The sequence below is a fragment of the Apteryx mantelli genome, chromosome 2 (assembly GCF_036417845.1).
Source record: "Apteryx mantelli isolate bAptMan1 chromosome 2, bAptMan1.hap1, whole genome shotgun sequence".
Lineage (NCBI taxonomy): Eukaryota > Metazoa > Chordata > Aves > Apterygiformes > Apterygidae > Apteryx > Apteryx mantelli.
In genome coordinates, this window is record NC_089979.1 from 169836905 (window position 1) to 169904943 (window position 68039).

General features: G+C 51.8%; 4 protein-coding genes and 1 long non-coding RNA gene across 13 annotated transcripts; 3 read left to right on the top strand and 2 right to left on the bottom strand.

Moving 5' to 3' along the window:
- Positions 1 to 7420: 7420 nt before the first annotated feature.
- On the bottom strand, positions 7421 to 24989 carry GUK1 (guanylate kinase 1). Of its 2 annotated transcripts, none has more exons than XM_067292051.1 (8): positions 24866 to 24989; positions 17555 to 17668; positions 15434 to 15475; positions 14236 to 14332; positions 9405 to 9543; positions 8460 to 8544; positions 8055 to 8140; positions 7421 to 7598 (listed from the first exon to the last, which is right to left on the bottom strand). In XM_067292051.1, the coding sequence occupies exons 1-8, from the start codon at positions 24906 to 24908 to the stop codon at positions 7563 to 7565; spliced, it is 642 nt and encodes a 213-aa protein (XP_067148152.1). In that variant the 5' UTR covers positions 24909 to 24989; the 3' UTR covers positions 7421 to 7562. The 2 variants fall into 2 exon arrangements, with proteins under 2 accessions (XP_067148152.1, XP_067148153.1); XM_067292052.1 differs by lacking the exon at positions 24866 to 24989 and adding an exon at positions 18058 to 18112.
- Positions 24421 to 26439, top strand: MRPL55 (mitochondrial ribosomal protein L55). 3 transcript variants are annotated; one of them, XM_067292056.1, is made up of 4 exons: positions 24421 to 24513; positions 25529 to 25654; positions 25957 to 26074; positions 26195 to 26439. In XM_067292056.1, exons 1-4 carry the CDS (start codon positions 24479 to 24481, stop codon positions 26336 to 26338), a joined length of 423 nt encoding a protein of 140 aa, XP_067148157.1. In that variant the 5' UTR covers positions 24421 to 24478; the 3' UTR covers positions 26339 to 26439. The 3 variants fall into 3 exon arrangements, with proteins under 3 accessions (XP_067148157.1, XP_067148156.1, XP_067148158.1); XM_067292055.1 differs by having other exon boundaries at positions 24423 to 24513; positions 25873 to 26074; positions 26195 to 26437; XM_067292057.1 differs by lacking the exon at positions 24421 to 24513 and adding an exon at positions 25009 to 25081 and having other exon boundaries at positions 25873 to 26074; positions 26195 to 26437.
- Positions 26388 to 33808, top strand: C2H1orf35 (chromosome 2 C1orf35 homolog). 5 transcript variants are annotated; one of them, XR_010883544.1, is made up of 11 exons: positions 26388 to 26441; positions 27756 to 27871; positions 27989 to 28142; positions 28250 to 28295; positions 28408 to 28490; positions 28652 to 28724; positions 28912 to 28991; positions 29227 to 29382; positions 29467 to 29667; positions 30545 to 30794; positions 30966 to 33808. XR_010883544.1 is itself a non-coding variant. In XM_067292048.1 (10 exons), exons 2-10 carry the CDS (start codon positions 27778 to 27780, stop codon positions 30582 to 30584), a joined length of 927 nt encoding a protein of 308 aa, XP_067148149.1. In that variant the 5' UTR covers positions 26388 to 26441; positions 27756 to 27777; the 3' UTR covers positions 30585 to 33808. The 5 variants fall into 5 exon arrangements, 4 of the variants coding, with proteins under 4 accessions (XP_067148149.1, XP_067148150.1, XP_067148147.1 ...); XM_067292048.1 differs by having other exon boundaries at positions 30545 to 33808; XM_067292049.1 differs by lacking the exon at positions 30545 to 30794.
- On the bottom strand, positions 32484 to 47166 carry ARF1 (ADP ribosylation factor 1). 2 transcript variants are annotated; one of them, XM_067292053.1, is made up of 5 exons: positions 47069 to 47166; positions 36690 to 36868; positions 36038 to 36148; positions 35222 to 35346; positions 32484 to 34064 (listed from the first exon to the last, which is right to left on the bottom strand). In XM_067292053.1, the coding sequence occupies exons 2-5, from the start codon at positions 36835 to 36837 to the stop codon at positions 33903 to 33905; spliced, it is 546 nt and encodes a 181-aa protein (XP_067148154.1). In that variant the 5' UTR covers positions 36838 to 36868; positions 47069 to 47166; the 3' UTR covers positions 32484 to 33902. The 2 variants fall into 2 exon arrangements, with proteins under 2 accessions (XP_067148154.1, XP_067148155.1); XM_067292054.1 differs by lacking the exon at positions 47069 to 47166 and adding an exon at positions 46485 to 46505.
- A 14-nt stretch (positions 47167 to 47180) lies between these two features.
- Positions 47181 to 49652, top strand: LOC136991320 (uncharacterized). Its single transcript, XR_010883545.1, has 3 exons — positions 47181 to 47229; positions 48702 to 48769; positions 49625 to 49652. It is a non-coding gene; the product is annotated as an uncharacterized lncRNA (long non-coding RNA).
- Positions 49653 to 68039: the final 18387 nt, after the last annotated feature.

Sequence of the window (68039 nt, forward strand, 5' to 3'; positions counted from 1 at the left end):
GCGAGGAACAAATTTTTCCTTTCGGGGGGAAGCCCGTGCGGCTCCGCGATCCCCGCCGGCGCGACGCAGGAGCGACCCCGGGCGTTGAGGCTCGCCGGCGGCGCGGGGGGGAGGCGGCGAGACGCCGCGATCGCTCGAGAAGTGCTTCAAAGCCAGCGGGGCAGAGCCCTCGCGAGCCCCCGATTTGGGGCAAGGCGGGAGAGCAAACGCCTCCTCCCGCCGCAGCGGAGACCAGGGCTGCGAGACAGCGAATTGGGACTTTTTTCCCCCCCCCCCCCCTCTATTCCTCTCTCCTTTCCTCCTGCTTGATTTTTGCATCGCTCTTCTCCTCTCTCCTGGAGCGCGGGGGCGTTTAACCCCTCCGTTCCCAAGCCCCCGGCCGAGCCCCGGGCTAAATTTCACACGGTTCGGGCAACGGGGACAAACACAAAACGCCATCGGGACCAGAAAGCACAAGTGCTCCGAGCTTGGTACCAAAACCACGAGAAATTTGCCTCCCTACAAGCCGTTTCCCCTAAGTGTTTCAGCTCTACGCACCGACTTAAACGACTCTCTTCCTCGGCGGTCGGACATCGCGGACACGCGCTCTTTTGCCACGGCAAGCAAAAGCGAGGGCCTGCCTGGTTTTTGCTCCGCGCTTATCCCAGTTTCTTGGTTAAAAAAAACCCTCGGAGCAAGCCCTGAGCCCACAGCCCGGGATCGCGTGGCATTGAACGGCATTTCGGAAACAGGTCTCCGCTCCCCGGCTCCGCCGGACTCGTTCAAGGTACCGGCGCAGGAGAAAAACGCATCTGGAAGTATGCAAAAAGCAGGCGGAAAAGCCAATTAAATTAACTAAATTAAATTAATGATGGTTTTAGTAGGGGCTTAAAAACATATAATAGAAGGGCGCATCCGTAAGAGGAGAGACTTGCCCAGCATCTCCCACGGCACGAGCGCAAACGCAAAACGTAGCTCTCGGAGCAGCGCGGGCTGCAGGATTACCGAAGCGGAGCGGAGCACGTTACGTTCCTTTGGGCTTTCCGCCTTTGCGGTTCACGTTTCTGCGCTTTTGCCTGCACCGTTTTGAACCCGTCGATGACGGCCGAGGTGTCCTGCTGCCCCGCACGATGCCGGGAGCTGGGGCTGGGAGGGAAGAGGGTCAAACCCCGCTGGCGGGACCCTGCGCCGTGCCCGTGCTGGATATATATAATAAATATAATCGATGCTGCCGCAATGCGAGACGGCTCAGAATCACTCGCGTGCCGATTTTAAAGAGAACGGGTGCCCCGGCTCCCCTACGGAGCCAGGATGCGGCAGTCAGGTTTGCATCCTTTTATTATCTCTATATATTTTTAATTGCATATCTTATCCCGGCTGCTTTCTGGGAGAAACAAGATGGGAAGGAGCCCGGCTGGGTGGGAGCGATGCCTTCCCCGAAGGGGCTTCCAAAGAAAATTCGCTCCGAGGGTGCCCTGAGCGACAGAGGAGGAGGAGGGGGGATGAGGGAAGCTTTACCGCAGCCTGTATGTTCCCGTGTCAGGCCTGAAAGGGTTAAAAGCCAAAACTGCAGCCCCGAATTGAGCTTTTCAGACCAATTTTGGGTAAGAAAAGAAATCCCACACCACAAAAGCAAGATTATTTTCACGGCTCCCCAAACTGTCTGCGTTACAGGGAGTGACGGAGGAGTGACCCGGGCTCACGGCGACGAGGAGCAGAGCGCCGTTTCGCCCCGGATCGGCACGTTATCCTGGGCAGAGACGCCTCCAGCGTCGCAGATCAGCGAGGAGCCGGCGGCGAGGCCGCCCCTACCTTTCGCGGCCGGGAAACGAGGTGCGTGCGTCCGCCCGGCGGGTCGTCACCGCATAACCGAGGGCTTCGCGATCCGGCGCGGCTCTGAAACAGAGACGGGGGGGAAAAAGGGGGAAAAGAAAGAAAAAAAGGAAAAAAAAAAAGGAATAAAAATAAAGCGGTTATTCGGGGGCTCCGGGCGAGCGGCGCCGCGGTGCCAGGCACCCTACGGCGGCGCCGGCGCTCAATGCTGCCATTGTGCCCCCGCCAGCCGCCGGCGCGGCCCCGGAAGGGCCGCGGGAATTGCTTCTCCGGGGATGGGACGGGTCCTGGGGGGCTTAAAACGCAGCGAGGGGGAGGTTGGGGTCGGACTTGGGTGGGGAGGGGGGAAAAAAAGGTGTCATTCAATAAAAGAAATAGTGTAGTTAAGGCAAAATAAAGGTGAAAAAGCTGCTGTGCTGCGGCCAGAGCAGCTTGACTCCGGGATGCTTGCCGGCACGGCTGGAAAAGGCCAAAAGTGACCATGGGAAAGCTGCGCTGGAGGAGGAGGAGGAGGAGGAGGAGGAGGAAGGTGAGCTGAAGGTGGACGCAACCCCGGTTAACGGCACGTGCCGCCCGGGCGCTTCGCCCCGCGGCGTGTATTTGGGGAAAAACGCAAGTGCTTTGCAAACTGGCTCCCAGCATCCCGTTTCCCTCCCCCCCCCCCAGCTCCTTCCGCGCCTGAGAAATCGAGGGCGGAAAGGAAGCGCCAGGAGGGGACTGGGCCCCCGCTTGCACCAGCGTCCGCTCATACCAGCTGCCGCCGGGCCGAATCCGGACAGCAGACGGGTCTGTCCCGCCGCGGGGACGGAGGCGCGTGCCAGCCGAGGAGAGGCACGGCCCCCGGCGCCAGGAAAAGCCGAGCCGGTACCGAATGCCCTGTTTCTTGCCCATTTTTGGGCAAGAATTTTAATTGTTTTTAATTCCTAAATCACCGCTATGGCACAAAAATAGTCCCTTTCCGTTCCTGTAACGGCCTTAGGAGCCAAGGTCGCTATCCGGACCCATCCCAGACCAAAGCCCAGCTCTGCTCGGTTCCCAGCGCCGTCGGTTTTATCCAAGGGAAGACGACAACCTCCTGGGGCCGCCTGTTTTCTCCGGGCTGGGAGAGCATCGCCCGACCTTCGCGTGCAAATACACACAGGCATTTTGGGTGCCGAGACCCCCACACCTCATCCCCGCCGTTACGCAGCGCCAGGGTCCTTGGGGTGATTTCGGGACCCCTCTCTCCCAGCCGGACGCCGGGGCAGGAGACGCCGCGTCTCACCCGGGCTTCTCAGGGTGCTTTCTCGAATGCCGAGAGGGGGATAAACGCACCCCCTTCCCGGATTTCTGCATCTCCCTTCCAATCCCTATTTAATCCGTATTTTATATACCACGCCGGCACGTCGCTCTGCTACGACGGCCGCTCTCGGCGGCTTTGCGTCCCCGTGCACGCGCACGACCACGCAGCTAATCCCCTCGCCTTGCTTCAGGCTCGCGGCTCCCGCCACCGTCTCCGCTCTCCCGTGCGCGGATGCGAATTAATACTGTGCATGAGAAAGAGAGGGGGGAAAAAAAAACCCAAAAAAACCCAAAATTGAATCAATTCTCCCCATGCGACCCGGTTTCCATCGACAGCGCTCTCCTAAAACCCATCCCCGGAGCAACGGAGTCAGGAGTTGCAGGGAGCGCCGGGAAGGAGCACGAACGCGGCACGAGCATCCCCGGGAGCACATCTCCCGCCGGGATGAGACCGGGCTCGCGGCTGCTGCCGAGACGGCGCTTTCGACATAGTCTGGCGTCCCCTAAATACCGGGCCGCGGCCTGCCGAGACACCACCTTCTCCTGCCCGGCCCCGGCAGACGTTGGATAGAGTGGAAAATAAGCGCTTTTGCCGGAAAAACCTGTAGCCGGTGGACTCGGCCCGATCCGGTGTCCCAGCCAAGACGGACTTGCAATATATATATTTTTCCACAGATTACATTTAACAGCGTGTAGGTTGCCGTAACTGGAGCCTCCGGCGAAGCTGGATAACGCCGGCGAGAAAACCAAGACTATTTCCAATTTCCCTCCGAGGACGTGGCAGGAGCCGAAAAGGCTTCGCGAGGCAAACGTGGCGGTTTTGCTGCAGAGATTTTTTTTTTAAATTGTCGCTTATTTTAAACGCCAGATCTCTGCTAATGCCAAGGAGCCGGAGGTCCGGCAGAACGATTCGGTACGTGGGCGCCGGGCCGAGCTGCCGGGCCCTAATTAAGCAGCGGGATGCTGCTTGCTCAGCACGTTTCAAGGCATTTGCCGAGCGCCGGCGGGGAGAGAAGGGGCCGCGAGGCCGACGGGCCGCTGCGGAGATAAATAGAGAATAAATAGTCCCGAGTTCAGCAGAAAGCACAGGGGAAAGGAACGGAGGTGGCACCGATTGCATTTTCGTTACGGACTGTACGGTCAGCCCCATCCTGCCTGGAAAATCCTCCCGGGTACGAAACGGGAGAACCGGTCCGGGTAACGCAGCAGCACGGGGCTCAACTCCCGCACGCCTTTCCCGAGAAGGACGCGAGTTTAAGCCGCGCTTTGTGATTTTGTGCACGAGATGCTGCCTAACGTGGAAGCCTTTCGACGCCACGTCGCGCCGAGAGCATGCTACGCGGCGGCAAAGACCCGCTGAAAAGCAGCGACGCGTCCGGAGGAGACCTGCCTTCCCTCGAGAGCAGCCGATGCGCTTACGCCGTGGAAAAACGCTGTTTTGCCTCATAAAAAAAAATCACTAGCCGCGGTCTGATCGAACGGCAGAGCAGCTGAAACCTGCTGCCTCCCTTCTGTCCCCCATCCCCTTCTCCAGCCCGGCATCGAGCACCTGGAGCTGCTGCTCCAATACCCTCCCTGGTGAGTTGCTTTCCCTGTCAAAATGAGCTTAGATTTGCAGCAAAGAGCCCAACCTTTCGGTTCAAACACACCCACAGTCCCACAACTTGCCGATTTGGCACTAGATGCTCAAAATCCGTATACAGATTGGGGTGGATTGATTATTTACCCCCATTTCAGAGCGAGAGGAGCAGCCAGCACCTGGCAGAGCAACATCCGAGGACCTGGGAGCTGGCCAAGCCCCTGCCGCTGTGGTCGTGGTGCCAGGGGGTCTCCTCGAGCCTGCAGTCACTCGGGACAGGAGGAAAAGAGGCAGCTGGGCAGGAAAGGCTCCACGATGTCCTCGGTATCATCGGCTCCTGGTTAATAAACCTCAGCATCGCCTGCCCTGGAGCCGTTCTTGCAGGACTGGTTTGGAAAAAGGCTTAGGTGTCTCCAGGGCAAAACTGGAGAGACGTCGAGGAGAGGCGGGACACGCAGCCGTGGGGGAAGTGATCGCTTCCAGCCTTCCGCCGCAGGGCTTCGCGTCCTGGGAGCCACCGTCCCCGGAGGCGTCCCTGCCTTCCTAATCCCTACGGCCGAAAACTCACCGCCTCCGCCACCCCTCTTTGACACTTCCTTCTCAGATCCTCTCTCCGTGGATGCTCCCCCAAACAGTCGTCCAAGCACCCAAACCCTCCGACCCCTCTTCCTGCTGCTCACTTGTCCCCCCACATCTCTTGGCAGCGGGTGATGAGGACAAGGAGAAAACAGCGCAAGCGTCGCTTTGCTCCTGGAGAGGACGCCCCGTGTCGTCCGCCTGCCCGAACGGGAGCTTAGAGCCTGCAAAGAGCGCGCTCAAAAATCCTGCGGTGCTGAACGCATCGCCCAGGCTCCGGCAGCTGGGGCTGCTTCGCTCGAGCGAGCAAAGCTGCGTCACCGGCCCGGCGATCCGCGCGGATCAAGCGAGCCGCTCCCGGTGCTTCCTTCACGCATCGCCGTCCTGACACCTTGCGTTAGCATGAGGCAGGGAGGCGTTCGCTGCCGCGCTCCGTCAGGCACAGGAGCAGCCCCTAAAAGCAGGTCACCCGATACAGGCCGGGTTATTTTGGATTTCCATATCCATGATCAACAGGGTAGCGGGGAGCAGGGGTTAAGACCTGAACGCGGTGTTCGTGGTGATCTAAATGACCTTTTTTCCAGCGTTGGCAGCGCTCTCTTCCGGAGCTGCTGCACCGTGTTGCTATAACGCTACAGAGTTGTCCCTGCCTGTTCTCGGGTAGCACTTACCAGTCCTGGAGGGACACCAGAGGGCTCGATCCAGGGCCGGGAGTCGCGCCGTTCTGGGAGCCCAGGGGAAGCGTGCAAGCACAGTGTTTGCAGGACAGCTGAGCACGTAGCTTCTGCGCATTTCCATCTGGCAACAGCTCAGCAAGTCCCGCTCGCTCGCTGCCCGGAGACCACTGGACTGAGGCGAGCGCCGTGACGGGCACCTCCGCGTTTTTCTGTTTCGTAGCTCAGTCCCCGCGCGTTTTCCTGCTGCCGTTTCCGCCATCTAGAGGGGAAGTTTCTACATTGCAGACGTGTCCCTCAAAAGCCAGCTGAAACGCCCGGTTCGGAAAACCGCGGTCCATCACTTGACCAAGGTCTGGTTCTCCTCTGCTGTTGTCCATAGCTGTGTGGAGGATGGAGTTTAGTAAACTGGGAGGTGATCTGAACCGAGATCTGCAGCTGGGTAAACTGGAGAGAGGGATTATGAAGTGAATAAAACCCAAGAGAAATGAGTATAAGGTACTACGCTGTCCTGGTAAGACGTGCTTTCAGTGGGAAAAGGGGCACTGTTGGGCACTACATGGGGTCTGCATGATGCAAGCTCCACTTGAGTTCAGTTTGGAGGGGGACAGGTGGAAGCGACCGCCTGTGGGATCCAGCTCGGCAGGATTCGCCGTTTCTAGAGGATCACGCAAACCCAAACCACCTCCACCCTCCAGAGCAACATGCTCTGGGACAACTGAGCCTGTGAACTTCTCAAGGACACAGCAGCTACACAGCACGCACATTGGCAGCAACTGTTGCTTCCCTACAGCTCAGAAACAGGTTAATCCACCTGCGAGCGCAGAAGATACCAGATGAGACATTGCTCGTCTCTCTCCCACGCTTGGGACTGACGGATGTTTTAAGCATCCTAGGTCAGTGAGTGACCAAGGCTCAGGATACAACCCGCTGGAGGGACTGAAGGGCTCAGGATATGAAGGCATCGGGGTTAAGGCTGAAGAAAGCCAGGGAAGCTAAGTGCAAGTCATCCTCCAAACACCAGTCAGGCAAAATGCTCCCACATCTCAGCCAGAGACCAGTGCGAGGGACAGCAGCTAAATCAAACAGATCCCTCTTAGGATCCCTGCAAAAAGCTGCACCGCTTGGAAAGGAAATACTCTCTCCTCCAAATTGTAGGTATAGGAGTATCCAAAAAAAAAAAATCTACCTGCATCTGAAATCTCAGCATTTTAAGCAAACCCCCCTGTTCACCAGGACTGCAGTTAGAGCGGCCGAGCTGTGCTGACGTACCGCCATGCAACAGCGACACAGAAAATAACCACAGAGCCCGAGGATGGGAGACGATCAAAAATGCCTGGAGAAGCTGTAGCCAAACCCGCAAAAGGAAGCGAGAACCGGAGGGAGAACGAAGACGCAGCAGAGGCAGCGCAGTTGCTTCCAAACCATCCACCTGAGATACAAACCCGGGAAAGCACACGCCGAGCGCTTGGTCAACACAAACACAAGCGTGACCGGGTTTCGTTTTCTTTCGTTTTAATAGAAACGTTCTAGAATAACTTCGAAAGGGGATCAGGCTAGAGAGAATGTCTCTTGGAATAAAATACTGTGACGCGCTTCAGGAATGATGTGCAAAGTTAAAACGTCCAAGCAGGTTCAGCTCAGGACTTCTTGGATTCTTGGGCCTTCTTGATTTCCTGCAAGGAGATCAGGGAAATAAGTGAGCGCCAATCACTCTCAGGGAGCAATGCCTAGTTTCACAGGTCTGAAGACCACGAATGATTACCACAGCACAAACCAGAGTACCACCGCACCAAGCCCAGTCTGTGCACGAGCCTTTAGGGACACAGCTAGGTTTGCCTTAGAGACACTTCAAAAATTGCACAATCCTCCAGCACTGTCCAGTGGCACGTGCTTATACTGCCCCTAATCCAGTATCGTACTGGATCCGTTCCCCACTCTTAGGCCTCTGATCCATGATCACTCATACGAGGTCACAACTGGATCACCTGCCAATTCAAACTGGATCTGGATCAAGTGCGGGCACGTGGTTGCACTTCTGCGGCCGTTTACAAATAGACCCTGCCCTGCTCAGCCTAGCGGTCGGGCTTACGCAGGGAGCAAGGTAGGCAGAAAAGTCCTGAAGGACTTACCTCCCGGAGCACTTCCTTCAATTCGGAATAGGCTTTTTCTAGATCATCATTAATAATGACCAAGTCAAACAGGCCAGGCTCTTTACCTAGGGAAGGAAAAGAGGACAGAGGAGTTAGAGGGGAACACGTTTCTTCCCTGCGCTCTCTCTCACGCAAGACTTGAGTTCCTGTGGCATTTTAGTACTGTTATTTCAACTATTGCTAATGTGCTGCTCTGCCAAGCGTCCGCTGGGAATTGCAATGGGAAACGATGCAGTATCACGCTTAGATCAAGCCTAGCCAACGCGCAATCCCTGCCAGCGCTCCTCAGAGAGGAGAGCTCAGACCTTCATGTAGAAAACGACACCTAAACCACCAGCGTCCCCCCTCTCCCTAGCCGCATCTCTCCAAGGCCGCTGGACTTACTAAGTTCTAAATCTACGCAGGCTGCAGTCAAACGCTTCCGTAAGCCTTCTTCCGTCTCAGTCCGTCGGTCACGTAGTCTTTTTTCCTAAACCCAATGACAAATATATTAAAGAAATGTGCGTTCCAAATTCCGAGTGCAGAAAACACCAGCCACCCCATCAGCTTAAAAGCCACAGCCCTCTGCCCCCCGCACAGGAGCCGTTGGCCAACATCAGCCACCACGGCATGCGAAATGACATCCTGCAAAGGGCAAGGGGACACGTTCACGGTCACAGAGCGAATCAGCGTTCAAGCTGGGTTTGGGCTCAGGACATCGGGTTTTCAGTATCTCTTTCCACTCTAGCATCCTCCCGCACAAACTCAGTAAGAAACGCAGATTGCCTGATCTGCTGAGAGTAACAGGGCAAAGCCAGGCCCCCGGCTGGGATCCGGGAGCCGCGGGGCTCAGTCTCTGCCATGTACTTCCTGCATGGCTTCAGCAAGTCACATCTCCAGGACCACGTCCCCCTCCGAAGCCGGACAGAGATTTCACTTCTCCCAAAGGCGCTGTGTACACGTGATCATTATAAATAAGGGACCACGTAATCGCCTTATCTTTACAAAGGACAACTAATGTTTTTGTAAAGCACTTTAAAGGCCGGCCGTGCTCTAACGGAGCTGCCACCCGGACAGAGGCGATTGCACTCCAAGGTGTGGAAAGAGACTGTACGGGGAAGATCCAAGAAGCACGGCACTGAAAGGTGCTTTACTGGGAGCCAAGGGCTGCAGTTGTAGATGGGGCAGACACCGAGCAGAGGTAACAAGTGTGCTCAGAACTGAGCCCCCACCTGTTCTGCAGCCCTTAAAAATATATACATTAAACAACGAGGGGGGAACCCTCATCGCTTCAGACCAAAACGCCGATTACCTCTAACTGCCTAACAGCAAAGGGAGGCAGCCGCTCACCAAGACATCTATGGACGGAGGCTGCACGGAGATGTAGATGGGGTTCAGGTCTGTCCTCTTGATGTTCTTCACGCCTTGGATGTCGATGTCAAGGACGCAGATCTGGTTCTGGGCCTGAATGGCCTGCACCGCACCTTTACTGGGGACAGGCAGAGAGGGAGCCGGTTATTCCCCAGACCAAGCAGGAGAAGGGACAGAGCATCCAGCCACAGCAGAGCGAGTTTGATGTCCCCCAGCAGTGGGCCTTTTGCCTCATGGGGCTTCCAAGCGCCTTCATTGCTGCAGGAGGGAAGAGGAAATTTGCTCCACTCAGGCTAACGGTGGTTTCTCTCTCCTTGAGGGTCCTCTGGGTCCCTGGGAAAGAACAGAGGGGCTGGCAGAAGGGCTGCCTGCTGCTAGAAAGAGTGGCAAAACCTTAAGGAAGGAAGGTTGTGGAAACAGATAACACGCAACTATCCCATGTGCAGCGTGGCTCGGACGCGGTCCACAGAGATCCTGCCTTCACCAACTACAGCAGCAACCTCAAAGAGCAAAAACACTCAAACCCTTCCTTAGAGGTCCACCAATTTCCATACTCATACGCTCTCCTGAAGGATGCTTCAATGCTCCTGCCACTTTTGCAGGATGCACGATTAAGAAAACATTTTTTAAGTGATGGCTCTCGTACATCTGTAAAGACGGTTGTTTCTCTTCCCCAGCACGGGCTGTATATAACACGCGTTGCGCTTTTCCCCAAATACCTACAACGCTCCCTTGAAAAGCAGCAACTCCAACCCTCTTCCGGTGCACCAAGAGAAGGTACCCGGCACGGCCAGTGGGTATCAGCCCTGCTAGGGGACTCTCCAGTCTGCCTTTGTACCGTGCTGGGCCAAAGTCCTCCTTCACGACAGGCCCTGCAGCACAACGGACGGTGAGGAGAGAAGGCCTGCGAGGAGCTTGGAGATCCGCTGCAGGTTCTGAGTGACCTAAATCAGGAGGCCACGCAGTGGCAGCAGAGTTTAAGAGAAAATGCTGCTCTAGAGCTAGCCTTGAACTATCTGGATTCTCTGCCTTTACCCAGGGCACCTCTTTGGACCTTTCGCAGCATCTCTGCGCCCAACGTGCACCAGCAGGATTAGCCTGCCGATGGAAAGGGCCTTCCACAGTGATGTGCTGAGAACTGACTCCCTTAAACGAGTGTTGCTGTGTCCTCCAGTGTCCCAGGAGAGGAGAGTCGCAGAGACTCAGGACTCCCACAGCCATCTCTCGCCCCAACCCCAAGCCAAACCCTCAGCTCTTTCCAGCGCTGCTCCCTAGCTGAGCAGCACCCTGGACTGGAGCTGGCAGGAGAAGGCAAGGCCTTTGCCAGCATAGAGAGGAAGCACCCATGGGTGCCATGCAGCCAGGGCGCTGCTCTTCGTGGGATGGGAGAAGAGCAAGACGCAACAACACAGACGGAGAGTCTGGCATCCACCGACCTTGCAGCTTCACTACAGCATTCTGCAAATGCAGTCGGAAAGGATGGAGGCGGCGTGAGCAGAACGTGTCTCGGAGGGATACGGAGAGGAGCTGGGGAAAGCTGTAAGGACTTCTTGGAACCTGCAAGCTCAGAAAAGCCCCAAGAAGAAGAGCTGAGCAATGGAGCAGCCAGAGCCCCAACCTGAGGGAAGGGGTAGAACAGGGGTAACACTGAGAAGAGGAAGAGCTGGAGACCTTGAGCAAACAGAATAGGAGAGCGGATTTGAACAGCTCTGCAGCACTGAGCTGGTGTGGTGCCAGGTCTGTGAACCCCTCACCCAGGTCAGGTCACAAACACACCGGCGACAGCTCTTTACACACCAACGGTGGGAAAAAGCGATCCAGCAGCCAGGCAGCCTCGAGATCCCGAAGCTGGTGCAGGCCCTCCCAGGAGGCCCCAAGCACACTGCAAATGGGCAAGGACTAGCGACTGCAGAGATGCCGTGGTGCTGGGGTCACGCAGAAACAAGGCGACGGCTAAAAGCTGTCTTCCTGGCATTGGGATCCCACAGCACAGGTCACTTAAACCCCAATCAGCAGGAGGAAGCTGGAGTGATGCTGTAAGACCATCACTGTGCTATGTACAACCAGAGATTTACCACCTTGCCCAGAAGGGCAGCAATAAGAGCCCAGATCTGAGCATCATCTACCACAAATCCACAAAAAACTCCCCAAACTGGCTTGTTTCTCCTCGAAAAAGCCACAAGCTTCATCAGGTATCACCAGGTATCAACCAACTCCTGCTACAATCAATCCACAAAGAGCCAAGAGCTCTCTGTGCCCCACTCCCGCACTCAGATTTCAGCCCCTAATTAAAGGCAGCTTCAAATAAGTCCTGATTTTGGTGAAAAGGGCTCGGCACTATCCCAAAGACATGGACCTTTCAGGGCTCTTAAAATAAGCAACCATTTTTAGTTATTAATAGCTGGTGGGATTTAGGAAGCGCAAAGCATTGGTGAAAGCTTCAACTTTTCTGCTTAGCGTAAGGGACCCTCTCCTCCATCTTATCAAACAGCTCTGATTATGAGACATCCTCAGGCACTTAAATAGAAAATCTTCGCTTGCATGGTTTCAATATTTATTTTGCTTGAAAATTTACATTTATTGCTGAGTCGATCTGAGTTAATTCCAGCCTCTTTCTCCCACCCTGAACTCTCCCCACCCCAAGCCCAGAGCAGAGGCAGCATGGACCTGCAGGCTAGGGGGCCGTGTGACCAGAGACAAAAGCGAAGGCCGGGGAGAAAAGCACTTCAAAACCAAAGCCAAGCATATTATTTGTATCTGCAGCGATTAGGGCATTTTATCTACCAAGATTTAATCTTTTTAGGTTTATATAACCTACCACCGTTAACGGGGCACACGCTTCTCTCCGTCACTGACACGCACGCCATGCAGCGGGGAAAGCAGCAATCAGATAATGTACGGAGGCGATGTGAGGTTATAGCAGGAAGGGAAAAATCCTTGCCTGCCTCAGCTCCGAGCTTTGTTTCACTAACCAGGTTTATATAATCGGGGCAGAAATTCAGCTAGAGGCTTCTCTCGGTCTGGGCAACCACAGGAAAACACTACAAGGCAATCAGAAACCACAGTAAGGCTCCCGGTTTGATCTCATTTCAAGCGTAACACCTGCAGCAACATCATCCCCAAGCATCCTGTCTCACCGCACAGAGCCTCAGAGGTTTTCTAGGCCAGGATGACAGTTCAAGGCAGCTAGCATGAGATCGGCGTGCAACCACCGAAACCACCCGTGCGCTCCCAGGAGGCAAAAGGAAGCCCTGCTGTCGCTGCTTCCTCAGCGCTACCTCTCCCTTCCTGTTCGAGTTATTAAAGATGCACAAAAACGCAGGATCCTCTTGCCCCGTCTGCCCTGAGGAAGGTCAGCAAAACCTGCACCCTCTGGTCTTCCCGGCAGCCTTTCTGACGCACGTGCAGTTGTACTGTCCACGTGTCCTGTTCCTCCTAATAATGGACTCCATTAGCCGATCTCACCCAAATTTGATGGAAAAAATATGACTTAAAATAGCCAGTTCGTGAAAAATCCCATCGAAATCAGCTGGCGAGAGGAGAGATGCCTTGTCAGCACCCACCGTGAGGAAAAGGCACCACGACCAACCCAACCGGTATCAGACATCAGGGAGCTGCCATCTCCTGCGCACTGCGGCTGTCTGGATTAAGCAGAGCACGCGATGGGAAGCCAGCACGTCCTCCGCAGGGTGAACCCAGGGATTAAGGAGCTTGCACCTGGCTCCTCCTTGGTGCCGAGCATTTGAGATAAACCGAGAGGCGAGCAGTGACACTGGAAGCATGTCGGCCAGTCCCCGGGACACTGTCCTCAGCTGCAGCAAAAGCAGTGATGCCTGCGCGTGTCACATTAAAACACCGACGTTACTGTGATAGAAGTCACCGACCTTTCCTTTACAGATGTGCACCTACGGCACGATCAGTTTGGGAGCTTTATGCAGAGACACCTCACAGAGAATCCAACCTCAGAAGAGGAAAGTTAGCCAAATTTGCTGTCTCCAAAAAAAATCCCCCAAAAGCACATTCAGCCCTTTAAGAAATGCAAGTCTTTCTGAAAAACATTTCAGGCAACTTTCTCTAATTTAAAAGATTAAATATCTTAGAACTTAGTTAACTTTCCTCCTTAACAGGTCCTGTACCATAGCGCCACACTTTTCTAACAATAATTATGTAAGGTATTTGACTTCTAATTAACATTGCAGCTAAATGTTTTATTGATCACCAGCTCCAATGCCCAGAGCAATGCTATTTTAAAACCCACCCAACTCTTTAACCCTGGTCAACGGTGCCAGGCAATAGACCTATTTGTAAGCAGTTACTTTTCCAAATAAGCATGTGTACTTGTTTCACCACAGCCAATACACGTGCAATAGCACCCGCTCCTGAATTTATCATATTCAGACCGCAAGTTAATAGGGAATAAGCGTCCACCTTGCCCACTAGCCTCTGCAGAGCACTTGAAGATATTAAGGAGGGCAAATAGTCTGCGAAAATCACCCCTGTGCAAGAAAAGCATTAAGTATACAAACTCCTTCAGCAGCCCTCAAACACTGGAGGCAACAGGGAATCTCATGTTGCAATGAAGAATTAACCGTAATGAGTTAGCTCTTTGTAAGAGTTAATTTTGCTGTCTTAATAATGACCAAATACAGCTGACAGGTCCCTGCTACCCAAATGAAAGGCTTAGCTTAAGGCAAGAATCTATGCATTTGGGGGAAAACAGTGTCACTAAGTTAAAATATTTCTTCCTCCATCATAATCTCAGCTCCTCTCACCCACTGGGTTCAGTGGCGACAGCGTCCGAGTTGCGTACCTCGTTCCATACATATTTCCGGAGAACTCCGCATGCTCAATGAATTCACCGGCATCAATTTCTTTCTGCATTTCTTCTCTGGTCACAAAGTGGTAATCTGTATATGGCAAACAGGAAAATCACCCAGAAATTAACAGCTTTGAAGGTAAAGTGCATGGCCAAGATGGCACAGGCGAGGGCTTAGGGGAGAAGCGCCTAACAGCCTGCCCTGGACAAGCCTGGCAGACCGCAGATACCTACCTTCTAATTACCATGTACAGCATCCCCTCTCCACCCCTTAAAGCATTTGGGAACCCCTGTGCATCTTTCCATGTGGCCAGATATGCTGCTGTGCACCCTTTTTCACACCCTTTCCCCTTTCTGGTGGGGTGGGAACCCTCCAAAGCTTGGAATACGTTACAGCAAAACTCTTTATTTGAAAGCAGTTATGATTAAGACTAGAGAGAGGGGGAGATAAAAGGGAACATCAAAACAAATGAATAAAAAAGAAACGTTTCCCTATCTTTGGTTCAAATTTCTTCCTCTCGCTCTGTAGTGAACATTGCCTTCAGAAATTAAGTGCCAACCTCATTTGTTTCTTTCTGAAACATGCAAACCGACCAGAATAAAGAAAAGTGGCAAGCCAGCTGCACACAGGCTATTAAGGCAGATAAAGGCATCTCATTAAGCAGCTGCGTCTCCCAAAGAACCATACGTTTGGTGTATCTAACCAGAGCTCCTTGGCACCAAACCAAACCATTCAAAGCTCAGGTATGGACGGGAGAGCTTAAATTGAGAGCCCCACTTTGAAAACCCTGGTCAATGTGTCACAGAGAAGGTATCTAAAAAAGAAAACTGGAAGCACATGCTCAGCTTCTGTTAACGTTTCACTACTTCATTAAATTCTGGTTCTGTTCTGCCAAATCCATCCCTCTTCGTATCTTCTCTCTATTGCACGGCACACGCTGCAGAGCAGCAGTAAGCAGTTATGGTCTCATGGCCATTGAGATCAAGAAAAAAGGTGTATATATATAAAACTCAAATATATCATTACTGAATGCCTATGCCTCCTGCCTGAAGGAAATGCCCCCTATAAACACAGATGTAGGACTGTCGTCTCTGTAAATGGGCATTCATGCAGTTCTCTCATAAAAACTTAAATTTTCAGAGCTATAATTTGTCGCGTCTGATGAGACGGGCCCAACTGCAACGCACTGACCTTTGCCGTTTACTTCTCCAGGTCTTGGCTTCCTCGTGGTATCTGTAAGCAAAAGACGGCCTTGTGAATTTTGTAAATAAAGGAAGTAATAGCATCAGAGAAATAAAAACCACACGCAGATTAACCCATTCACATAGGAGGCTGATCCTCTTTCAAAATGATCAAAGCTTCTGGAATCAACTAGCGTAAAACACAACAACATGCATGATTCACACCTTTGATTTCTAGATAATCTGAAAACAATCAATTGAGAGGGGCCAGTTTGGGACCTAACAGGCTAGGCTTAGTTTTCTGCTCTGCTACAAGCTTCCCTGTGTAATCCTAGACACATTATTCCGATCTCCATCTCGGTTCAGGGGAATTAGCAGTGCCCTACTTTAATAAGTTATCTTCATTTTGAAAGATCACGCAGCACCTACTTAGGTGCTTAAAATAGCCAGATTTAATGAATAAGGGCAAACTCCTAGGTGAAGCAGTTGAATAAATCAGACATTCCATGAAGCCTTTTGGAAGTCATTCAGACTTGTGTTATTTTAGGCATACGATCTGCAAACCAAAAAAGATCTGATGGTCCACACGGAAGGCAACACTCATTGTTTTCTTTAGGATCTGTGGGAATTAACCTAATGCAATAAGGCTCTCATCACCTCTTAGTTTTTATAAAGCGCTAATTGCCAAGGTCTAAGTGGTCTATGGAGATTTAGGAAAAAATATATAGCAAAAAGCTGCCTTGTGGAAGCAACAAGATTTAGTTTGGGGTGAGCTCTTCATTAAGAGGTTCAGTTGAATTAAAAGCATTGGATGAAAAAAGGAAAGACATTTTTAAGGCTTCTGAGTCTCCAGTAACTTTAAAATTTTCCACATTTCAGTATGTGCTTTTTCATAGTGGAATGAATCTGGACCTCACAGATCTCGGTGCGAGGATTTCACTTGCAGTATCCAAAGCATTAGGACAGTAAAAATTGTGATAAAATACTTAAAAACACCTTCCAGAGCCCCAGGGAAAAATCAGGTGAATAAGCTGAGAATGCAGCCCAAACTCTGATGGTAACCCTCAAGTTGCCAGTCACAGAAAAGGCAACAAATTAGTTTTGCAACGGGAGAGCTGCTCCAGAAAAGTTTCCTACACTTACTATTGAGAAAACAGTTTGCACAGTAATCCTGGTGACCCTGATGTGTCATTAACACCCCACCACCTCTTTAAACACATCACAGAGAGCTTCACGCTATTTTATAAAAGTCAGCAGGAAGGGAAGAGCGTTTTAAAAGAGTTCTGCTAATGAAAACGAGCTGACTGGCAGAGATGAGCACGTAACCTGCACTGGAAACCGGGCAGTTCTGGTGGCCGTCGTACAAATCCCTCAACCTGTGCTTGAAGTCCACCACGAACATGCCCCTCTCCCATGACCTGCCAGGGATGGGGAATCTGCCCTCGCCCACCAGCCTGAACCTGCCTCATTTGGGCAAAGGCAGCAGGCGCGAGTGGACCAAGTCAGCCAGATGGGGGCTATTTTCATATTAAAAGAAAATATCTCAGGTAGAAAAACAGGACCCTTGGCCAGCACTCAGCGATCAAAGTAGAAAGTAAAGTCAACGAACCAGTAGAGCAGTGGCAGGAACAAGAATGTGAGTAGGCGATGGGATGAACTGTAAGACCCATCTGGCCGTCGGGTCAAGGAGCAAAACAAAATGTGTATTTTAAATCAGAGACCATGCTAACCAGAGCCCGAGCTATCCTGCAAACAAAATCCTCATCAGCACCCACAGGCAGGTGGAAAGACTCGGCTTTTGAAGAGAGTCTTCTCTGGGATTTGGTTACTTTCCAAGTGAGGAATCACTCGGAAAAATCTCATCACCATTTTGAGCTGTGTTCAGAGAGGTGGCGAGTCAGAGACCTTGAAAGGTGCCATTCCAGGCAAATCCTGGAGTTGCCTCTTAATACTAGTCTTAAAAAAAGGCCTGACTTATTTAAACATCCCAAAGAGCCCACAGGCAGACCAGGATACAGGTAAGCCAGAGAAGCAGATTATCCAGGGCACAAATACTGCTACCGAATCAGGTTCTGGGCTACCAACCTCAACCTCCTGCGCTCCCCTTCACCAATGACACGCAGATACTCACGGGAGACACTGAAGCCGAAGACGTTCTCGTAATCTTTAAACAATTTCTTTAACAAAGTGCTCTTTCCTGCGCCTGACGGGCCACTCAGAACCACCGGCCTCGGCCCCTGCATGGCTAGAGAGACAGGAAAAATACAAATCCGGTTAGAAAGAGAGACAGCCCATGAGAAAACACAGCTATGGATTTCCAGGGGTGCCTTGTGCCCACAGAAGTGTCTATTCTTTACCTTCAGATACAAGTTTCTGCAGGCAAATCAGAATTCATCAAAATCCACAAGTTAGAGCCGATGGGGAGTAACCGGGGAGCGCGGAAAATACCAGAGAAATTCCAAGAGCTATTAAATTAGCAAACTCGCTGCAAACTGTGGCAGCTGCCACCTCTATACTGCTGAGAAAGAGCCGGGCTAGGAGCCCTGAGGAGTCAGATCTCATTTTGGAAAGCAGATATCAGAGGCCACGAGCAGGACAGCTTCACCCTGCTTTGCTCCTGGCCCCAGTCCTCACCTGAGGGACCCATCCTTGGGAAGGGCAAGTTCTGCATCTAGGTCCCACAGTCATTGGCAGCTGCCCCACCACGAGCTTCGGCTCGTACAATTAAAGGACGAGTATCACTGCAGTATGAGCACTTGTCCTCGAGGGACTGAAGTTAAACTCGCATCACATAACCCGAAGAAAGAGGAAACTGGACTCCAGTTGCCACTGCGAATGGCACAGCCGCTTCCCTCTCCAAGGGCCAGTCTGTTGTACAGACTCGTCTTACAGTTTCCACTCTTCCAACTCGCATGCTCTGGAAAGGCTCACAGCAGACCTTACTGTTGTCTATCAAAGGGAAAAGGACTGTTTTAGATGTACAGTAAAAGGGAAATAAACCTCAAAAGCCTTGCAAACGACAGGCTGAACAAGGGTGTGATTTGGGAAACAAATACCAGCTGGCCACGGCCACGCTTCACCACGCTAACGCCAGCTTGAGGTCTCTTGTTGCAAGCAAGAAGGGTCCTAATACCGGAGAAAGGCAGCCTCAGGTCACGTGGACCTTTCTGCAGCTGCTTCTTCACCCAGAAAGAAAAGAATGGACATTTTCCTGTGCTTGCCTCTCTGGGGAGGAAGGAAGGTTAATGATTAACATGTGAATAAAGAAGAAAACCCTGTATTTCAGTGCAGAGAATATGGCCGGGGTCAGTCATCCATCAACAATTCAGCAGCTTTTAAAAAAGAGGTGACACAAATCAAACAGGTCTAGTTTCCTATTAAAAAAAACCAACCATCTTTCTGCAAGCAGTAAAGCCCCTTGATATGTGTTATTTTAACCTCATCAGCTGAGTCTTGACCCAGGAGCATTCAGAAGACAGACAGTATAACGCCTCCCCATTTTAAATTAGATCATAGAAATGTGACCCTGACCTTACAAATCATTTTAAACAGCCTTAAGCCATCTGCAGTCTCTTACCAAAGCAGTGGCAGCCACGGGTTGCACGGCAGGCTAATCCAGCCACGCCGTCTACCTGACCTCAGCCGGCATGAGCGGGATACTTCCTTATCCCTAAATCCCTTCTGCACAGCTCCGCGGTCTCGCCGACGCCTGTGAGGCAGCACTAAAGCTAGCAAATTATTTGAGTTTTCCCTCCATTCCCTACAGATGCTTTGTGTGTCTGATCAGAACTTATTCAAGCACGTACTAAAGAAGAGCACGTTAATATATGAAGTCTCGTCTGTGCAGACTCTAGCAGCAGCTAACATGGATATCGGCGTAAAAACTCCCAAGTTCAATCACTACCCAAAAGGAGAACTGTCTTTTTTTGCCGTTGGTGTCCTTCAGGTGCTGCAGCTCCAGGGAGCTGGATCATCCGTTCTCCAGGGACCTCAGAGGATTGGTCCCATCATATGTGTACTACCACGATGCCGGATCTGGTTCCATCATCTGAGAAATGCATCAAGGTTGAACAAGCCTCCAGGGAGCCCTTTATGGACCTGTGTTATCCTTCCCTTCGCCCTTGACAGGATGACTGGATCACTGCCAGAGGAAGAAGAGTTTTCCTCCCTCTCCTTCCCCAAAATTTCTTCGACCCTTTAGCAAGCAGTGATAGGAAAAGGGGAATTCAAATCAGCCCAAATCAGTTACGATCACATCACTCAACTCAAAGCACATTGGGAAGGAAGTAGTGGAAGAGGCGAGGGTACCGGAGAGCGCTGGCTGGGAGCAGCAGACTTCCAACAAATTCTTACCTTTTGCTTTTATACCCTTCCAACCAAGATATAAAGTCCAGCTCTTCGTAGCAGCGACAGGCTGATAATACGAGCGAGCGGGCAGAAAGCTGGGCTATTTGCGAGCCGCGTAAAGCCTTAATTACGGAGTCTCCATTTTAAGATGGCCAATGAAAACCGCCTGCTGATCTTTAATCATCTTCTCCGGTGGTTTCCTCCCAACTCCCTGCTCTTCTGACTGGTAAAGCTGCAAACGCCATTCACACGTTGATGAAGGCCAGCGTGTGCCACCCTGGTACCTCCCCAGGTGAAACCACAGGGTAATTCAGGTTGGAAGGGATCGCGGGAGGTCTCTAGTCCATCTTCTGCTCAAACGTAGCATGTCTGTATGGATGGGGCTCTTAAATCACATCGATGTGCATTCGGTATAAAACCCAAGCCAGATAGCTACTACACTCACATTACACCCAACATTGGTGTTTGGTTAAGACAACTCTTCTAGAAAGACACTCAACCTGTTTTTAGCCACCTTCTCTAAAAAGCGTTCTTTTGGACTTGAGTTTGCATGGCTCTTGCCTCCAGCTTCACGTCAAGTCAAAGATTGAGACACTTACCCACACTGAAGGTGGCAGAACAAATTCCTTCTCCTTCTCTCCCAACAGATGTGAACCCAAGCCTTCAAACAGCATGTTCTAACACCTCTGTGGTGGCACGCTCCAGGGTGTACGCCTCTCCATCCCTCCGGATGGAGCTCTCCCACTTTGACTAAAATATTTCAACACTAGAACAATACTGGATTCAAGATCCTTGGTGTCAGCCCTTTCGGCCCACCTGGCCGTTCATGGACCACAGCTCTGCCCTACCACAAGACACTGAGCCCACATTACCCCAGAAGAGCCAAACCTGGTGCCCGGTGGCCAGGAACACCTGGAGTCAGACACCAGGTCTGGATGCAGCACAGCAGTGACCTGAACTCTGGTCTCTCAAGTCCCTGGCGGGCACCTAGCCTGGCTAACCACGATCTATTGCTCTACTTTTCCACTTCTAAATGTCTTCATTTTCTCCTCAAGCATGCTAAACCTTCCAAAATCCACAGTCATTCCCTCAATATCTGGTGTCAAAAGGTCTCAACGTCATATCGCCCTTTTTCACCAGATGCCAACACCCTCCGCAGCTGAGGCAGGTGCTGGATGTCTCCCAACACCCAGCCTTCACCCTTCCTACATCAGGATATTAGCAACGTCACACCTCCGGTGCTAATAAGACATCGAGTTAAACGCTGCGGACGCCTGCCAGCCGCCTTGCACATCCCCGAGGTCCCAATTTGCAACCGCTGGTGGCAGGCTGCGAAAGGGAAGGGAGCAGGTCCGACAGCAGGTGAAAAAATAAAGCACGGTTTCCTAGGAATCCGTGCCCTGAGGATGTGGATTCCCTGATGTCTAGTAAGGGTGGAGCTGATGATGTTTTTCCATCTGCAGGAGCGCTTGTGGGGAGGTTGGGGGAAGACGTGGCCTCTCCTTTACCTACATTTTTTCACAGAATTACTAAGGCGAGAAAAGACACACCGATTCCCACTGCAATCACGCAGGCCTCACTTCTTCAAGAAACAGGCTAAAAATAAACCAAAGGACTTACAGATGCTTCCTCTCGCCTCCTTTCAAAACTACCCCTTCTTCTCTTTGCTGGAGATCTCTGCAGACCAAAACAGGGTGGAGAGGAAAAAGACAAGACGTAATTTACAGAAAAACCAATTTCCGTTGCCAGATGAAGAGGCTGGGCCCTCCGCGTGGGTGGCAGACAGCAAACACCCGGCTGGTAAATTGGGAATCTGTGTCAGAGCAGGACAAAAATAGCTCTCTCAGAGCCGTCACAGCACCTACTTTTCGCAGGCGCCCACCACCTGGCACGGTGCAGCGAAGCCCTGGCCTCTGCTCAGCTCTGCCACAGCACAGACGGGTTTAATCTCAGACGAGGATGCGAGAGATTTTGGGGGCAGCTGCCCAGGGTGGGAGAGAAAGGATGAAGATGGTCTGGGAGCGTGAACATATGAGTTAATCTCCACCTCTACATGCGAACAGCACAGATCTAGGAGCGAGCACCCTCTCCGCCGCCGCCCCAGCACCCGCAGAAGCGGGTAAATATAAGCACCGCGGCACGCTTGTCGTAACAATATTTCGTTCCTGCTTTTGACTCACCAGCCCATCTCCTAGGGCTATTTCTCCGGCCTTGTCTACGGCTCGCTCAGCAAGTCACCCGAGGGCTTCTCCCTCCTCATTCCCGTACTCTTGAGCCGCCGAAAGGGTATCACAGCTCTCCACGGCGGAGTCACGGCACGAGCCCGCTGCCCAGAGGCAGCGTGAAGCCTTCAAAAACCACAAGTGAAGCACTTGTGTCACACTCTCAACCTGCCCCTTGCAGCTGCCACATTACAGGCACATTTCTGTCCTGAGCAGCAGCTCAGGATTTTTCCCTTTGCTCAGATTTTGGCATTTTCAGGAGAGCAGCTGGTCTCCAAACACTGTATCTAGCACAGAAGGTCTCTCACCTCTGCTGCAGTTACACCTAAAATGGTTTTGGCTCCAGCCTAATCACCGTACATCACCAAAACCATAGCAGACTGAAGCTGATTGGAAACAGAAAAAAACATTGCTTTTTAATGAAGAACCTCATGTTTTGGGGATGGGCGAAGCGTCACCCCTGTGATTTACAGATGGCCGAGTCTGGCATGCTGAGGATGAACGATCGCACGGATCCTGCCGGGTTACAAAAAGGTTAGGTGGTCAAACAAGAAGCACATGGGAGATGCTTCCTCCTTGGGGACGTGCAGGATGTGATTTCAGGGCATTAACCAGAACGGCAATTAATTAACTAAGGCTCTCGATGAACATTTTTCTCAAAACGGTTTGTAGGTTATATTTTAGATGCATATATGTAAGTAATGTATACACACACACATATTTTTATTATGTATGGAGGTGTAACTCAAAAATCTCTCAAGGCAACAGTTTCTTCTTGAGGTTCAACACATCTAGCTTTCCCAGCTGGCTGAGTCTAACAACAGTACGTCCAAATCTGAGACTACCTACGTCCTTAGGCCTCCAAAGGAACCTCAGCTTATCACTAGGGCGTGGAACATTTCTAAGCCTACGCCTGCTAAACTTCCCCTCGATTGTAACTGGAAGGCAGCAATACAACTAGTAAAGCAAAGGACGGACATCACAAGAGTTAAACAAAACTAATGCTGATTAGCAAACAGGCTTTAAAGAGAAGGTAAAACCACCTTATAAGTAGCAAAGAAGATTAAAGGACATTTTCTCCAGAGCCCCAAGAAAGGTCTCGTGGATTAGGTATATAATCCCATTCCCTATTTTTAGCAGGCTCTTTTACAAGCCCTCGATTCCCACCTTCCTAACTTTTGGGACAGCTGATTGTATCACCCGAAAACCCCATCCAGCCAGCTGTAGGAACACAGCAAAGTTTAACATTATCTCAGAGCAGGCAAACACTCGGCTTCTTGATGTTTGCAGGAGGCCCTAAAAACACATCTCCTCCTTCCCATGGGCGGGCAGTGACTTACGGACGGGCCAAGCATTGACCAGCACTCGGCCAGCCACGTCGCACCGGCTGCTCGAGCAGACACAGCCCCGGATCTGCATGCATTCAGCTGGGGAACCAGAATGTTATCCCTGACACGCTCATCATCTGGTCACAGCTGATTTAATTGCATCGCCTCATTAAGCACATGAAACAAGCGGTAACGAGGATGCAACAAACAACGCTCTTCGGGGCCCTATTAACGCCCTAAGGAGATGCACGTGGCGACCTAATTAAGCACCAAGGCGCCGTCGCACGCAGTCCTAGCAGGGCCCAGCAGCAACGAAACAGCTCCTGCTTCGGTTATTTCTATCCAGAGTCTCCTCTAATTTGCAGATGATAATTCCTTCCCTCTCTTCAAAAAGCGGAATTAAAACGCGAGCGGAGCATCCCGCCGTGCAGCCGTCTAAGTGCATTGCAGCACCCATACTTGGCAGAAATAACGAATCGTTTCTCTCCCCAGAAGCAATTAGCTAACAAAAACGCTACGTAAGCCCCTCCGCCGGCAGCACTGATGAGCGCTCCTCGCTTTCCAGAGGGCAATGCTGCCAAAGGAAGAACAAGAACCGTTTGCTCAAGGTCACTGCAGAAATTACTTAGGTCCAAGTCACGGACGAGGCCGGGAGTTGGTCTAAGACCTGGCCTAAAGGTAAAGCTGGAGCAGGTGAACCAACCAACTGGTTGGAGAGCAGTCCTGACCCTTTCCACCCATCCAGACAAATTTCTGTAGCCGTGAAGGTCAGACGGGTGCCGTTACGCTGTCCAGGTCCCCCTACAGTCCAGACGCTACCGTTCCCATGAATTAGCTCATTTCTGAGCTAAAAACAATCATCTCCAGATGTTCAGGTCCCCGAGGATGTAGGACACCCACTTATTTTCTTCTGGTTTAAGTGGAAGTTTCCACTTCCCAGGGGACCTTATCCCAGAAGCACAGCACGTACGTTGCGTTTCACCCCACGGAGCTTTATTTTTATATGTTTAAAGCGCGCTTAACCCCCAACCCCCGTCTCGTAGCTCCTTCTCGCGTGTCTTCGGTCAGGGTCAGCCCCATCCCCGCAGCCATGGGAAGGGACACGCGCGAGGGACCCCCCGGAGCTCGGAGGGGCGACCGGAGCTCAGCACCCCCAGGATGCGACCTCCGCGACGGGATCAGCATCCCCGCAGGTGGGACCGGCGTCCTCGGGGGGTGGCCGGAGCTCAGCACCCACCGCGACGGGACCCTTGCGGGGGGCTCAGCGTCCTCCCCGGCGGGACCAGCACCCCCAGGACTGACTGGAGCTCAACCCCCTCCCCCAGCATGAGGCCCCCGGAGGGACTCAGCACCCCCGGAGGGTCCCGGCCCCCCCGAGGGGGGCGGTCGGAGCTCGGCGCCCCTCAGCACCGGACCCCCGGAGGGTCCCAAACCCCCCCGGGGGCGGTCGGAGCTCGGTGCCCCTCAGCACCGGACCCCCGGAGGGCTCCGGCCCCCCTCCCTCCCGCCGCCCCGCAGGTCCCGGCCGGCCCCGGCCCCGCTCACCCGCCGCCCGGGCGATGGCGCCGCTCAGCCGCCGCCAGCTCATGGAGGGGGCGGGGCCGCCCGCCGCCGCGCGGGGCTGGGGATCCCGGCAGCCCCCGCGCCCCGCCGCCGCCTCGCGCCGCCGACGTCACCCGCCGCGCCCCTGGCGGCGCGAGGAAGTGACGTCACCGACACGAGGAGCGGCCGCGCGCCGGCGGAGGGAGGTTTTGCCGGCGGGTGCGGTCACGTGAGGGGAGCGCGGCGGGGCGAACCATCGCGCCGCGGCGGGGGGGGGCGCTGTGGGAGGCGCGGGGAAAGATCCGGGGGCCGAGCAGCGTGGCCGGGGAGGCGGGGGAGGGACTGGGCACCGGCAGTGTGCAGCCAGGGGGAGCCGCCGTGGGCTGAACCATAATGGCGGCGGGGGGTGTCACCTTGGGAGCTGGGCCCTGATGGGGGGAGCCGCCTTGGGCTGAACCACTGCGGGGAGAGGGGGAGCCGCCTTGGGGTTCAACCACTGTGGGGCGAGGGGGAGCTGCATTGGGACTGAACCACTGTGGGGCGAGGGGGGAGCCTTCTTGGGCTGAACCACTGCGGGGAGAGGGGGAGCCTCCTTGGGGCTGAACCACTGCGGGGAGAGGGGGAGCCACCTTGGGACTGACTCCGGCAGACCATCTTGTTCCTCAGGTCGGCGGCCGAGAGACCTCGCCGTGCCGTGCCGTGCCGTGCCGCACCGCTCGGGCTGCCCCGGGGGTCCCAGCCCCTCCACCGCGCTCACCGGCCGGGCATGGCGGCACTGAGCAGGACGCTGGGGTGAGCGTCATCCCCCCGCTGCCGGGCCGGGGCCCCTGCCTGGGCCTTGCAGCCGGCGGGGAGCGCGGATGCACGGGGGTGAGGGTGGGAGCGCGCCCGTCCCTGTCCGCGGTGCGTTTCCGCCGTTGCTCGACCCAGCGCCGCTCATTTTCCGGCAAGCGCAGCATTTTTGCCCCCCCATCTTCCTCACGCCTGACCCCTTCTTGCCTCCCCGGCAGCGCCCTGCGGCAGGATGCCGTCCGCAGGTGGCTGCCCCCAGCTCGCCACCTCCACGCCTCCTCCGCCCACGGCAACTCCAACAGGACCTCCGTCGCCCACATCCGCAGGCAGGTGTACGGCCGGCTGTACCCCATGCTCCTGGTGAAAACTGACGGCTCTACCGTCCACATCCGCTACAAGGAACCGAAGAAGATCCTCATGGTGAGGTTACGGGCAAAGTCCTCGTCTAGGAGCCGTGACGACTGATTTAGTTAGGGAGATGAGAGCCGGCGGGTCACAGGCTCTTCTCACCCTCCGCTGCTGCTTCTCTTCCCTCCCCAGCTGCCTGTAGACAGCAACACGCTGCCCGAGGCCGAGAGGAGAGCCAGGCTGCGGAGGCAGTTCCCCAGCAAGTTTAAGGTCAAGAAGGAGGAAGCGTTCGAAGAGATTAACTTGGACGAGTACAAGAGGTTTTGGAAGAAGTGAGGTGCACCGCTGGCGGCCATCGTCGTCCCGAGGACCTCCGCAGAGGCGCAGCGACCCCCCGTGCCCGGGCAGAGGCTGCAACCTCACGCCTGGGGGAGACAAAGTTGGAAAAGAATCCATTTCTTTGGAGTTTCGAGTGTTTCTGTCTGTTTTTTTTGGGGGGGTGGGGAGTGGTGCTTGAGGGGGGATCGGGTCCCGCCCAACGGGGCTGTTTTGGGGAGACTCGCAGGCATGGGCAGCCCCCTCGTTCCGCTCCCCCCCCCCGCGTGGCGGCGCGATGGTACCGCCCGCTTCCCAGCTCCCCCCCTCCCCCCGCGCAGCGCGGTGGTAGCGCCCGGGGCGGGGCGAGAGCGGCGCGCGCCGCTGGGGGCGGGGCCGGGGCGGGGGCAGCGCGGGGCGGCCGGAGCGCGCGGGCGAGGTGCGCGGGGGGCCCCGGGGGGGGGGGGGGAAGCAGGGAAGGGAAGGGGGGGTGGTTGTGCGGCCCCTGCGCTTTGCAGCCCCCCTCCCGCCTGCCCCCTTCCCTGCGGTCCGTAACCCCCCCCCGGCCCCCCCTTATCCCGGGCTGTGCAACACCCCCCGAGGCCTCTGCACCTCCCCCGGGCTGTGCAACCCCCCCCATTTCGGTCTCTGCACCTCCCCCGGGCTGTGCAGCCCCCCCCCACGCTGGTCTTTGCACCCCCCGGTGCTATGCAACTCTCCCACCCCGGCCTCTGCACCCCCTCCCCCCCCCGGGCTGTGCAACTCCCTCCCCCACTTTGGTCTCTGCACCCCCTCGGGCTGTGCAACCCCCCCACTCCAGGCCTCTGCACACCCCCCCCCGGGCTGTGCAATGCCCCCCCCCCCCAGGCCTCTGTAACCCCCCCCCACCCCGGCCTCTGCAACCCGCTGCTCTCTGCACCCCCCCTCCCCAGCCTCTGGGCCCCACCCTGGTCTCTGCACCCCCCCGACCTGTGCAACTGCCCCCCCTTGGGGCTGGGCACCCCCCTGCCTGCCATCCAGCCTCTGCGCCCCCCCCCAGGGGCCGTGCACCCCCCCCCCCCCCGCACTGCCCAGGCTTTGCAACCCCCCCCTCCACCCCACACGTGCTCCCCCCACCCATGCACCCCCCCCCGCACCCCCCAGCAGGTTTTGCAGCCCCCCCCATCCCTACGCTGTCCACCCCCCCCCCCCGGATTTGCACTCCACGTGGTGGCTCCCCTCCGCGTGAGACCCCCCCGGTGCAGCCGGCAGCCGGCACCATTTCGGGGGCGGGGGGGGGAGGAGAGACACCCCCTACTCTTGCTCCCCCCCAGGCTGGTCGCAAGACCGGGCTGGTAATGAGGCAAAAGATGCAAAAACGTGGGGAGGGGGGGACCTTTTTTTGGGGGGGGGAGAGGAATTTTTATATATATATATATGTAACTTTGGTTACTCGTAGGCCGCGCGGTCGCGGCGGCACCATGTTCGGCTCGTCGCGGGGCGGCGTGCGCGGCGGCCAGGACCAGTTCAGCTGGGAGGACGTCAAGGTGGACAAGCAGCGCGAGAACTACCTGGGTAAGGACACGGAGCGGGGGGGAGGTGGGGGATGACGACGGGACCAGATGGACGGACGGATGGGACCGGACGGATGGACGGACCCGCCAACCCCTCCGGGACCTCTCGCGGCTGCAGGCAACTCGCTGATGGCGCCGGTGGGCCGGTGGCAGAAGGGCAAGGACCTCACCTGGTACGCCAAGGGCAAGGCGGCGGCGGCGGGCGGCGCGCCGGGCGAGGAGGAGCTGGCGGCGGTGCGGCGGGCCGAGCGCGAGGCCATGCTGGCGGCGCTGTGAGTGCCGGGCTCGGGGGGGGGGTCCCCACCGTGGCGGTGGCGGTGGTGGTGGGACGCGTGGTGAGGACCTCCCCGCCTGCCGCCTCCTCTGCTCTCTCCCGCAGGGGCTACGGCAGCGTCCGGCGACGGCCCTCGGGGCTCAGCAAGGAGGTGAGAGTCTCCCCCACCACCCCCCATCTCCGCGGTGGCCCGGCATCCCCGACGTGGATGTCCCGTCCCATCCCCGTCCCCCTCCCAAAACATCATGTTTTGGTGCCTGCAGGACCTGGCCGAGGTGTGCAAGCGCGAGGGCGCCGAGCGGGGCCGGGCGGACGTGGACCGCTTGGTGGGACTGGGCAGCTCCAGGTAGGTGAGGCCGGTGCCCTTTCTTCCCTTCCCTTCCGCCGGCACACCGAGGCCACGGTGATGGGTGCGGGGGGACACCAGAGCGTCGCCCCCCCCCACCACCATGGTTTGGGGACACCTTGATGTCACCTCTTCCCATTCCCCACCACCGCCTCTTCCAGCGGCTCCGCCGGCCGGCTGATGCTCTCCAAGGAGGACAAGGAGGCGGCCAAGTTGGGGCTCTCCGTCTTCACGGTAGGTCCGAGAGCCGGATTCATTCCCTGCCGGAAGAAACAAAGCTTTTCCTTCGGCAGTGACTAACGCCCGCCTCCTTTCCCCAATCCTCACTCCCTTTGGAAGTCCCTTTCCCCCCTCACTGTCATGCACTGAAGCTTTGGGGCAACTCGCTCCGTGTTTTCCTTTCTCGCTTCCAACCCCGCAGCATCAAAAGGCGCCGGGCAGCCCCGAGGCGGCCGGCTCCGGCAGGAAGCAGCGCAAGGAGGAGAAGGCCGAGGAGCGAGGGTAAGGTGGGGCGTCCCCGGCGCGCGCGGGCATTGCGTTCCCCGCCGACCGCCCGGCTTTGGGCCGATGCTTGAAATGCAGAAATTGGAGGGGAAAAAATTTGATTTTTTTTATTATTATTATTATTATTATTACGGCGGGGAGATTTCTGCTGTCGGCAGTCGGGTCCGAGCGTGGGAAATGGGCCGGGGGGTGGGGGGGGACACGCCGGTGACCCCTGTCCCCTCCACTGCAGCTCGGAGAACATCAAGAAACCCAAAAAGGAGAAGAAAAAGAAGAAGAAGAAGAAGAAGCACAAGAAGGAAAAGAAGAAAGACAAGCGGCGCGGGAGAGACGCCTCCGCCTCGTCCTCATCCTCCTCCTCCTCCTCCTCTCCGGAGCGGGACACGAGGTGGCCGGGATGGGACGGAGGGGGGTGGGATGGGGCGTCCCGGTCCCCCACCGCCCCCTGCTCACCTCCCGCTCCGTCCCGCAGGCGCCGGCGGAGGAAACCCGGTGACGTGGACGATTCCTCTGGCAGCGGCCGCCGCTCGCCCAGCCGGAGCCGCAGCCGGAGCCGGGACGGCCGCGGCCGGCACCCGTCGCCACGCCGCCGCGGCAGGAAGAGGAGCCGCAGCCGGTCGCCGCCGCGCCGCCCGCTCGCAGGAGCCGGGGAGCCCAGCGCCCGGCCCCGCAGGTCTTAAATAGTCCATGTTTTTTTAAAGGTGTTATAGGAATTAAAGTCGCAGCTTGGCAGCTGCCGGCGTGCAGAGTCTGGCCGTCGGCGGCAGCGGGAGAGCGCGGCAAAGCCCTGCGGCGCGGGGCGGGCTGCCGGGTGCATCCGCCGGGGACGGACCCCGCCGCTCGCCCGCAGCCGGCCGGGGCGGAGAGCGCTGATGCGTCGGCGTCGATCCGGTCGCGCGCAGCCGCCGAGGTCTTTGAGGGCCGCGCTTTGCCGTCGCGGGCGGTTTTGGACGGCTGGTCGCGGCCGCAACGCTGCACCGCTCTTTGCCCCCATCTGCGGTTCCAAAGGACTTGGATGCAACGATTCCTCTTTTTTTTTTTTTTTTAAATATCTCTTCTTTTAATGCTCTTGTTATTTCTGTTGAAGAGGTTGACGGACAGTTTCTTGCCTTAAACCATTCATTATTAGTTGCAAAATATAAATCTGACGTCACGATGCTGAAAAAAAAATCCCCGTTTTTGCACTCGGTGCTCACGCGTGCTGTGTTGGGTGGGACGTGTCTCCTGCGTGGTCCCCAGCTGTCATCATCCCTTCGCCCAGCCGTGTTCCCAGACAGCAGCTGGTGGCACTGGATGCAGCCGCTGCTGGTTTCTCCAGGTCTTTGGTGCCCATTTTTCCTGCCTCAGGGGGTTGTTGCTGCTTTTTCTTGGTCCTGCGGTGCTTGCGGGGAGCTTGTGCCCCCCCGTTCGTGCTGCCCCGCGCTCGCGTGCATCCGAGCAAAGCTCTTCCCAGAGCTTGCTCCCTTTCCCGCCTCAGCCTCTCCTTGGTCTTTCTCCCCTGCTTGCCCCCTCTGCCAAGGCTCCTACTTTTCCTCTTTGCTTTTCCCAAGCTCTTTAAATCACCGCTGTCATTGCAAGAACATGAGATGAGGAGACAGGGATGGCTCCGTGCCCATCACCCAGCACGGTGGAGCTTGGAGCTGGAGGCCTTGGGTAGAGGTGAGGCTCGGAGATAAGCCACCAGCCAGCCATCCACCTCTCCTGGTCACCTCCCGGCCACCTCCCCACCTGGATGGGGAGCAAGGAACTTCCCCAGCCCTCGCTCCGCTCAACCCTGCCAAAGCGAGCAGATGTCTGGCTGTGAGCATCCTCCTTCCTGCCTCTAGGGACGGGGTGGCTCAAGTCCCCGCGGGCCTGGCCGAGCCCAAACCAGAGCAGAGCTGGTGCTGCCCTGAGCAGCCAGCGTGGCTGCTCGCAGGCTGCTGAGCTCAGATAACATCAGGACATTCCCCCCACTCTTCCTCCTTGCAGCATGAGCTGACAGCAAGTTCTGTGCAGCAGGGAGCAGCATCTGCTGCCCCTGGTCCCTGCCTGCCTCCCCTGTGCCAACACACCTCCGTGACAGTCATCACTCGGGGACTCCCACGTCACCAGAAGCCTCTCTGCTATGGAGGGGGGCTGAGTCGCAGCAGGACATCCACTTGTTTTGGGGATCAGGGAAGGGAGATGGTGATCCTCAGCTCGTGTTACCTTGCTGGGGACTCCACTTATTTCAGCAGCGCGCAGTTGCGTCAGCGGGAGAGCTGGCGCTTCGAGTTCACTTCCGTGCCGGAACAGGCTGAAGTAGATGTCCTGCCCAGTTAGGTGTGCAAATATCCAGATTCAGGACTTGAAATTCAAGGTGTGATGAACAGCCTTGAAAGAGTAACCTGCCTTACGAGAGTGTTGCAATCCCTCGTCACAGCGTTTGCTTCATACTGTTCACCTTTAGCTTCTGCAACAAGCTCGAAAACGGAGTGCAAGGAACAGACACTGTGCTCAGGTAGCCCTTGCTGGGTAACTTCTTGAAGCCTCATCACGCAACTGTGGTATCCCCAGCAGAAGAAAATCAGAACTCCACTGACCAAGCCTCTGTACAAGAGAAGTGAGGCCCAGGGAGACCTTCTACTAAAGACTGGGTTTAGGGTCTGTGCCTACCTGTTAAGTGACTGCCCCGCTGCCTTAGACCTTTAGAGTCTAAGGTGGTGAGTGACAAAGTGCAGCGTCCACTGAACAGGTGAGAAGCTAGGAGATGCACCCAAGTCCTCAACAGCACTCGGCTGTGTCTCACTCATCTGAGAAACTGGATGCCAGGCCAGTCTAGGACTGGAGAACCATGCGCCTGTCTCCTCACTGGCACAGTTGAGGTCCTCTTTGGTAATTATCCAAATTAAGGCCCCACATGGAAGTGCTGTTCCTTTACACCTTTCATTCTATAGGTTTCCAACCTGTGAAACAGGTGAATCAGCTGAAACTCAAGGAAACACAGCATCAGCAGTGCAGCAGCTAGAGCTTTACAATCAGTAATGAGAAGCTGCAGCTGACCAAAGGCAAGGCAAGACCATCAGCCAAGAGTACAGTTTTGGCCCCAAGCCAGAGCTGCAGTGGACTGCTGAAGGGGAAAAAGAAACACCACAGGAAGTTTTTAGGAAGGCAGACTTGGTCTTTTTCTCCCCAAATAACAGGCTCAGTGAACAAGCTGCTTAAATGGGAAAAGCAGGAAGGACCATCTGTTGTGGAAACGATGATGATGGGACAACTGAAGAAGCTTGATAGATGCTTCTGAGGCAGTGAAGAGACTCTAGTAGAAGCTGACTACCAACAGCTGGTACCCAGCTCTCCACCTGCAATAATCCAACTAGGCACCATGAAAAATGTCAAAGATGTGCTGAAGTTTTCATGCAAATTCTGATGTGCCAAAACACTGGTTAGATTTGCATTGTGTTAGTCTTTAGTAAAAATTCAAGCACACAGTACTGCACAAAGATAATACAAAACATGATACCAGTGCAAGTTTCATGAAACTTTTTATTCAACAAGTATTTCATTATGATTCTGCCAAGATGATCAAATGAACAGCAAGGCATAAAAAACATGAAATAGTTAAGAGATTTTATTCTAATAGCTTTAATTACAGTGCTTGTTTGTCGAAATGAAAACTGAAAACAAGTATACAAAACAGTTGATTACTAATTGTGTATTGAAAGCAATAAAGGTTTCCACAACACTAAACAAACCAGTTCTGATAGTTCCTCAAGTTAAAGTTTAACAGCTCCAGCTTCTTCAGTGTTTTATCAAAATACAAAAGAAAAGTAAAGAGGTCTTTTTCTGATGGCAAATCTGAACCTTGCAGTATGAGGGATGCCAAGGGTTTTCACACATATACAGATATGGGATTGTTCCAAAATGGGATTGAGTACTTCTAGAGTGGAATGACTCTCCAAACTCTCATGCTTTTTTTTTTTTTCCTAGACACTATACATAGATGTTTGGTGTTTCTCATGGCAATTTTTACTTAAGTACAGTACTTTCTGTCTATAGAGCTTAGGACTAGTACAGGCTGTGCTTTCTGTGGAAAGGTTTGCCTTCTGGAGTGGTTTACACACAAGAAAAGTACAAAACACTTTAGACAAATACACCAGGCTAAAAATGTGACTTCCAGAAATTATTCAAGTTCAATGGAAGTGATAAACCTCACCTGAACCAAGAGTCAGAAGTTTAGGATGAGTCTGAAAGCTCACCTAAACCAGCTCTGACAAATCTTTTAACAAGTACGAACAAATATGAGCACATACTATGAGCTACGCAAAGAACCAGAGATCTACCAGTTGTAATCTGTACTTTAACCCGATGAAGCTAATTTGGCGTCAATCATTGCTTCACCGTTTCAAAAGAATTAAAAGTCACCGTATTAGAGTTAGAACAGCAGAAGCTATGTCAAACATACTCGTATGTTCAAGTGTTTTTACTTTTCCTTGACTATTTAAAAAAATACAGAATTCAGGTTAAAAACCAACCACCAAAATGGATCTCACAGATCTCACAACCCAACAGAGATAGTATTCAGCTCTACTGCACAATGATCGCTGGCAACCCTTATGTTAATCCATTTAAATCCCTTCCAAGTACTAAACAGTGAGTTGATTCTTTACAATAAAAAAGCTGAGTAATATTGCATAGGAGTACCAGAAACTGCCTCATTGGAAACAAAAACTATTTACATTAAATAAGAAACCTAACTGTTTTCAGGCTTGTATTTGCCACATTTACAGCATGGTGCAATATATACTGTGACAAAAGAAATGAAAACAGCTTCCGGCACTCAATACCACAAAGTAGCACAGTTTGCCACATTAGAGTAAAGCGAAGGGCGAATAGGAGGAAATAAGAGGGAGGGTGGAAAAAGAGGGAAGAGGAAGGTTTATGGTTTCATTTCTGGTTTCGGAGCTGATTGGACAACCAGTCCAGTCCTTCATAGAGACCGTCTCCGCTAGTGGCACAGGTCGCCTGGATATACCAGTTCCTGTGACGAAGAGAATGCAGTCCAAGTTTGTCTGTGATTTCCGCTGCATTCATCGCGTTCGGCAGGTCCTGAGGGAAGTAAGCAGAGTCATTCTCTCTCCTACCAGCTGAGGAGAAATGCCTGCCTTCCTAAACAACTCTAATCAGCAGCTTCAGACCCATTAAAAAAAAGTTATGAGCTTTTAGAGTTTCTCTTTCAGAGGAGCTTAGTAGACTACTTTTGTATTCAAGCTTTTTGTTTCAGAGAAACTCAACAGATTACTTTTGCATTCAAGCTATTTCCCCTATACTGTCAAAAATCTCCAAAGGTTAAAAGCACGATCACCCATTGCTGGTTGCATTATGGGCTACTTCTGTGGAAAAAAAACCCAGAAGTTAGGTGGCTAATGTTTGGATTAAGTCATCATGCCACTCAGCGTTGGCCCAAAACCGCTTACAATTCAAGGGCTGTTTTCATTCACTTTCCATTGAGGAAATGCTTTCTGCCGCTGCAGTTCAATGATTTAAGTTCAAGCTAAACTTTTATCGTGAAGTCATACTTAGCACTCAGCAGCGCTTCTGTTTATAATTCACTTTTCCTGCTACTGGGAAAGACTTAGGGCTTCTTTACCTTTCAGAGCCTGCACAACTGATGAAGCAGGATGCTATTAACTTCTGAGTAACTGAAGTTTAGTTGTATTTAAGACTTGCAACGTTTGGGTTTAACCTACCAAGTTTTTTTTTTTTTAAATACAAACAATAAAAGACAACAAAGTCTCCATTAACTTTGCGGTCTAGAAGAGTACAGCTCACAGTCCAACGCGAGTATATCGAAAGTCAACTCCCTTTTTCCGCCAACACAAGCTGTGCTCTCAAGTGCCCTCACTGCAGGATTAGGGAAGTGGCAGTTTTGGGCGTTCTGGGCTTCTTTTCTGTTTGGAGAAAGCTTAGGTGGGTACAACACCCGAACCAAGCCGATCTAACATCAAACTGGTAGAATTCCTCACTAAAACTGAGAATATGGGAAGTTTCATTAGCCAACACTGTTCTGAAGAGGCACTTTTCAAATGAAAAGAGGGCAATTTAAGTTCTGTTGAAGACAACAAGCCCAGAGATTAATGGACATTTACTAAGTGACAGCATACCTATCATGCTGGAGACATTCACATCAAGTTCAGCAGCTATCAACTCCTAAATATGCAGGGGGTTTTCAAGAGCTCTTACAGAAAGATCTTGCTTGCGCATACCTGTTTGTTTGCAAACACTAATAAAACGGCATCTCTAAGCTCATCTTCTGCCAACATTCTCATAAGCTCTTCTCTGGCCTCGTTCACTCGTTCTCTGTCATTACTGTCAACCACAAAAATCAAACCTAGAAATAAGCAAACAATCAGAACCAGCGAACACCAGACGTTATTTACAAGCAATACCACAGTTCCAGAAGTCAGAACTAAGCTTTGAAGAGAAAGTAATGCAAAACGATACGTAGCAAGAAAAGCACAATTTTTATCCTGTGGTAATTTTGTGTCTGAGAGAAAAAGTCTGCTCTTGCTGAGAGCTAGAGGAAGTGAGCAGCTTGCTTGCATTTGCAATTTTTGGAACTTGTATGTTGGATTTACGTAACTACTCCATATTTTCAAGGAGCAGCAACTCTCAAACTCCTATGACAGGACTCTAATGCATCTATATTTTACATTATAAAGGCCTACCAGTGGAAGAAGTGACATGTCCTCAGTTCACAGGCCCGGTAAGTTTGTAGGAAATGACAAGTACTAAAGACTCTACTTTGGAGTAAAGGCAGAGGAGCTGCAATGCTTTCAGAGGAAAAGCAGAATTCTGAACTCTGATTCAGATGGACGACTGGTTTCTGGATTTCTTTCCACCCCTCTTTGAACCTGCACCAGCTTAATATCACAGCCAGCCCAGCCCACGTGCAAACACACACACACCCTGTTATAATAAACATTTTTCCCAAGAAAATGTCAAGACTATCCGTGTAGGGACATTAAAAAAAACAACTTTTTTATATTCTGGTAACTCGTGATTTAAGCACAAAGACTCACCTTGTGTATTCTGGAAGTAATGGCGCCAGAGTGGTCTGATCTTATCCTGACCACCTACGTCCCACACTGTGAAGCTAATGTTCTTGTATTCTACTGTTTCCACGTTGAAACCTAGAACAAAAATTGTGGCAAAACCTCAGTTAAGCATAGCTGGCCCTCCAACTATTGTATTTTCCAAGTCATGCTCATAGTTTCATCACTGAAAACATTAAGTTTTAATGTTTAAAATAAGCTGAATCTTGCACAAGACCTCAGAGCAGACAAACGCTGATTCTCTGGAATCTGTTTTTCTGAGCACCCACTTCTCAGACAAGCCACCCTCCATTTTTCAGTCTAAACTACCTGACACCCCCAAATCCTTAACAAAATTAGGGTGACTGCCCTTCCACAGCCCATAAAGTGCTGTTCCACAACCAACTGAGGAGAGGGAAGTGAGTGAAAAAGCAGTCATTTAATCTCTTCCCATGCCTTTAGATCTGGCTGTGCTGTCTTCACAACACAGCTTCAGCGAATGTTGGTACTGACTGGCACGTCAGGGCGCAGCACTAAGTCACTTAAATCAACAACGTGGCAGTTGAGATACTGCTGCAAACGACAGGACTCAAATCTCAAAGCAAGCAGTTTATATAAATGAGGAAAAAAAAAATCTTACCTATAGTAGGAATAGTAGTTACTATTTCACCAAGTTTAAGTTTGTACAAAATAGTAGTCTTTCCTGCAGCATCCAGACCAACCATTAGAATACGCATTTCTTTTTTGCCAAAGAGGCCTTTGAAGAGGTTAGCAAAAATATTTCCCATGGTTGAGATATGTTCTCACTGGCCAATAAGTCTAGAGAAAGAGATCACAGCATCGCACAGTTAAAACCGGTTCTGTTCTGACCACCAAATCAACCACCAATAAACCAGACGAATATGAACTCTTTAGGCATCCAGACACACAGTACACAGTTCTTCCCATACTGAAGCAATGCAAACACCAACAGATAAGCCAAAACTTACCCGAATAAAAAGAAGTGGTTCTGAGTGCTTTAAAGCTTTTGAATATTCTTTCAGAGATTTTAGTACCAAATACTATTCTCACTTATTTGTGGCAGAAGCAAACCACAAATGATGCAACTGACTGCTTCAGGTACTTTGTCCCCCATTGCTATGGCGTAATTTATCTACTGCCTAAGGTGTCACTGTAAAATCTCTTTTTCTAATTGACCTACAGTTTAAAAAAAGTTTACACTTGAGTTTAAGAAAGTTTAAACTCATGTCTTTGTCGCTTAGTGCGCTGATAGTTTCTTCTTTGGGCAGAGGAAATTCAAAATACAGCTCGAATTCTCTCCTACTCAAAACAGTTTCCTTCCTCTCCAGCCCTTAGGAAGTGGCCTGCCAGCACAGCGTAAACACAAAGCGATATTAGCTTCATTAACATTGAAGACCTTCTCTAGAAAGCAAGTCAATGTTTACTGAAGCTCAACCATCAAAAATTAATAATTATATTAAAGGAGTCAGGCTTAGAAATGAATGCTTCTCCGCTCACTGTAAGCTGTTCAGTTGGGATGCTCATAAATGATTAAAAATATCTGAAGCTTCCTGTTTTAGGAACCGAGGAAGTCGCCTCTTGATTGCTGCAGTTACAGAACACTCGCTGTGCCCTTGGAATGGGATCCACTGCTACCTATTTCCACAGCTTTTCCAATTTTTTTTAAGCCTACTACTATGCCATTTACAGCAGAGCTTAACACCACCCCAGAAATATTATTCTGCTGCTGTAAGACATGAAAATTCATACAGAAAGTAGCCTTAAAGCTTTACAGCAAAGCAGAGATGGGGATGTTACATGGCACTAGTGACAATTCACACCTTTACTACTGCTTTATCTAGAAAGTCTCAGACAAGTTTGAAAAGAAGAGCCTGAGACCGACTGAAAAAACAAGTCTAAGATAGCAGGAACATATAGAGTCAGGACGTCTAACATTCAGGGGTTGGGCTTCCTGTAAACCAAGTCACACAACTCGAAGTGCAATATTAAATTTCAATCCTATCTTGAAGATATTCGGCACATCACGATGCAGTTGTAAGCCTGAAGCAGAATTCCAAATAGAAGTTTGCTTTCTAGCACATCAATTTAAGACGATTAAACCAAGTTTTGAACTGAAAATTTAATCACTGCACCACAGACCAAAAAAAAAAAGAAATCTCGCTCTGCTCTGTTTAGCCCGATGCAAAGAACATATGAAATCTGGCTTCCTCATTCAACACAGATCTAAGCAGTTCTGCTGTTCCCAGGAAGTTCTGCTCGAAACAATTTTTAACCCAAAAGCTCAGCGCTGTAACACTAACAGTCACATGTCGCTGCAGAGACAGCTTCACAGTCAAGTTCACAGTACGCTCCAAAGTTCCTGAATGACATCAAGCACACCAGCTCGCTGAAGAAACTGAAGTCCAAGATGCATTTGTTTTACACGACTGAAACTTGAGAGGATTGAAACTTTTAAAACTAAGCTGGCTCCTCTATGAGCCAGACAGGGCAGTCTACGGATTAAAACCAAACAAAAGGCTTAGAAGTTCTATTACGCCACCATTTCCTCCATATTCCTGAAGTATAACCATGAATATTCAGCTGCCGGTTGAATATATGAAAGCTGTGTAAACAGAAAAGTTAATTAGAAAGTAGAGAAAGCATTTCTGCTAGAGTCCCTATTTATCCAGATCACTCTTTCAGACAGCAGGAAATCTCACTCCTCAGCAGTCAACAGCAACTCTTGCTGGGCCGGAGGGGAGGGAGGTTATAAAGCTTTCCTTTGTCTGCCTGTTCACGCTGCCTCTATTTTCTACCTCATCTGAAAAGCAGTATTTGGGTTTGAACTGTTATCTGTTACCACAGCTGTTATAACCCTCCAAAACGAGTTTAAGAACTTCTGTAGCAAGACAAATTTTTAAGGCCCTGCAAATGAATTATTTTTAGTTCCTGCATGTTTAAAAGAATAACAGGTTAGGTTATTAAATGCTCAAGATCAACAGCTGTAATGAAGTAACACAAATTAATATTTGCTTTTACATTCACAACATCTTCCCGCCCCTTGCCGAAGTCACATTCTGGGCTTCACAAGTTGCTTGCACTTGCCGATAATCTCAGCGAAGCCCCTTAGGCCCTTATTCTCTTGGTGTCTGACCATTCCTAGGTCAAGTCTGCCCCCCAGCCCCGAAGTGTAGTACTCAGCTACTTTCACAGTGCTCACCCTCCTTAGTTTGATTTTCTGTGAAGAATGAGAAGACAGGCTGAAGAACTTCCTCCATTTCCTTCTTGTTCCCTACACATTCTTACTATCCAAACCACTTCTGCAACTACTTTGGTACTCCACAATCCAGAAGGTCTTTGTTTAAATAGAGAATGGAAATGTCTCACAGATTTTATATATATATATACACACATATATATATATACACACACACACATATATAGAGGGGGGGGGGGGGGAGGGAGAGAGAGAGAGAGAGAGAGAGAGAGAGAATGTTTAGACGTTCACTAGAAAGTAGCAGCATCGTTTCCTAAAAAAGAAAAATATTGTTACGAGAAACCCATCTGCAAAATTCCCACAAGCTGTTGTGGTTCCCACCAGAACACTTCTTGGATGCTGCTGGGACAAAAGAGAAGGCCTCCGTCTTCAACGTCAGCAGCAACGTCCTCTAACCGGTGGCTAAGAATCAAGTTCGCCTATTGTCACAGAAAAGGAAAATCGGTCTATCCATCTGACAACGCTTTACAGGCTTGTTCACGTTTGCGATGAGATGGCAGGGTATACAATCACATACTTATTCCTATATATTTTTCTATATTGCACTCCTCTCACTACACTGTCCCTGCCAGTATTTGATTACTTTGTATTACCTAGGCATAAGCACCTTGAGTTCCTTCCTCAGCATTAACAAAAATCCTCAGCCACATCATTATCAGAACAGCGACCGATTATCTCCAATAGTCAGGTCTCTGCTTTTTCGGCCAGTCGCGCTGTCAAACAACGCAGACCCTATCGCACTGGAAACCGCTGCCACAGTTCAGAACTGCTTCCCATGACTTCATTACCATCCGTTAATGCAACTCAGCTGAGGGATCATGCGATTACTTCTAGTGTACTCCAGCACAGAGTCTGCTTAGTTTAATTCTCATTTCAGTCAATTAGTCGGACTCCATGAACACGCTGAAAATACGGGGAGATTTAAGACACCTAGGTTCACCAGGCCTCCCAGTCACTTCTCAGGCACCTTCAACATTTGCAGTCTTGTCTATATCGAGATTTGCCCATACGCTACCTATATTCTATGCTGAAGCATAACTTTCTATTTTCCTTAGCTCAGATTAAATGTTGTCGGTAACTGGTAAATCGATACTTTTAGAGGCTTAACAAGTTCAAAAAAAAAGTCTGAAAACATGAAAAGACTACAGCTTATGAGTTGTTTATACTACTTCAGAACATCTTCAAAAGAGGCATTTATGAGGCTAAGCAGAAAGACTTGTGCATGAAAGGGAGTGACCGAGCGAGCAGCACGGACGGCATTTCTGCAGCCTTGTAGTCTGTGAGCACCCTCGCCGTGAATTCAGTTCCTAAAAACAGAAGCCCATCACTCCTCACCAAGCCCAAATCACACCAAAATAGAATCGCCCTCTTTGGGACTTTTGTTTCTCCCTGCTAATCCATGCACTGAAGCACACCTTAACATATTCCACTCCACCTCAAGATCTGCACAGCAGTAAAAACCTGCCAGGCAGGTTCAGTTAAGATAAACTGTGTCACTGGTAAACAGTGAGAAAGACTCACTGGATAAGACTGCAGTTTTGTTTCAGGACACAAAGCATTTTCAGCAGCTTATTTTCTAGTAACTGATACATTAGATGAGCAATTAGGAGTGCAGGCAGCCTTTTCCAGAAAGCCTCAGTGTGACGAGAGTTAAAAATGAACGAACGGCCTGCAGCAGTGGTCAGTCTGTGGTGTCCGCTGAAGCGATACAGCAATTGAATTAGAACTTGCTTCTATTAATTGCAGATGGTCAGAATAAAAGCTGAGAAGTATCTCAAGACTAAAGATAATTCTATGTTTAATCTTTCGTAGCATTTTGTAGTTTAACCATGCCTTAACGCACGTCAACGTCATTTCATTCAGTCTGCTTATGTTGAGAAGTCAACTGTGCTTCGATTTCCACACTCCACGGCTGAACTGCTACACCACAGATATATGACCATAAGGGTGTGCAGTTATTAAAGAAGGTACAGCTGCACCTTGAAATCTCAGAAAAATCTTAATTTTGCACCTCTGGAAGAGTTCTTTTGAGGACATAAATCAAACTTCACTGAGCCAAGAGTTATAGCAAATGCCCTGGTTTCACTCAGTTTTATACCACTTCTCTAAACATATCAGAGCAGACGAAATCAGAGGCTGAGGTAGGAGATGCCATGTGCATTACCTAATTGGACAAATTATGCCTGCACTATAAAAAATACAGTTCTTTCACTTCTACATATCAACACTTACCACATACGGCTTCCATGGTACAAGTTTTGAGCATTATTTTTTCAAAGCGGTATAACAAAAGTGGCTGGGCGCAATCATTTTGTCAGTCTGTTCTCTATAGCGGATACCACCAGCAGCAATTAAGATCAACAACAACAAAAAAAGCTTGTCTGCCTACTCTCCTCACTATACGCTCCGAGATACAGAAGTATGGAAGGCATTTGATGACTTTGGGAACTATCAGATCTCCATTAGGAGTTTCCTACCTTTTTTTTAATGCCTATTTCAAGGAGAGACTAACCTACCAGAGACATACAGCATGACAGTTCTAATCAACCAAAACATCAATGCTAAAGCAAAAGCTGAAAACCCTATCAGTAAAGAGTGATATTTCAGATACAGGTTTACCAAGTCTTTTTCCCCGGTAGCTCCATGCTACAGTTGCAATTACGTATGTTACTGCTCTGCTGAACGTTTACTGTAGCTTGTTCTAGTTGCTTAGATATCTGTGGTAAATAAAACCGGTGTGCTTATGAAGAGAACTGACTTACTATCAAAAGCACATGTCTCTGTTTAAAAGAGTAAAATCTACTCTACATTGGCCTGAGCATTAACTCCACCTCTAATGCAATTAAAACCCAAACACATAGATCCTAAACCGATATTAGCACTTAAACTGGTTATCAGTCACAGGAAAACAAGAATTAATCGATTTGGTATTTAATAGAAATATTCATTTGGAATTTAGTCATTCAGTACCAGTCAGCCTGCATCACATTTCTACTTTATAGCGTTCTGGAAGATTTTAAGTTAAAAGCACAGCATGCCAAGGTATCATAAACAGAAAAAGCAAAATATTATATACAAAAGATCATGAAACCCATGAGTAAAGAAGATGGATTTAAAAAAAAAAAAAAAAACTTTCCCAAGTTCAACAACTGCTTTTGGAGTAATGTGCAAGAACAGGCAAAAAAATTAAACTTAAGCGCAAATCTAACTCAGCAGTTTGTTCTTTACTATTTAAAGACCGATTTAGAAGAGAATGTGAGAAGTGATCCAACAAGGATCAAACACTACAGAAATTTTAGAATTAATCTAGGACCATTTTACACCACCACTCAGCAGGCACGGACAGTTAAATACAGCTGCATTCTTTTGAACTCGAAGTAATTTCTTTGCAGATTAAAATGTGCTGCTACAGCAAATTTTGAAAAAAGCTCTCGATCAAAACACTTTTTATACAGCTATGGTGGCCCGATACGTTACTGTTCAAATACAGGAATATTCAGCTATTTTTATGAGCTGTTCACTGGCCTTCCAAATCTGATAACCTCAATGAAAGATCACTAAATATCAACAAGCCCTTTAACTCAGAGACCTTAACACTGGAATTAACTTAAATAACAGTTTTCATTTGACTTACCTGAGACTTTAGACCATACTGCAAGACATCAAGCATAGATTAAGTTCAAAAGTTAAGAGTAGCTACCAAGTATGCTAGGTTCCTTCATCAACATGGATTTATTGGGGGATTAAATGCCATCATAATAAAGACTACCTCAAAAACCACTTTCTCAGAGCTTGTCATCACTCGTAAGCCCCCACTCTTTTTTAGTCATATCTGTTAAAGCCAGGGGAATGTTAACTGATCAACGCCAACCACTGCAGCAGTTTTCTCCATGTCACAGTGGAGGTGCTTGTGCCATGTCTGGAATGGAGACGATGTCTTAAATGATAGCCTCATTGTGCATTTGTCTTTTAGAGAAGATTAGAGAAAATAAAGCACTGATTTGAAGCGTCATGTAAAAATAAAAAATTAAGCTATATAATTGTACTCCCATCTAAAAGTGTTTAGATGGATTTGGCCACCTAAAGCTTGCAATTACCAACTAAAAAGCATCTAGATGCTGCACATTCAGGTCAAATGACGAACAAGTCAGTCACAAGTGAGAAATTAGGCAAAGAAAATCCAACAAAGAGCTGTTCCTTAGGTAGCATCTTCATTCAACTTAAGTTGAACATCTTGCTGTTTATACACATTGCCCATATATAGCATTTTCCAAACATTGTAAGATTCTTTTGAGAACACAGGGATCAGACTGGCAGGAAAACAGAAAATATTTCCATTTGCAAGCTCAGAACAAGGGCAAAAGAACACAAAAAAGGAAAAGTTTCCTTTGGAGTGATGCACTATTTCCCAGGTTATTGATCTCTACCTAATGAGGGCCTACACCACAAGAAGTTACTCCTAAAATACCAGGCAGAAAAGGAAAATACCAGTGTCTGGCAAAGAAAAGAGAGTAGTCTGCTTAATTTGGTATTCAAAAACCAAATCAGATTTATCATCTTACTCTCCTTGAGGTAGGGGAAGCAAGCTACTTCTGTTTCACAGTAAAATCTCTAGCCATTTAAAGCAAATATATACTACCATGCATAACTCAAAAGCATGCAAACTAACACACAGGAACAAAACACACATCTGGTCCCCAAAATATTTTATTTAAAAGACAGGCTGGCAGGTGGAAAAGTACAGAAGCCACTGTTCACATTTGTAGATAAAGCACATCCATCACTTCCCTACAGACTGTCTGTAACTGCTCAGAAAAAGAAGCGGTGCTGAGAATGTAACTGTGACACCCAAGTTTTGACTGCAACTACACCTGCACCTGTTAAAGGGTGGATATTCTTATTACCATGGGAACTGCTCATTACAAAGCATGTGTCTTCAGACAAGCCCTGTACAGTTTGAGGCCAAATTATTCACAACTTTTAAAAACTTAAAACTCAAGCCAAATAACCTGTTATTCATTCCCACTAACTGGAGAGTTAAGTCAACATTTACACTCTTAGTAGAAATGGGAAGAACTTGCATGAGAGCCTCAGTAATAAAATTGGTTTATGGTTTGGGGGAAATGTCAAAGGAGAACCTACAACTAGCTATTTATTACATACTAGATAATCAGCATATGAATAAGAGCTATATTAAACCTCGGAGTCTTATTAGAACCAAAACATCAGCAGAGGTAGTGCCACAGTCCGTCAATGTTTGCAAGGGCTAGAAACAAGAAATCAAACTGGATACTTGCAAGCAGAAAGACAAAAGTGCTGAATAACACAGAAAAAACAGCTGTTGTAGTAGGAAGCTGGTTCTAAACTTCTTTACTCATCAGTTAAAGAAAGGGAATGATGGCTGAGAACAGTGATACAAACTCTATAGCATTTCAGTAGCAAAACTTTCAACAGATTTCTAAAAAGAAGCAAAACTATTTCTCTTAAGAAAAGAGTTATTAATTTATGTTCACAAAGTCTATCCACCGTAAGGAACTCAAGATATTAAAATGCTTGTGAAGGCTGTTGAAATCTGTGAGAATTCTAGCTGGAAAGTCCATCTTTGCACATCTCAGCAGTTTTTCCAAACTGACCTTTTGCTTTTAAAGCAAGATGCTTCTTCAACTCCAACCCTACAAATCCAGCTGAAAGCCTGTATTTGAGCTTTTCCTTCTCTCACCAATTAACATAATCAATAGCTCAGGTGATAACTCTGCCTCAGTGAGATGTATGAACACCACTACTTAAAGCAGGTTTTCAATCAGGTGTAACTAGAGCACAACACAGTTTGAGCAGTTAGAAGAAGGACCAAAATCCACCCCTTTCCCTCCTCCCCCGCCGCCCACTTTGTTTGCCTTGAAACAACTGTAACTCTAGTCCTGCCCCTCACTTGGCAAGCATGACTAATGCACACAAGGAATTGCGTGCACTGGTCAAGAATGCACCGCTTTTGCCCAGTCCCTTTTCAGATTTGGCAGGTATTTCACAACTAGACAAACTCCAAAATTCAGCAAATGCCGTAGCAGGGACCGATCCACATTCAGAATGCTGCATTCAGACATTCACATTCTAACCTCATTCCAGGTTCTTAAGGTATGATCCGGCAATTATTACATTTGTCATAAACTATCACAGCAGTAAGGGCTGTTCAGAGTGGAAGTGACATCTGCTTGAGCCATCTTCACTCCTGAGGCTCTGGCACAGTAGAAGGGTCAATAAACTTGGCAAACAAAGAGATTAAGAGGTTCAAGTGAGGTAGGTTTCCTCACCCTTTCACCCAATATAATTAGCACAATTGAGAAAGTAGTCCAACAGGGTTCTCTAGCACTGCAGACAAGGTGTGTTGTTAATAGAGGAAACAAGTGGCATCACACCAGCCTCCTAAATGTAGGTTTCAGAGAACCCTTTGCTTTCTATAGCTGTAAGACTATGACTACTTACACTGACAATTTAATTACAAAATTTCATGAGGAAAAGCGGAGCAGCAATCCTCAGTTCAGCTGGAGAGGGTTCCCCCCTCCCCTCCCCCCCAAGTTCTTCAAATCAGTAGTAAAAATAGTAATAACTGCATTGCCAAATGACCTTGGACAATTCACTTCAACTTGATTTCTTTGCCTGAAAAATAAGGTTAGCAAAATATTCTTCAAAGAGGTGTTGTAAGACTTATCACTTACAAAACAAAGTTCAAAGTGTTATATAAATAGTTCACGTTTTAGCTATTAACAAAACTACATTTCAAAACAAGACTCTGGACACAACTCTAATCAACCTGTGGAATTTGGTTTGGCAGGAACCTAGCAGCAGAGCAACAAGGTCAATGTCAAACACAACATTTAGGCAGTTTTATGACCCGAGAGAGTTTTAGTTATGTTCGATCGGGGCAAACTGATTCCTCCGTGAAGAGGTTTGCATAGCTAGCCTACCACTTTAACAGATAAAGGATATCAGCCCATAAAGTATCATGTTAATTACTCACAGAGGCAGGACATAGTACTTTCGGCCACAGCATAATATCCTTCCATTGGGACCCACTATGCCAAGGAAAATTGACCTTCTGGATCAGCAAACCCAAGCGACAGACGTCAAACAGAGCTTGTTCCAGGCTAAAAATCGACTTACCTTCACCCTCCCAGCCCAGCACGAAGCCCAACACGGCAGCTAAAAGTTTATTAGGCAAATAACCTCTCTTACGGGTTTCCCCCGAGCTTCGTCTCCCCTACTAGGCCAGCGAGGCAGCGAGCTCGGCTACGAGGAGGAAGCGCAGGAAACCTCTCCCCGCTCTCGGGCGGGGCAGGCCGGAACGGGGGAGTTCGGGGCGGGCGCGGAGGCCCATCCCGCCGCATCCCGCCTAATCCCTCCGGCAGGGGGAGCGGCGCCGCGGCCTGGCGCAGAGCTGGAGCCGTTCCTCCTCCTCCTCCCCCCCCCTCCTCCTCCTCCGGGCCCGCGGCTCCCCGCCGCCTGCACTGCGGCCTGGCTGCGGCGGCGGCGGCTCCCCCCGCCCGCCGCCAAGCGGGGGCTGAGGGCGGGCAGCGCCCGGGCCGGGCCCGCAAGGCCCCGCCGCCGCCGCCGCCTCCTCCTCAGCGCCCAGGCCGCGGCGCCTCACACCCCGCCGCGGGCCTCCCCCCCTCTCCTCCCGCGCCGCCGGGGCGGCAAGCAGGGCGGGGAAGGGCCCGCGGGCTGAGGGGAGGGCGGCGGCGACCTACCGGCGTCGGCTGCTGCCCCGGGCAGTGGGTCTGGCTGTGCTCGGGCGGTCCCGCTCGGAGCCGGCTCCCCCCTGCCGCCGCTCAGCCTCTCTCCGCCCAGGCACACAAGATGGCGGCGCTCGGCGGCCACGTCAGTGCCAGCCCCGCGCGCGGCACCACGGGTAACCGAGGAGGGCGAGCGGGAGGCGGGGCCCGCCGCGGAGGGGGCGGGGCGCCGCGGCGCCGCGGCGCCGCAAAGGGGCGGGGCCTGGCGGGAGGCCACGCCCCCTCACCTCTCCCCCCTCCCTCCCCCTCCCATAGCGGAGGTGGCGCGTGGGGGCGCGCGGGCTGCGCGCGTGGGAGCGCGCGCCCCCCCCCCCCCCGCGGGACCCGGCGTGCAGGGGGGCACAGGGCTGCGTGGTGCATGCGAGCAGCCATGCAGCGTTGTGCCGTGTCACGCTCTTTGGGGATGCCCGCACCCCTCGTGTGTTGCCATGCAACATTGCACTGTTTGGGGATGCCTTTTGGGGCCTTTTGGGATGCAGGCTGGCTCTCAGCACCCACGGGTGCCACAACACCTTGCGGGGTGGTGAATTAACCATGCACAGTGCAGACATAACGGAGCTGCCTCAAATCCCCAAGAGAGACTCTACGGGCTGATTTATCCAAAAAAAAGCAGGGCCACGGGGTTTGGGTGAGGGAGAAAACACACGGGAACTGTGGTTTTTTTTCCTCTCTCTCTTTTTTGCAAAATAATCCCCTAACGCGGGGCTTGCGGGGGGATTTGAGGAGCCGAATAACGGAGCAAGCTTTGCCGCGAGCAGATCGCTTCCCCGCTCCTGTACCCTCACCGGTGTCCCCGTCCCGTCCGTGCAAAACACCGGTCCGAAGCAACAAATCCCCGTCTGTTTGCAGCCCTTTGGCAGGAATGCAGAAAATGTCACTTATTCCGACCAGGGGGGAAAAAAAGAAAAAAATCGCAAGGCAGTTTGGGGAACGGCGACTTCGGGAGCCAAAATTTGGCCCCGGCGCTCTGAGTCACTGATGATGCAAGAGGCAAACTTTGCCCGGTGACTCACTTCTGGGAAGAAAAAGGCCTCTTTTTGCAACGGGCAGGGCAGACCCATTCCCTCCCTTTTTTTTTTTCCTGTGGAAAGCCTGTTTGGGGGGGGGGCACAGGAAAAAGGAGCCCTTTGGGCGGCTCCACTTGCCCGCCGGGTGCTAGCGGTCGAGCAGGAGCCTGCTCTGCTTTTGCAGCTCGGCCGCTTCGGAGCCGGAGGGTTTTCCTCGCCGGGCCGGCCCGGCTGCACCCTGTTCTCGCTGGCTTTTGCAAAAAAAAAAAAAAAAAAAATCGTGTTTATCCAAGGCGATTTTCTGAGGTTGTAAAAATACCTGCCAATACCTGCTCGCTTGTGAAATGCTTTTCCTTTTACATCTGCCCGGGGAAAAAGCGATTCATTACCTTTCCTACAGAAAAAAATAGCAATTATTCCCCGGATTTGGGATCTTGGAGTCGCCTGCTGGGCCGAGAAATCGCGACCTGGTGCTTGTGTTTTCGCATGCCGCTAGCAAAAGGCGGGTGGATTTGGGGAGGGGAAAAGCAAGCGAAACGCTCAATGCAGCAAAATGAGGTAGCAAAATAATAATTTTGCAGCAGGAGCTTGTTCCAGCCCCATCGATGAAGCGGAGCTGAAGGCCGGCGTGGGAGCAGAAATGCTCCAGGTGGGTCCAGGTCCCATCTCCCACAGCCCTGCAACTGCAAGAGCTTTCGGTTTTGCCACGGTTTCTCCGAGAAAAAGCCAACTTTTGGGGGCAGAGGGACCCATGCGGCTGGAGTTCCCACAAGGGTCTTTTTTGAGAGCATCTCGGATGTAGGACCAAAGCACGGAGAGTCAAGGGAGCAAACTGGTGACCCTTCCATGGGCAACCCTTCCATGAACGTCCTGTGGGGTGAGCTGAGCTGGGGCTGGTCACCCAACCAGGCTTAGCCCCACGCACAGCAATGCCAAGGCATATTGCCTTCCTTCATCCTACCTCCACCCCGTTGGAGACCCTACCAGAGCTATCCCGAGTTCTCTTGTGGAGGAGAGATACTGTCCACGTATCAAGACACGCGACAGGAGCATTACAGCATCCCATTTGGAGAGTTTTATGCAATTTTCTGGAGTTCCACTGATGAATTTAGACTTAGGCAAAGCGCAGGGAAAACCAGGCTTTTCAAAAGCGCCCCGCTACTAACCTGCCTCGGGATACATGGACCACGGCAGCCCAGTCCATGTGAGGCAGAGCAGACCGGAGAGCCTGAACCCCGAATACCCACACTGCGACTTGGCTGGGAAACCTGATGCCGCATCGTCGTGGAAAACTGGTTGACCATCGCCAGGGTACCATGACGCTGTGGAGGTTTTGACGTGGCACACGTCCTTTTGTCTTTAGCGGCCACGTGCGGCTAAAACCTGGGTTTTAAACGCTCAGGTGAAAGATTTCACCTGTGGTAGCGAGATGCCCCGAAATCCCTTGGTTCGCTAGCAAAAGCTGCCACCTCTGAAATATTGCATATCTGGGTTATTATCACAGCTTCTTCCAGGATCGGAATGAACTTTCGGCCGTTTTCCATCATCAGAACCTCATTAGGTTGTGCCGCCGCTAATCGACACCCGCGAGCCCGCCAGCTTGCGTCGAAGGGGAAGACAGAAGTCGCCCTGGGAGCCGCCGATCGCTGTCGCGGCCAGCCCAGGCCCTCGGTGCGCTTTGACCGCCCGCAAGAATGACGGCGATTGTTTCGGAGGCGAGCGGAGAGATGGAAACCGGCCCGATCAGGACGTCGACGTCAGGTCGCCATACCCCCGTCGGACACCTGCGCGGCGGAGAAAAAAAAGCAGGCGGCGGCTCTCGGAGTCCGGCTCCTGCGAAACCAGCCGGAGACGTCACGGCCGCTCTCGGCCGCCCGCGCCTTGAAGAGCTTTCTTTGTGCCGACCGTCCTGCCAGCTGTTGCGTGGAGACGGAGAAGCTGTGAAAGAGCTGCGGCTGGAATAGCGGTGGGAGAGAGAAATACCAATACGCAAGGGAAATCCCGCTCCGTTTGCGGCTAGGTCTGCACGGGAGAGGGAAGGAGGGTGGGCTGCAAGAGGAAGGGCTGCAGAGAAGGCTCTTGGTTAGTGAGAGGACCTGGCATAGAAAGGAAGTAAAAAGGTGCCTAAAGCCTAAATGATTTCGTTTTATTTTGTATGTCTACAAGGCAGGTCATTCCCTGTTCCCTTTTACAGTCACTGCAGAGAAACAGGGAGCTTAGGGTGAGACTCGGCACCCTCTCCTAGGTATCTCCTTCAGGGTGAGATGACCTGTACCTTCGTCTCCGCTGACTGGACTGACTCGATCCCCTCAGGAGACCCCAGGCATCTGGATGCGGTGGAGATGTCTCCATTGTAGGACACGAGGTCCTGAGCGACCTGATCCAGCGTTAGGCCTGCTCTGAGCAGTGTTGGACCAGAGACCTCCAGAGGAGCCTTCAGCATCAGTCCTGTGGTGGTATCTTCACTTAGTCAAATAGCTCCATCCCTGCGTGGCAGGAGTCAGACAGGTGGGTCCAGAGAGGCAAGAGATGTCCTGGGCTGACGTTCTGCAGAGCGTTATGCAGAGCTCAGGGTGGTGGTGGGGGGGGTCTCACAGCCGGCCCCAGGAAAGCTTCTTCTCAAACTTCGGAGCCACCAGTGACACCTCCGCAGGAGGCCTGCCTTCCTCCAGTGCACATTTTGGGTCTCAACCTTCTGCGTTGTCCAAGGGGCCTCAAAACTGGCAACAAGCTTGCTTCCTGATGGATGTGTTGCCCCAGCCTGGACCTGGCATTGTAACAGGACTACTGATCTCGTGGGACCCATAAATGAGCCAAAGCCTGCTTATCCCGTGCTGGGAGCAGACTTCATGAGTACAACGGGGCTGTTTGTAGGAGAGCAAGCAGGCTGGGCTTAGCCCGACACCTGCGAGAGCAGCTGGTCGGTACTTGGGACGTTTTTAAGACAAGGAGGGGCATGTCAGGAGCGAATCCAGAGAGATCAGCCATCCAGTGTCTTCCTCCTCTTTATTTCTAAACTTTAATGTGGTTTTTTTCACTGTCCCCCACACACCTGGAACTGGAGACCCTTCCCCTTCTTCCCCTGAGCCCCGAAGGCAGGGATCTGGGACGAATGAGCCGTGTGTGACGGGATCGCACAGCAGCCTCCAAAGCTTGCTTCGAGCTGCAGCGGGCTTCGCTTGTGGTGTCCCGGTGGAGAAGGATCATGAGTCTTTTTCGCAGGCCCAAGGCAAGTCTGCTGATGTCAAAAGACAGTTTGACCTCAGTGCGGGGCTGGGCATGCGATACAGAGACCAAAGCAAGCAAGCAAACCTTCCCAAGGCCCCATTTGCTGAAATTCAAGTGTAAATCGACCTCAGCTTCCTGCTTGTACGGCTCATCTTCCCGGTATCTGAGTGATCCTACCATCTAACTGCAGAGAATGACATCCTCGCTGCGGGATGCTGTCAGTGCCAAAAGTTCGTAGAGGTTCATGGGAGGAAAAACCCATCAAGGACTCTTAAATACAAGGGCACCAGCTCTGGCTCTGTGCGTCCCTGGCACAAGTGCTTGGGAGAAGATCCATCTGGCCTGCCCTGGGGTGGCAGCAATGGTTGTAGGTTGCCCCATAGGACACCTGCTAACATGACAAATGAGGACCGCAGGAGACCTTATTAGAAAGGAGATCATCTACAAGGAGATCTCCTTGCCCTAGACCACGTGGGAGCAAAGTAGCAGAGCATGGACTTGATCTCGGTATCTGCCTGCTCTTAAGGCAGGAGGCCAAGGGGCAACCTCACGGCTTGTTCTGGCCATGGGGACAAGACCATCACCCATCTTCAGCTGCAGTCTCAGAAGAGATGGGGCACCCGCATGAAGACTCCCATGCAGATGAGAGAGCCGCGGCTACAGGATCCACCTCCCTTGCCTGGGACAGGTTTGGGGGTCATGGACCTCCTTCCCCATCCTTCTGCTACCTCTGCGCTCCCATCCTTCCACACCTGGCATCCTCTGATGCCTGCTCATATGACAACAGGGATGCCCGGGGAAGGAGCAGTGGAACACAAAATGCCTCATGGTGACTCACATACGCGGTTTTTGCTTCTCCTAATGGCTAACCCCCACCGACGCAGCACTTGGTGGTATCTTTGGCCAGGGGTCCTTTGGCGGTGCCCTGACTTGCTGAGCCCCAGCCAAAGAGACTGAGAGCTACCCGAGATGCACGTTCCCCGAGGCCATCGGGAGGTGCTGAGATCTCAGGGATGTCCCTTTTGTTCCCTCTAGGATGCAGAGGAAAACCTGCGCTCACGCCGAGCTGTGATACAGTCTGGCCTCTGGGTTTCCTCAGCCCCGTGCTCCAGCAAATGCCAATTTATGTCAATTATTCTTTTGCATTTGCCGTGTGTGCGCCTCGCTTATCTCTAGGGAAACAGCTGTGCTGCCGGGGCGTGATTTATCCTTGAGAAATATATTTCAATTAACATTTAAACCCATACCCATGATGTGGTTACAAAGGCGCTGTAATGAATCAGCCTTTTAATAAGCTCGGTAACCTTTGAAAACTCACCGGGAGGGGAGCTGGGCATGCACGTGGGCCAGCAGACAACGCGTTGCAGACGCCGGCACTGTCCGCGCACGGGTTGAAATCGCTGCCCCGACCCCTTGGCCGTGGACCGCGGCACGTGCACTGATCACTAACTTACGGGTGCTGGCTCCGGTGATGCTGTCCCTGCAGCCGAGGCGGCTGTTTTTTCCCTATTTTATTCTGCAGGGACAGATGCCTAGCTCCATGGGATGGACCGTCCACCTCTTCCCGTCATGATGCAAGAAGTGGGCATGGGGAAAATGGGGACAAAGCGTGCGATTTGGGGGCCTGAGGCCCGGGAAGCGCTGGGTGCGGGGCAGCTCTCCTAACCCAGCTGCAGCCAGGATCCAAGATCCGAAGCCGCGTGTCTCTGGAGGTGTGAAATCTGTAATTATAAACCTGCTAATGAACTCGCGCTATCCCAGCAGCGCTTGTCAGACAGTTATATCTAGCTGGGGGCCCGGAGGTGCTGCAACCGCGCTCTGCCAGAGCATCTGGCACAGGTCCTGCGCGGAGCTCGGTGGGGTCTGCAGGCGGGTGAAACCCTGCACCGTGGCCTCCACGGTAGCTCTCTGCACCAAAGAGCGATGCCTGGAGCAGCTCGGGTTAACCCCTACCTGCCACATCCCCGCGGTCTGCGCTCCCCCGGTGCTGGGGATGGCAATGGTGAAGGTATCTGGTCTCGGGTGATCCACAGTTGGTAGAGAGGGCTGTCGCCTGCACAGCATGTCCCCATCCCATCTTTCTCGGACACCGTGCTCGGGATGGGTTGGGTACTGAGCATAGAGGCGAAGATGTGGCCCCATGCATGCCTTGCCAGGGAATTTGGTTGGGCCAGGGTTTCACTCCCCATTTTTCCCATCCTCAACTTGCCTGCCTCCTGTGGAAACTGAGGCTGACTTGGTTTTCCAGAGGATGCAAGCAGAGTCCGTTGTAAGCTTGGCCCTAGACACAGCATGAGTGAGTCAGGGATGTAGCTTTGGGACGTGTCACTTGGATGTGTATCGGGAAGAAGGTCAGGTCTGGGTGGGTTTCCTTGTAGAGATTTTTAACGCTGATGTAGGTGGGAATGTTGGCTGGTGGCTTGAGCATAGAAGAGAAGACTTGGATTTGGGACATCACACCAGGAATTTCTTTAGCTGTCAAATAGCTAGATGTCTAGATTAAACTAGGATCTAGGATCTCCACAGAGAGACTGGTTCTTCCAGAGTTAGTTCCCCCCTCCCTAAGAGAGTTGTCTAAAACCCTTTTCTCCTTGGGATGCCTTTCAGCATCAAATTGATGTTTTTTTTTTTTAAATAGCCAGTGGCTGGAGACAGGAATCTAGTCCTTGCTTCCATCCCTTCATCTGGGAATGAATTTTGAGTTGTTCAAATCGCCAGCTAAGCCACATGAGCCAAAGGTACAGCTCCCAAGCTGGGAGCAGCACAGGGGCAACGAACCCCAGTGGAGAAGGTCTGAACAGACTGCCGGGGGGATGACCGAGGCACCATGCACCTGTGGGAGAAGAAGAGGGCTGTGGAGACACAGTGGCAATGCTGGACTCTGCTTGGCCCGGCAGCGAGGCCGGGAGGGATGTGCTCCTATGGTTGGCATCTGCTCTGATTTTATCATCTTTCAGTGGATTTGGAAGTCTTCTCATGCCACAAAAATGCTGTTTCACTGTGGGAAGCTGCTTGGCGTGGGTGAGCCCCCTGCCCCATGAGAGCAGAGGGACAAAGTGGCTCCAAAGCTGAGCTCAGCCGCAGGGTAATTCTCAAACGTTGTGGCACCTGATCCTTCGCTGAGGGGTAAAGTTGGCCATCACAGCAATGGTCATTCAGCCACGAGGTCCCATCCTTGGGGTTGGGGAGCCGGAGACCGGCCGGCGTCCTTGTGGCTAGAAGGTGACGAGTCTACCTGGGGAGCTCAGCTTGGGACCAGCAAAGAAGACTCAGTTTTAGGTGTCCTGTGTCATGCATATGATCGTTGCATGTGAAGGCCCAGTGTCCTCCCACGTTACCTGAGATGCGCAGGAGCGTCACCCGTTTAAGGTGTGAATCATTCCCTGAGAGCACGTACTGCGGAGGAGCTGAGGGTGACTACATCTGACTTCAGCAGCTCCCTTAGATACCTACCACGAGGAATCGGCCTGAATCCATTTTCTTTTTTTCCAAGGAACAAACCAGAGCAGTGAGTTTCCTTGGCTTGAAATCCTTCCATCAGCTGCTCCGAGGCATGCCGAAATAAATAGCTTTCCCTAACGCTTGTCCTCACAGCAGCTCCTAACCATCACGGCCCAGAAACCATCATCCTGGTTTCTTGCCTTATTTTAGCTTTGGCCTATTGTAGGGTCTAATGCTCACAGCTACCTGCATGGAAACTAGAGACCATGCTCTGGTGGCGGTGGCTTGTCCCCTGGTTTTAATGAGGTCTGTAACTGTTTTTTAGGTCCTTGATCCAGCCAGGGCTGCTGTTTGCATTAGAGCAGGGCAAGGACAAGACTTCCTGCTTGGCGAGAAGTGCCACAGTTCCGCAGTTTCATTTCTTTTCTTTTTTTTTTTTTTTATACCGTTGCTAAACTGAAATGGAAGTAAAAGCAGTCCGAGTTCCCGAGAAAATCAAAATTTGAAACAAAATACTAGTGACTGGCAGCAAGCCCGCCGCGCGGCGAGGCTCTCCTGTTGGGATCCAGCTTTGCAAGGATGCCCGTGGCGCAGGGACTGTTGCAGCAGCACGTCGAGGCTGCCCCGCTCTCCTCGGGAGGGTTAAGGGTTTAGCTGTCACGGCTGCAAGAAAAGCGTCGTTGCAACCCCAGGATAGTGGAAAGAAAGGGGCTGCTGGGGTTTGCAATGAACCTGAAACAACCGGTCCGTTTATCCACCCAAATCCTGGTCGGAAAATCACTGTACGGGGGAGAGGAATAGCTAGCCCCAGGGCTTAGACGCATTAAAAAGAACAAGCCTTTAATAACTTAATTGTGCCAGCTATTGCAACATGCGGATGGCGCCGAAATCAAAGGCGATGTGCATCCGCGCTCCGATCAGGACAGCCCCCACCCTGGGTAAACTGAGGCACGGAGACAGGGTTTGAGACCACGGCTTCATCCGTGCCCCCGCTTCGTGCCGGGGAGCAGCCCACGCGTGACGGCTCGGCAGCAGCCCTGGGGACACGCGCCGTCCCGGGAGGCCGTGGCGGCCCACCAGCCGGAAACACGGGAATGGCGACTCTGAAAAGCACTTTTTCGGCTCGGTCCTTTCACTGTTCCCCTTCGCTCCGAAGGAGGTTTCTTGCAGCAGATGGCAGCAACGGGTTTGCGAACGGCAGCGCCGGCGGTGGCCCGGCTGCAAACACGGCTGCACCGAAATGCCCCTGCGTAATGCGACGGGGGGGTTGCACAAAAGTCCCTCCCGAGGCATGAGGGACAAAAAAAAAGGGCCATTTCTGTGAACGGCAAAACACCAGGAAACTTTTGGCCGCACGGGCTTGCCGCTGTGGATTCTCCAGTGTCTAATAGCGGGGTTGAGCAGCCTTCACCTCGCGCGGGGTCCCAATGCGTGCATCTCTCCTCCGCCCAGATATTAAATCTCAGAAAGTCTGCAGGAATTGGATGATCTCGGAGACCTCTGTGTGTCTGATACTGAAGCCGGTTGGCAGCCTGCGATATTATAGAGCTGGGGCTGACGGGCAGACGGACACGGCCTGATCGCGTTATCCTTGTTTCTCTCCACTGGCATCTTGGACAGTCTCTTAATCAGGTCCGTGCTTCCTAATGAATATAATGTTTTTTCCCCCTTTTCCAGTGCGTTTTTCCAGCTTAGTTTCCTAAGCCAAGGAGACCTATGCAGTTTGTGTGTGTGTATCTCTCCCCTCCGTAGCTGTAGATTTTTTGGTCAGTAGGAAGCTCATTTTGGCCAAATTCAATGGTGGCAGGAGGGTGTGGAAAAATGCTGGTTGGGGACGGACTGAGCTGGCTTCCCCCTGCGGAGAAGGAGAGCCTCTGCGGCCGTCCAGCCCCTGGCTGTGCCTGTGCCATGGAAACGTATTGCGCTAGAGCATCGCTCCATCCTAAAAAGCATCCAGGCCTCCAGATTGCCCCTATGAAGGCAGAGCCGGGGGGACGTCGCAGCGGTGCCTGTCCCGGGTGTCCCCGCTTCGAGATAAGGCACAATGCAGACATTGAGCTGGGACCGTGCAGCCCCCCCTGGGTTAAAGGCATCTGCGCTCTCCTCCGGGACGGTTTTGTTCCCGGCCAAGTTAATTTGAGTTTCTAGACAGCTGCTGTTATCGTGGGTCAGGGAGCCGATGTCTGAGCGTGACCTGATCCGGGGGAAAAGGGAGGGGGGGTAAAAAGGGTCGTCCCCCCCCTCCCCGAGATGACAGCCTCCAGCATCCAGGTGCCTTTATGTATCCAGATTTTAATAAGATGTTGAACGAGCCGGGCAGGACAACAGCTCAAAAAAACCACGCGCCGGTCTTCTCCCACCCGGGGCGGTGCAAAGGTGTCCCCGAAGCATCCTGAAAGCTGGGTGCCCCCGGCTCGGTCCGTGATGCCCCCTGCCCGCGCGGCTCCTTGCTGCTTTGTTCTCCCCGAGCCTGGGTGGTCCCCGAGGGGTCGGCGAGGGAAAAGGCTTCCCTGAACGGTCGCGGGGCTTTAGAGCAATAACGGCGGGGAGTTATTCCCCCCAGAGCTAAGTCGCTGGCCGGTGGAAGAGTGTTAAGGTAGCGCTTCGCAGCTCTGGTTATCTTGGGCTCTCGAACCAAAAAAGCAGGTTGTGTCGCTGGACAAAAGGCATTTTCTATGTGACTTCTTGTCTTGAAGCCTTCATCGGGCGTAATACCGATATAAAAACCCACGGGCTAGACCAGCTTATGTCGTGGTCAAACCTCCCGTTCAAAATAAGCGTTTACAGGGGAATTGCATTCAGCAGAGGAAGCCAAAAGCGCATTCGGTTCCTCTCGTTACAGCCCTGAGTGAATGCGCTGGCTCGAAGATATCTGAACAAAATCCTCGGTGGCACGTTAGCAGATAGGAAAGGAGGCGTGCGAGGCCAGGCCGAAAAGACGGGATGCTCTGCCCTTCCCCGCGCTGCCTTTTTGCGCTGTGGCGAGCCCTTTCCTCCCTTTCTGTCCCGGCATCATTTCTGGATCAAGAGGAGAAGATGCAGCACATGCTGCTAAATACCTGAACCTCCAAATCACCTAGCTCCAGACCCATCCACCTGCAGATGGGGCATGGGGCTGTGCTACCGGATGCTACCCTGACATCAGGAAGGCATCGCACTGCTCCGTGCCTCGGTTTCCTCGTGAGGAAAAGCAAGATCATGCTGCTTGCTCTGCTTGGAAAGTACTCTGAGATCAGGGAATTGCATGTGCCCTATTAAATTGTATGGCTTGGCAGTATAGCAGGGGAAGAAGGAAGATGGGAGCCTCCTTTTCTTTCCTTGCTGGCTTCAGGAGCCTTGTTCCTTGCTTGAGGCCTTAGACATTGGGCGAAAAGTAGCAAAACAGCACTAGGAACGTCAGCCACTCTTGAACACTTAGGCTAGCCAGGGATTATCCCCTTCTAAAAAGGACAAAACTGGGCTGGAAAAGGACATTTCAAAGGGCATTGCTTGTTAAAGGGTCTCCTCTCCCCACCAGGAGGAATCGCCTTCAGCCAGAGACACTGAGCGACCCTTGCATCAGGGCCTCCTGCGGGCTGCAGGCTCAGGTGCACAGTGGCAACCAGGCACGAGGAGCTTGGAGTTATCCTATGGAAAACCAAACCCAACGCGCCTGTGAGCCTTTGGTGGATACGAGCCACGTGCCTTGGCACTGTCCTGCCTGCGCCAACCTGTTGACCCCGTTGAGTGGGCCACCCTCGGGTGTCTTGTCCGACGTGGCTCCCAGCTCCTTACAACACCCTCCACTGCCAGCCCTCTGTCTGCTCTCACTTTTCCTGGAGAGACAAGCTGGGAGGGCAAATTATTATCAATCAGTCTAAAATGGGAGGCAAGGCTGGAAAGCCTTGGGCTGTTCCCTGGGATGGAGCTTGTCCCCCCTCTGGGGATGCCTGGCATCCTATGAGGAGCAGCCCTGGGGATGCAACGGCAGATATTTGCACTATCCTCCACATGGACCCATCGGCACCTGGGTCTCCTGGGTCCTCACCAAGCATGAGCAAAGGTGTAGAATCTGGCCCATATTTCTGGGGCTAATCAGCTTTCGGGGTATTCAGTTGCCTGTTTGTTATAGATAAATTAAACCCTGGCTGACAAAAGGTGAATAATAAACTAATGAGCTTAGGAAAAAAAAAAAGAAAAAAATTGGCACTCGATATAATTAGCTTCTAAAAACTGCACACCACAGAAACGATCCCATTCCAGCAGGGCAGGCACAGCTGCGTGTGGAGACAGAGTTTCTAAGAAAGCTTTCCCAAGCTTCCCCAAGGCGTCAGTGGCAGGAAACCACAACACACCACCAAGGACGGGGTGGTGGTGGCAGTGGTAGGGAAGCCAAACGTAGCCTGTGTGGTCTCCCTGCTGCTAACCATCCTCGCATTTCTCCCTCAGACATCAATGGTTTGTTGATGCTACCCGAGAGCTGGAAGTGAGCACGGCTCAGCCCGTCCTGTGCAGAGGAGATGCCGCAAGAGCGAAGACTGACTCCCGGTGACTATAGGCTCCATGCTACAGGCAGATGCTTATTTGCAGGTTTGGCACTAGCTGATGAATTCGGCGAGCCTGCTCCTTCAAGAAAGTGCAACGCCGCGGTGCATGTAGTTACAGGATCCGGCTGCTGTGTAGTTGGTTCAGATGTCTCCGCTTCCAGTGGGGAGGATTTTGCTCAAGCGCCTCATTTATTTTGGACGCCTCCGTTTTTTGGAGTGGCCAGCTGGAGCCAGCTGAAAGGCAGCAAGGTTTTCCAAAATGGTTGACAGTTTACCCTTAGCATCCCGGGCTCTTTGAAGACAGTTCAAGTTGGGCAGGTGAAACAGGAGTCGGACGAATGCACTGCTGGCTTGGTGCCTCCGGACGTTTCTTGACTTTCAGCAAAGGTGTTCTGGGCCATCATCAAAGGCTGGAGGGTCATTTGGGCTAGTGAAAGCTTGAGTTCCTGTAGCCAATGGCTTTCGAAGAGCGAGGTGTTTGTCTTCACCTTGAGCCATCTCTCCATGCTGAAGGACATGGCAGGGGTATCTTCTGCATTGGCCAAGGCAAGGCCCAGACTCCCCACCTCTGGCTTTTTTCCAGAAATGCACCATTGCTACGTCTCAGCCATTGCTGCAAAACCCAGTTTTGAGGGCTTGGTGCAGCCTTCCCCACCTGGCCTGTAGCTATTCTTGCTTTAGTTACGATGAGTTTCTTGGGAGCTACTCAAGCAACCCAGTAGGCATCCAAAGAAGACCTCACCCAGTGCCAACCCGGGGATGCAGCCAGCGAAGGGTGCTGCTACGCTCCTTGAAAGGGTGCCAAGGCTCAAGGGTGCATCCACCAGGACGTGGCGCTGCCCTATGGCCTCTGCAGTAGGAAGGATGATTAAATAGGAGCGCTAGCAAGGAAGACAAGAGCGATGACAACCAGGCGATGAGGGATAGCATTGCTGATGCAGCATCCTGAGGGCCACCAGGGAAATGCAGGGCTTGGTTTGCCAAAGGGTGCACTGATGTTTTTGTTAGCCTGGTTTCCTAAAGGAGTATGCATGACCCCATCACCTTGTCTACTGGTCCTGGTTAAAGCTTCTAAGCTTGGTGGCCATGTTCTGCCAGCTCGCCAGGAGGTGGTGGTCTCTCCAGGAGGCCTGATTCTCGTATGACACTGCTAGCAAAAGAGGAAGAGGAGATATTATGATATCCAAGCTACTGTTGTGGGGGGAGGCCGTAGGGAGAAGGGAGGGAGAGAGACATCTTTGCCCTGTGGGATAAGGGTCTTGGGGGCAGCCAATGGTCCTGTTATGAGTGTGGAGAAGGTGGGTATTGTAGGGGTTAGGGGAAAAGGTGGAGACACTTGGGCAGCCAACATGGAGTCTCTGGAGGTGTCGGCTGGAGAAGAGTCCTGGGAAGATGTGAAAACATTGCAGAAGAGGCTTCAGGTCATGAGGACTCTGAAAACCGTGATGAGACATGACAAAGACCAACTGACCCCAAATCTGTTGATGGCTGCGTTTCCCTAGTGCTGTTTTCCAAGAATACATTTTCTACCTGCACCACCAGCATGGGGCCAGAGCTGTTTGGACCATAGCCACCCCTTCCTGCAGGGTCTCCTGCCTTGCCGCTGCCCCTTCCGTGATGGGGCTGTGAGCCTGGACACTTGCCCTGCTCACCTGATGGAGCTGACAAGATATCTGGGAGTCAGGCAAACCCCGGCCAGGGCATCCTGCACCCCGTGGTCACCACTGGAGTGGACTTGCAGGGTTCTTTACGTCTCCCTCTGCCAGGTCCTTCACTGGAAGCTGGAGAGCCCTCCCATAGCTCATTAAACACCATCCACTGTGTGATCCCCCTTCCCACCAGCCTCCAGGGGATAGATATGTGCAGCTGAATATTATGGCTATTTAGGCTGCTTTCCTAAGAAAATAAAACCTATTTATTACTGTCTGTCTGGCGTCTTCCACCCAGTTTCTCCCCCAGTAGCTTTTTTTTTTTTTTTTCCCCATGCTTGCCAAGTTTCATCCATATTTGACAGTGGAGAAAAGGTCTCAAGGACTGTGTGTTCCTCCAACTTTCGTAAATAGAGGTGGCCAGGTAAAGAGCAGAGACTGTAGTGTGAGCTCAGCCATGTTAATAGACACCGGAGAATCCACACAGGGCAGTGCTCCAGGCCCGTTTTCATACTTTCCACAGGTCTGTATTAGTAGTAGAGAAAACTGGATGGAAGCTATGCCTCTTGCATTGGGTCTGGAAGTGAGAGGAGTGGGTGACGGTTCATGTTTCTGGAGTTTATTGCAGGCCCCAGCTACCTCATCTCCCACATGGCATTAATCTTATTATAGAGAGCTCCTTTTTGGCCAAGAAACGGGCTGCAGTCTCCATCCCAGAGCTGTATATATATGCATCCTGGGATCATGACATGGACCATTTTGGAGATAAGGCCTGGGGCTTTTGCCACGACTAGAAGGCTGTGCAAGGTGCGGAGTCAGGCTGCTGCATTTCGCTGGAAAGACGCTTATCCTGGACCTTGGTTTGGTGCTGAGGGTGCTATGGGTGCTGGATGAGGTCACGGTCCTGCCAGCCCAGGAGTAACCCACCTGAGTGCCCCACAACATGCTATTCACTGGGACTTTTCCTGTGCTTTGGCGTGGAAAAGAGTAATTCCTCCTTCGAGCCTTGCAACATCAACTTGGGCCAAAGCCTTGGATTTCATTTCTCATATTTCACTGAGCATCTGGGGGATGCTAAAACCTTCTTGACATCAAAAAGCCTCATCCAATCTGTGTTGGTACCTGGTTCTATATGGACTTACCAAAGATTCCTGCTTTTTAAAGCAAGAATTTGGAGGAGCCACTTCTGCCTGCCCCAGGATTTTCAGATTTTTAAGAGTGATTTTAACTCTTCTGGGCTAAACACACTGTAAAGGTGACCAGTTGGTGCAAAGCAGAGATCTTGATCATCCCTGGATGATGATTCATTTTGCTGTACGTGACAAAAGGATATTTTCAGGCCTCTAAGCTATGGAAAAGAAATGTCATCCATGCACCTCCAGTATTCAGAGCAGTGCAATTATCCCAGCCCTGTTGTTTTCCGTCCCCAAGAGCTGGGTCGCCTCAGTCCGGAGTCCTTGCCCCGAACACAGCGCCCACAGCAGGGCATTCGGAAGCCATTTTGGGGTACGGAAACCCAAAAGCTCTTATTCGCTTCAGAAAAAGGATGGTAAAATCCCCCTGTTTGGTCTGGGAACTCTTCTGGATGTGAGTTCTGCAGCACCTCTGGCATTTTGGAAGAGAAAAAGCTTCCCTCTGCTCATGCCCGTTGCAGGCATGTTGGGCAACGCTGTGTCCGAGGTGGGCTCCCGCTGCCCTGTGGGTCCCCAGCATTTTGTTTAACATTGGAAAAAACCCTTTTCTAACACCAACAAGAGAGAAAAGTGCTGTGGGGATAGGAAACTGGAAACGTATCAGCAGAAAAAGGCAGGGACAGTCAGAGCTAGGTGAACTCTTCTTTCTCCCAGGGTACGATCTCCAGGAACTGAATAAACTTCCTCAAGAGGTCGGAGGCCAAAGCCCATCAGGGAGAGGAAACAGGAGCTTGTTTTCAACTGGGGAAACTGAGGCTCGGGTGAAAAGCTTGCCCAAGGCCAGCAATCAGATGTTGCATTGCTTGGACCCACCCTTGGCTATGCATCTCCTTTCCTCTAGGTACCCCATGGTGCCATGCTCTCTCCCTGTCCCGTGCAGCCCTGGCACAGGACGTGGCCACTTGGAGCATCCTGGCAATTCCCCAGCTCCAGGCACGTGGGATGACTGTGAGCCTGGCGCCGGGTGGCATGAGCCCGCACGGTGCAGGGTTGGCTGCAGGAAGGAGAGCGGGGAGTCTACAGCATGAGAGTTGCAGCAAATGCATGAGGTTTGGAGGATTTGGGCTTGTCCTTGGAAGGTGGCTCGTTTTCGGGAGCTGCCTCGCTCCCATGTTGAAAGTCTCCCTTCAAACAAAAAGCAAGTTAGCCGGAAATGCTTTCCGTCAGGCAGAGAGGAGAGAGTTTCGCTGCAGAATAAGCCATCTGGACCGGTTCTCTAGCAACCACATCCATGTGGTTTCGGGCCGTTTCCCTGTCCCTTGTTTGCTGCTGTGGGCTTCACACAGCCGAGACAAGTTTCAGTCCAAGGGACTCTGGTGCAAACTGGGTCTGGTGTTACTGTCTCCCAGCTGCAAAGTGCCCCCAGGCATGATGGGCTTAGGGACGTGCCACGGGGAACAGCCATGCACCGTGCAGGGTCTGGCTGGGACAGGCAATGTGACTTTGAGACTTTGCAGATGCTTCTAGAAGAGATTTTGCTCCTCAACCACGCAAAATGTGCTGGTTTCATTCTAACGCTTTTGGGCCCCTGTGGGGTTGGCTTTAACTATGCCTAACCCAGGGATGCTCTGCTGAAACCACTGCATTTCATATGTTGTGGACATGTCAGCCCCTCCAGAGGCTGAGAGCTCCTCAGACCAGTGCCATCAACTTGGGTGTTTAAACAGTGACAGTTTTCTCTGAAGATGCCCCACAGAAGTTTTCGAGCTAGCATAGCACGTGGGGGAGAGGAAAACCAGGCTAAATCAGAGCAGGGAAGAGGAATACATCATCTTATCGGAAGATGGAGACTGCTGTTGCTGGAGGGCTGCCCGGGCCATGGAAAGTGGGACTCAGAAGTTGGATGGCTATGGTTAGCAGCAAAAGCAATTAGCATTGATGATAGTTTTGGGAAGGATTAGCCCACATGCTTCGTTAGTAGCAGTCAGGGTTACTGTGAGGGAGCAAGTTGTCTCCCATAGAGGTGAGTTCTTACACTGTCATCCTAAGCACCAGGTGTGAACCACTGCCTGGTCCGGCATTGAGCAGGTTGCCTAGAGAGGTTGTGCCTTCTCCGTTCTTGGAAGTTTTCAAGACCTGACTGGATAAAGTCCTAAGCAACCTGGTCTGACCCCATATCTGACCCTACTTTTAGCCATAGATTGCACCAGAGACCTCCTGAGGTCCTTCCAATCTGAATTATTCTAGTACATGAGGGATCTCTGGTCCTGTCCTATCTGTCGCAGTGTTCATAAACTCTTCTCGTTTCCATGATACCTGGAAGGTTTCATCAGAGCAAAGCACTGTCATCCCTCGCTCTGTCATGGCAGCTGGGACACCAACTTACAGCTGCAGGGTTTGGAGGAACTAAAGCCTGGGACAATCCCGGAGGTGCCTGTTCTTATAACAACCCAAACCCATGGGTGGTGCCTTCATCTCTTACTTCCCAATGGGCAACCCAAGGCACTGAGCTGGTTCATTGGGCAGTAGGTTGAAAACAAACCAAACAGGGTAGAAATTTGTTCAGTGCGCCAATAACTTGTGGGACTTATTGTCACAGAATGGCCAGAAGTCAAGGGGTGCTGCTGATGGCTTGGCTCCAGCAAGCTAGGGAATGGCAACTGAAAGAGAAATCACTCTTTGTGGTTTTGTCAAAACATTCTGGAAGCAATCTGTGATTTTTCTAAGCTGAAAAAAAAACCATTTTATTTTGGTCTTTTACTGTTTTGGAGAATTATTTTTTGAAAGTTTGTTTTTAATGAATTAAAAAAATTGGAAAAAGTCAGTTTTTCATGAAAAGTAGCTTTTTTCTCTGGTGCGAGGGGAAAAACTTGTGATCCTAGAGACATGCAACTCTGACACACTCATCACTAGAGAGGATGGCAAACGGGACGCTTGAGCCTTTGGCAGCTGAATCAGGGAGGCTCTTGCCCTCCATGGCGTTGGGTTTCTCCATAGGACGTGAATGACCCCGGAGGGCCTGTCTCTCCCCATCGACTGTGGAAGGCGCTTTGGGAGATTTGGTTCCCAGCACAAACACTACAATTAAGGTCCCTAATAGCTGGTAGCTTGGCTCTTTCTCCTGTTCCTCCTGGACCAGGATGAAAAGCCAGAACATTTGCAATTTTGTACCAGACGAAACACTGGAAAACATTTCCTCTGCTGTCCTGTGGGGACATGTCACTAGAGTTCCTGCAGGAAGGGCGAGCTGCTTTGCATGGCTCATCTGAAGCCAAGCAACTTGGCCCACCTCTGACAAGATGTTTGGAGCATTTCCCACAGCGATGTAGGAAGACTTTCAGACAAAGTCAACATGTTCCCTTGAGAGATTTCAATCCCCTGAAGATGATTTTCAGCCAAAGACCGCCCCGTCAGACACTAGCATCCAGACACTGTCAGCTGTGAAGTGAGAGGAGCTCAGCCACGTCCTGATGGCCCCCCACTCCCTCCCACCGCCTGCCCGCCCTTGCGCTGGCAGCAGACGGACATGCCAGTACAACCTCAGCCTGGGACACTCCCTGAAAGCTCCTGGGGGGACGGCAGGTCCCAAGGTTGTGCAGAGTCATGTCTCCGTGCTGGCATCTCCCCCTCTCTCCAGGGGACGGAGGTCCCGGGGCAGTGACACCTCTGCAGCGGGCATGGCCTTCCATGGTGCATGCCGAGCCCTCATGTGTCCATGGATCTGCTCTCCCGGGGCTCTGTGGGCTGGCTCAGCCCAACCCTCGGCCCATGAAACGGTGCTCGCTGCCCCTCTCATGGAGGGGTCTCCTCCCCTTGGCTCCATCTCCACCAGGAAGGACCACGCGATGCTGAGAGCTCACCTTGATCCAGCCCGGTGCCACAACCCAGCATGGACAAACCTTTCAGTCTCCAGCCATTTCCACCTCGGCTTGTGGTTGGGGACACCCACCTGAGTCATGGACCCAGGAGCACTGGCAATGTCCAGGCCTCCAGTGGGCCGGGTGCAGCAGGGCCGGCCACTCTCCGTGGGGCTGAGCCCCTAATCCCTCCTCATTCCCTAAGCCCTGGATGGGCCCTGTTCTCCTCCCTTTCCAGTGGCCTGTGGGTTTTTGCAGAGGCAGTAACCTGGTAGCTGCCAGGCAGGACCCAACCATAGGCCTGGCTGGCCCAGGAATGGTCAATTTGGGATATGTCGGAGAAAGAAGCCTGTTTTATCCCTTTCACCCCAAGACTTGAGAAAATCTCCCAGATCCCAGCCTGGCCCAAGAGAACGAGATCTAATGAACCTACCCTAAGTTTTTCTTATCTTGCATTAGAAATGCAAAGAAACTTTCCTGCTGCAAATGTCCTTTCCCGCTCTGAATCCTGCTGGCTTCCTGGTATGCAGCTGCAGGAATGAGCCCTACAGTTAAATCCACATTGCCTTCTCCCAAATCCCCTCTGTGCAGTTTCTGAAGTGCCTCTTTCCTTGTCTCCTTCTCCAAGGCACGGAGAGTGGGAGTTCCCATCTCCCTTCTCTAGAGAATTTGTGATTTTATTGGGTTTCTTATGGCCCGTAGCTTTTCTAAAGTAAAACACGAGCCTTTGGGAGGCCTCCAGATCTTATGGTTCGGAGGGGTGGGATTCATTTCACCACCTATAGCTGTCCAAAAAAAAGGTGTCCAAGCAAAGAGTTGTCTCAGCTCCTCACCAAGTCACTAGAGGGAATTGTCATCTCCAGGGGCTACTTGCAGGTGGGTGTTTAAGACAGATGTCATGAGTTGTTCTCCAGAAGTGCCTCCCCTCATCAGGCCAGGATCCAGCATAAGTAACTCAGACCGAACACTTTCTCTTGGCTCTAATCTGGGGAGATGAATCCCCTCCACATCTATGCAGGGTAGCTCAAAAAGAGGCATGGCCTCCCTCTCCCCATGAGCAAGTGTTAACTCTGAACACTACTGATGACATTTCTGCTGTCACGGGCACCACAAACTATTGCGCCGTGCGTCTTTGCGGCAGCAGCTCCCTGATAATGTGCTTTGCCAGTGAGTTTTTCCAAGGGCCCCTGAACCACAGGGGTGCCTCTCCATCCTGTGGAAGTCTCTAGCTGCATTCGGAGCTCCGGCTGTCACGTGAGAATAATGAATATTTAAGAGGTGGCTCCTGAGCCTGCTCTGCTAGGCTAGAAATCTTCCTCATGAGCTTTCCTCCGCTCACACGCAAACATGGGATGAGAGCACCTTTCCACAGTGCTCTGCAGATGCTTTGTCTTCTGTCCTTCCTACAGACGACAGAGATATTGGCAAAAAAAAAAAAAGAAAAAAGGAAAGAAAAAAGAAAAAACAAGGAGCATAAAAACACCGAGGTTTTGTGTTCCTCCAAAAGTGCTCACCGAGCTGGATGTTCAGAGTGGTAGTTCGGCTGGATGGCTGGCCTGTGCCTCTGGAGCGAGGAAATCTGCCTCTGAAGGGGTCGTTTCCAACGCTAGATGGAGCAGTGACCCTAGGCATGGAGAGCAAAAATGTCTCGATCTTGTTTAATTAACTCCTTTTGCTCCGTGCACCTCATCCCGCAGGGAATTTGAGGCAGAACAAGTCTGTTTCAGCATCCAGGCAGCTCCAGCTGCCGAGGTTTCCATCCTCAGGAAACTGGTGCCCTTTGAACATGGTGTTTTCTTTTTGGGAACAGCGCTCACTCTCCAAAATGTTTGTCTCCTTTGAATTCCACTTGTTGGTGCCCCCCTTTGTGGCATCACAGGGGCTCTCTGTGACCTCACAGACATGCTGACATGGAAATGATGATGTCATAAAGAAGCCCCGATGTCATAAACGACCCCTGCACCAGCCTCTGGGGATGTTTTCAAAAAAAGAGGGATTTTCCCCTCAATAGGATCTAGCTCAGCAGGCATGGTGGCTGGCCAAGGGATCAGGGTCGTCCCGTGCCACCGGCGGCTGGAGGACATC

Coding starts and splice junctions, on each gene's coding strand:
- MRPL55 (XM_067292055.1), top strand. CDS start 24,479: ATGCGACCTCCGCGACGGGATCAGCATCCCCGCAG. Junction 24,514..25,528: donor CGGGATCAGCATCCCCGCAG/GTGGGACCGGCG, acceptor CTTGTTCCTCAG/GTCGGCGGCCGAGAGACCTC. Junction 25,655..25,872: donor GCACTGAGCAGGACGCTGGG/GTGAGCGTCATC, acceptor CCTCCCCGGCAG/CGCCCTGCGGCAGGATGCCG.
- GUK1 (XM_067292051.1), bottom strand. CDS start 24,908: ATGAGCTGGCGGCGGCTGAGCGGCGCCATCGCCCGGGCGGCGG. Junction 9,544..14,235: donor GGAAATATGTATGGAACGAG/GTACGCAACTCG, acceptor GCCTGTCCCCAG/TAAAGGTGCGGTGCAGGCCA. Junction 8,141..8,459: donor CTGCGTAGATTTAGAACTTA/GTAAGTCCAGCG, acceptor TTCCTTCCCTAG/GTAAAGAGCCTGGCCTGTTT.
- C2H1orf35 (XM_067292046.1), top strand. CDS start 27,778: ATGTTCGGCTCGTCGCGGGGCGGCGTGCGCGGCGGCCAGGACCAGTTC. Junction 28,143..28,249: donor GAGGCCATGCTGGCGGCGCT/GTGAGTGCCGGG, acceptor TCTCTCCCGCAG/GGGCTACGGCAGCGTCCGGC. Junction 28,992..29,226: donor GAGAAGGCCGAGGAGCGAGG/GTAAGGTGGGGC, acceptor CCTCCACTGCAG/CTCGGAGAACATCAAGAAAC.
- ARF1 (XM_067292053.1), bottom strand. CDS start 36,837: ATGGGAAATATTTTTGCTAACCTCTTCAAAGGCCTCTTTGGCAAAAAA. Junction 36,149..36,689: donor AACTACTATTCCTACTATAG/GTAAGATTTTTT, acceptor TTTTTGTTCTAG/GTTTCAACGTGGAAACAGTA. Junction 34,065..35,221: donor TAGTGTTTGCAAACAAACAG/GTATGCGCAAGC, acceptor TACTTCCCTCAG/GACCTGCCGAACGCGATGAA.